We start from the raw sequence: 60,948 nt of genomic DNA, 5'->3' as shown, positions 1-60,948 counted from the left end.
AAAAAAAAAAAAAAAAAAAAAGAATGCTAAGGAAACTTCCTGCAGGGGAGAGGGAGAGAAATGTGTAGTGGATAGAGAGGGACCCCCCTCACCCAGTTAGAAGAATCAAGAAAGAATGTAAAAGACCCACAGAGCAGGACGTGGTGGCCTGAAACGCTATGGCAGGAGGACTGGAGTTGAGGATAGCCTGAGCTACATAAGCAAATTCCGGGTCAGTAGGGCTACAACAGCTAGATCCTACTTCAAAAATAATGAAATCGCCGAGAAGAATGGCACATGCCTATAATCCCAGCAGAGGCCAGCCTGCCAGCCTGGTTTACATAGGGAGTCCCAAGTCAGACAGGACAGCATAGTAAGACTCTGTCTCAAAATAATAACAAGTTTAAATAAAAAAAATAAAGCACAATAGAATTTTCACAAGGGGCAGGGCGGCCAGCACACACTCCTGCGGGGCACCGAGGTGCGGCAGAGTAGGGGTGTGGCACCAGGTGGGGCAGGGAAGGAACGGAGTAAATACCGAATGAAGGGTTTCAACTTAAGTCTCTGGATATAGAAAGTTTTTGAGCAAAGGAGAACTACTCAGATTGAGCACATTCTGGAGGCCACCGTGCTCAAATAAGTGAGTTCAGTCCGGAAAGGTTTACAAGGAGGTGTCATAGAGAACGCAAACCAGGCAAACGGGCGGGCGGACTTGCCGCAGGAATCTTTAGATTAGATGGCCCTTGGGGGTCTTCCAACGTAAGCTCTTACGCAGAGCCCAGGATGAACCAGCCTCGGCTCTGCTGATGAACCTCGGGAAAAGCGAGGCCGACACTTAACTCTCTGAAAAAGAAGTCGGGTATGGAGGTCTGGAAAGACCCCGAGACGGTGGAGAGAAGGAAGATGGAGGGAAAGAGGATCTCAGGAACCGGACTGGGAAAGCAGTTTGCAGGGAGAACTCCGCAAGGAGGGTGGAGCCGCAATCCCAGAACCTGGTCTGGGGAGGGGATTAAGGCATGGGCGGGGCAGGTGGGCCGGGGGGCGGGGTCGGCATTCCTCGGCACATGCGCAGCGCAGCTGGCCGAGCGCCGTAAGGAGTGGCACTTTTTAAAAGTGGAGCCTCAGGCCAGCCCCCAGCCGCAACTCGTCTCAGTCGGTTGTCGAGTCCCTTCTGTCCCAGTCGTGCGTGCCTCTTGTCCCACGCAAGTCCAGCTTGTACCATGCCGGTCAAAGGAGGTAGCAAGTGCATCAAATACCTGCTCTTCGGATTTAACTTCATCTTCTGGGTGAGTGAGAGGCGACTGTCGCGCGCTCCTCTCCGAGGCCACCTGTTCTCGGGCCCGGGACGGCGTCCGGGCAGTGAGTGTCCCGGCGGCCGAGAGCGCGGGGAGCTGCTGGTACTGTGCACGCCAGGCGGACTCCGGCTGAGAAAAGAAAGGCGCAGCGGCTGCCAGCTGGCCGGGCGGGACTGGCAGGTGGGCGGGAGGGGGGAGTGGGTGGGAGAGCCGAGGGTCCTGATGGCTCCGGCTGTGCACTTTGCTCCTGTGGGTCCTTCTACCGCCGAGTATTTGAGATGGGCTCTGTGCCCGCTCCCACCCCGAGCACCCGCCGAGTGTGAGAGAGCAGTGAGGGAGGAGCGGAGCACCCATTTTCGAGTAACTCGATGCCCTGGCCCGCGAGGCTCCTGGCCAGCAGGGCAGTTGAGTGTCGCCCACATCGGTGGTCCCACAAGTGGTGAGGGGCGCCACAAGAGAGAAGAAGTGGGTGTGAGGAGTCTTCCCTGCACCTGGAGGACAGACTTTCCTTGTTTAGGATCTGAACTCTCAACTGAAAACGTCCGTGCCTCCCTCTAAACTACCTGAAAGACGAGATTGTCTTGCTTCTTTTTCAAGAGCGATAACTATCTTGGCTGGAGAGAGAACTCCGGGAGAGTTAGAGAAAGGAAGGCGGGGAGGCGCCTCTAGATGGGATAAATCCGGTGTTTCTGCATTTCCCAGGTAATCAGGCACTGCAGGCTTGAAGCCTCGCCCTAAAAGTGTCCAGGTGGGGCCAGGGGAAATGGCCGCTCACCTGCCGAGGACCCAGAGGCAGGTGCTGGTAGACTCCCTACCGCTCTGCAGATGGACCCCTGGGAAAGGAAACAGAGTGTCCACTCTCGGAAAACTTAGAGGGCAGAAGCAAGGAAATACACGGAAGACTCTTTTGTCTTCGTGCTGAGAGGGCACACCCCCTACACACGAATGGACAGCATTTAATCCCGGGCAAGCAAGAAAGAGTTTAACTAGGCAACTCCGGTGCCCCCACAAAAGTACACTTGTTCCCTTGGGGCTGGCCACCGGGATGCTTCCCATCTTCCAGTGACTGTAAGGTTTAATACTCTCCGGGGTTGCTTGGAAGTGTTGCACAAACTGCCTTGGGTTTCTAGGAGCCACCACACCCATACAACTGGAGAGGATGTCAGAGGGCATTCCCTCCTTGTCTGCTCTGCAGACAGGCAGCCAGTTCCCTGGCGTTGCTTGGCCCACTCATCAGTTTGAGCACTGGCAAAACAAAGTCTGAAGGCAGCCGGCCCCACCCAACCCCGCCCTGTCCTTTGGGGAGTCTCCTCCTTGCTAGCCTGTTGGTCAGTCCCAGATGCTTGCATAGATAGTGTGAAGGTTTGTGTGGTGCTAAGGGGAAACTACATAGTACCACAGCCTGCCTGCATCACCCCCCCTGCTCCCATGGCATATGCAAGGGGCTGAGGAGAGGTGCCCATGGCCGCCCTGTCTTCCCAGTCTGTTGCCTGCTGGCCTACAGTCTGCTCATCTTGGCTCCTGCTGCCACTCTACTCCTGTCCAGAGCCCCTGCCCTGCCGAACAGGGCAGAAAAGGGCTGTTTTGGGGGTTGGCAACTGCATTAGAAATTATGTACCAACTGTAGGTGCTAGCGCTCATGCCCACCATGAGGAAACAGTGCCCAAGATCGAAAGCCAAGTAGTGCTCTAACCTCTGGGCCTCCTGTTTTCTTTTCTTTTCTTTTCTTTTTTTTTTAAAGATTTATTTATTATATGCAAGCGCACTGTAGCTGTCTTCAGACACACCAGAAGAGGGCGTCAGATCTCATTACAGATGGTTGTGAGCCACCATGTGGTTGCTGGGATTTGAACTCAGGACCTCTGGAAGAGCAGTCGGTGCTCTTAACCGCTGAGCCATCTGTCCAACAACACCCCCCCCCTCGTTTTCTTTCTTTACTCTCCTGTCTCTCTTACCACTAGGGAGGTGGGAGTTTACTAATTGTTGTTACCTGTCCTACCCTGGGCTCTAGTAGGGACGGGCATGTTACAGTCTCTGTGTTAAGTATTTTACAGTCTCCAAAGGCCTCTCCAAGCTCCATGATACAGCCAAAGAAAGAAACATTATCCCCATCTTGCCTATTGATGACCGGAAACCTTGCCCATGAAAGGTTAAGTGCTTTAGGCAGGGTCAAGTGTCAGGGTATTATCAAGTGAGGTGAGCAAGCTGGGTTTGGCGAGTAAAGGAAGGCTGAGAGGAAAGTCCTCAGAATATCTTTTAGGGCCGGCAGTGATCTCAGGGGACCCCTAGGGATTATTATGATGTCACCTCTTCAATCTCTTGAGACCAGTGATTTATGAGCTCGATATTTGGTACCTCGTATGGGCTTTGAGAAGCAGGGGCCACCTTCGTGGCCCTCTGTAGAGGTTGCCAAGGGGCTAGGTGGCCGGAATCCAAAGAGAAGCCAGCCCTTCTTAGTTGCAGTGGGACAGTGGAAGAGAGGAAGGACAGGAAAAAGGGACTCTGCCTCTCTCCTAGGCCCGAGCGTGTCCCCTATGGGCTGCTCTGTGACAGCTGAGTCTGCCCAGCCTGCCTTTCTGAAGTTGGGTGTCGCATGCCCACAACCAAGCCAGCCATCAGTGTGTTTTTCCAACATCCTCCGAGCCAGACCTCACAAGCCTATTTTGGTTGTTCCCAAATTTCCCTCAGATCTCCATGTCTATCTCTCCACTCCCTCTGAAGAAAAGAAAGAAAAGAATTGAGAAAGAAAACATCTTTCTAATGTCTGAATGGCAGGTGATAGAAGTATTTCAGGCTATGGTGTGGTAGCCAGCCTTGAGCCAGGCCAGGACTATGCCTTTCCCATTCATTTTTGTTTGTTTGCTTGCTTGCTTGTGGCCTTGTTATGCAGCCAGACTGTCCTGGATCCTGTTGCCTCTGTCTGGCCTTTCCCCATCCTACCCATTCCCCCAGATCGCATAGTGAGGTCTTTTAGGGTCCTCAGCCTAGGCAAAGGACAGGACCGATTAAGAGAGCCAGATTCTGCTTTCACGCACCCCTTCCCCATCCGGCAGAAGGATGGAAGTAGCAGAGGGGCCGCTTGGCATCGCCTTCAGGGAAGCTGCTTGGAAATGCAGGCAGAGAGTGGGCCCGGGGTTCTGAGCCGGGCCCTGGCGGAGGGCAGATTACTTGGGAATTGTGGGCCGCTCACTTTTCCAATCCACACTGAAGTTTCCTCATCACAAAATCCACAACTTGGCACAAATGGTCTCAAAGGTCCATTTGAGATCAGCCTATAGAACAAGCCCAGCCACCCCCCACCCCACCCCCCACCGCCCCTCTGGTTAATAAGACTCCCCAGCAAGCCACGTAGGAGTTGAGAAATCACCGTGGCTACTGAGAATTGTTTTACAAGCGAGTACAAACCTGTTTCGGGGATTTTCCCTCACTCTTGGCAGGCAGGGTTCTCCTTATCTTCAGGTTCTGTTGTAGTAGGTGCTCCATTGCCTAGGCCTTTATGGTCATAGATGGTATTGGTCAATGCCCAGCCCTGGATTAGGCATCCTCAGCCCCTGGGAAGGCCAGCTTCTCCCTGTAGCTATTGTGCTTTTCTAGTAGAAAGTGATTTGAGGCCCTGGAGAGAGAGGGTGGGAGCAACTCCCAGGTAAGTGTGGATATTTAAACCACAGATCAGGCCGCACTCCCACTCGGTGTGGCCTTACCGTGTGACTTTGCGGCTTCTCCACATCTCCCTGCCGCAGGAGCCGACGTACGAGCTGGCCTCACACTTGAAAGAAAACAACTGACTCCATTTTGTACACATCTGACTCAGGGAGGAAGGTACACCCACTCCTGAAAATGAAGCTGAGGAGCCTCTAGAGAGTTCTGAAGGCATCATCAGGGTTCGGGTCAGGGCAGGCTGTGGAGGGGTGGGTGGCTGTAACGGGAGGGAGCCCCTCCCCACCCAGATGGCTGCTCCTCAGGAGTTGTTTGACTTGGATGTTGGGTTGAACTGTGGCATAAAATGGCTTCCCACAGGGCGCCTGGGCTAGAGCGACACTGCCCTGCTTGTATTGGAGCTGGCAGGTTGGGGAGAGGGTGAACTGAGGCTAACTGTCTGCACAGCTATGGAAATACCTGGCCCCTGCCCAGAGCTTGGGTTGCTCCCCCCGCCCCAGCCATAGTTACCAATAACCAAGATCAGGAATCCCGATCTCTTGGTGGTGGTGAGAACTGGGTTCATGCGTGCACCCTCACACACACACGCTTCACAGACACTGTCCCTGTTTTTCAAACTGCTGGTGGCAACACTCCAGACCTTGCTAAGGCTCCGGAGCAGGGGCTGCTGGCTACTAGTTACTTCCCAAATTTGGACAGGCTTTGATAATCAGCCTTGCAGGAGTGGATCTGGGGTGGCCACTCGGGTGCTCACTCTCCTCAGTTAGCCTTTCTTGGTTCCTGCGCTTGCATAAACCTTTAATCTTAACACATAGGCCTGTGTGTCCTGGGGTAGTTCCTCCTGGTTTGGGGTTCAATTCCAGTTTTATAAGGAGCTGTAGCCTCTGAAATGGGTCACACAGTTTGGGACCTAAAAATACCTTGGGTTTACGAGAAGCATGTTTTCTTTGGTAGCACGCACAGAGGTGGATGGTTTTGCCTGGGTGTTTTCTTATTTCTGGCTTGGGACCGGGGCAGGGACAGGAATCGGGGCTCAAATCTCAGGGCTCTGGTGGCCTTGTAGCACTGTTGCTGCCTTGTGTGTTCTGGGCAAACCCATGTGGCATTGTGAAAAGAAATCACAGTGATTTCTGAGTTCCTCCCTCTCCTGTTTGGGTGACAGGGACTTTAATAGGACCCGTCTACTTTTTTATTCTTTTGGTTTTCAGTGCTGGGGATTGAAGCCAAATCCTTGTGCATGGAAGGGAAGCTGTCTGCCCTTGAGCTGCACAGCCCCCACCCCCCACCCTTCAAGCCATCGAAGTGTTGGGGTTTGCTTTCTAGTCAAAGTCTTGCAGAAACGGGTTTTACTTCTTACACACAGAAGAGCCAAACCCTCTTCGTTTCAAAGGCTGTAAACCTCCCTGACCCTGAACTACCAGAAGTGGATTTCAAGGGAAGAAGTTCTGGATTGAGAGAAAGGGTAGTCTTGGTAATTTTTTGTATGTTGTGCTTTCAAAGTCTGCCTGCCGGACACCTGGCTGCTCTGTTCTGTGGAAAAAGTCAGGCTGGTCCAGGGACATTTCTATTTTCCATCAAGTGGCATGCAGCTGTGGAAAGCAACATCCTGTCCCAGATGAGACAATTTTATAAAAATTATTTTCGTCCGGGTAATTTTCTGCCCCATCCACCCAAGAAAATACTTAGTCATGGGTTCATGTGGGGAGGGGTGTTTGTTTGGGGGGGTTGGTTGTTGTTTTGGGTTTTGTGGTGTTTTTTATTATTACTATTTGTTTGGTTTGTGTTTTAAGACAGGGTTTCTTCATGTAGACCAGTCTGGTCTCGATCTCAGAGTTAGATCTTTCTCCTTCTACCTCTGTCTCTGCCTCCCAAATGCTGGGATTAAAGACATGGGCCACGACCATGCCCAGCTAAGTTTTAAGTATTTTGAGTATATTGTTACCTTTTTAGGGAATCCCATGAAATTTGTAGGACTTTCTTTCAGGAAGAAAAACGTTATACGTGATTTTGGTTTTGTTTGTTTGTTTGTTTGGTTGGTTGGTTGGTTGGTGGTTGTTGTTCTGGGGGGGCATGAACTTCAGATCAGGGATAGCCATATTAATTTGTTTCCCTTGGTTTCCAGGTAACCTCTGGTTTTCCCTGAGTCCCATGTTTCTGACATGAGTGATTTCCTAGAATTGAATGGGGGGGATGAATAATAGGTTTTAAAAGTGCTGTTAGAAACCCCAAGTTTAGCTGGGTATAGTGACGCATGACTTTAATTACTCCTAGCATTCGGGAGGCAGAGGCAGGGGGATCTCAGAGGCTAGCATGGTCTATAGAGTGAGTTTTAAGGACAGCCAAGACTACTTCATGAGACCATCTCAAAAACAGATAGGCAGGTAGGCAGATAGATGATTTAAGAAAGAAAAATACTGAAATGACCAAGGTAACTGAACGCCATCTTGTTCTGACCACCCCTTCACACCACACACATACACACACACACACACACACACACACACACACACACACACACATCTAGTCACATCTACCTTCGAAACACATTTGAGATTTCCATGACCTTGACAATGGTCCATTTGTGTTAACCAAAATACCTGTCCAGTTCTGTCTAAAATAACTATTGTGCTCTGCCATGAATGACCTTTTCAAGGTTACTCTGACCCTCCTCTATTATCTGCGTGGGTTTCACCTTTAAAAACCTTGTGCCCCTGAGCATGGGCACTAAGGGATTCTTCAGAGGCTCAAGTCCACTGTCAGTCTGGCCATCCATAGAAAAGACTAAAAACTTTTAATTAGCTTAATCGGCATTGACATTAGTCAGTGTCTCTTAGATCATTACAAAAAAGAAAACAACGCAAAAGAAACCGCACGTTCAAGGCTGTGGAGAGCTCTGGGGCTAAGAGCACTTGCTCTTACGGGGGACTCAAGTTCGGTTCCCAGCAACCACATGGCGTCTCGCAACCACCTTTACTCAAGCTCCCACACCTCCTCCTGGTCGGCAGAGCATCATACAGCACTTACATGCAGGCAAGACTGTCCTAAAGACGACGGGGCTGTAGATGCAGGAGGCCCTGGCTCCAGTCCCCAGTACCAGAAAGAAGAGAGGAGGAGCGGAACTCTGAGCTCCCATGATGACCCGGGGCAGCCCACGCAGGAGAGCCGCCTCCCCTCACTGACTGCAGTTAATCATTGCTGGGAGACTTGTTGACTGGACTCTTGCTTAACGTAGCTGGTGCTCTGTATTTCTAGAGCACACAAGGACTCCGGCTTCTGAAGCTTCCAGAAAGGTCTTGCTCATTGGTGATTCCTCTCATGGCGGTAGAAGGCCCAGCTCAGCCTTATCTTGTCTCTCCTTTGGGGACTTCGCGGAGGGGGAGGGGAGAAATTGAGTCTGGAGGGGTAAAGAGCTACCCGGTTAAGTGACAGAAACAGCCAGAAGAGTCTAGTTTGGAAATAGCCCATGTTAATTGCATTCCAAAGAAGGCTGCGTGGGTTTGGGAACTGTTTTCTAGAAGTTTCACCAGCCCAGCCGTTAAGTCCTTGCTCAGTGAGTACAAGGGGCACTGTGTATAGGGACAGAGCAGCACAGCTGACCCGACGCCCGTCGTGGGTCCTTGTGAACACAGCTCACTCCAGGGCAGGTCAGTGGCTGGCTTCCACTGACTTCCCACCTCCTCTTAGCATCAGAAGGCAGCCCCTGTTCACTCACACCTGCCTCGGTTTGAGCTGCCAGTGTGTCCAGATCAGAGACAACACAGCCCTGTGTGGCTCACTGGCGCTATCCTCGACTTGGGCTAAAAATACCAGAAAGTCAATTGAACCGTTCTCTTAAAGTCAAATGGATTCCTGCAGTATTTTAATCTTTATTCCTTTTCCACCTACCATTAGTAATGTAATATGTATAATATATTATATGTTAATATGTAATATATTACATATATGTTAACATAATATATTATATATTAACATATAATGTATGTAATATATGTTGACATATTGATATATAATACATATACCTTTGCAGTGCAGTGGATTTACTAAAACTGAATGAAAAGATGGACAAAGCCATGAATAATTATGAGCTCGCCATGCCAGTGGGTATGGGGGGGAGCATGTCACAAGAATGAGCGTTTGGCAGAATGCCAGTTTGCGCATACATCACATGTTCACACCCCAGCTCGGATGGGTGTTTTCAGGCTGGGGAACCTCCCCTGCCTAATCCTAAAGAGGAATGTGCACCCCAGAAATGGCCCCTCCTTACTAAGGCGGCTTCCTATTGCCGCCCCTTTGCAGTATGAATACCATCACCTTTCTGATACCGCAGGAGTCGGTCATAGACCGCTAATGCCCTTATATGTGTGGTGTTGGGTTGGGTTTGAGACAAGGTCGAACTGTATGGCCCAGGCTAACTCTGTCTGAATGCTTTGTGTACACCTTACTGGCCTCAAGCTCTTAATAATCTCCCTGCCTCCCAAAAGTTGGGATTATGGATGCCTCCTGACCTGTCAACGCTCAAATGTTAGACCTCCTTTTACCAGGCTGGGACAGTCTTCCACACGATGCTTTCCGGTAATCAAATCGTTACCCTGGGTCTAAGGCACATAACCTTTAAGTGACCCAGAAAACTCGGTTGCCAAGTAGAAATTAGATTATGGTTCAGTGCTGGGCTTGGAGGACCCTCAGCCCTTTGAAACAGGAAGCTCACATAACACTCATGCCAGTTACCTCAGGACCCCGTGGAGGGCTGCTGCAGGGCAGGAGCAGAGGCTCCAGGTTCTATCTCGGAACCCAATTTTCCAAGAGATAAGAACACTGTCAGCCATGGCCAGTGGAGGGTGGCTGTGGCCGAGGGCAAGCTAAGCCAGAGGAGGCATGAAGTCCCTCAGGGCTCTGGGAAGCAGAGTGCAGTGGAACTAGGGTGTGGGCAAAGCTCAGAGGAACAGCAGCAGGAGAAAGGAAACTTAGACCCCTGCCCAGGCTGTCCGACAGCCGCTCGTGTGAGAAACGCAGGGTTCAAGAGCACCTCAAGCCAAACTTAGTGGTTCTGGGACAGAGATGTGACACGCGCGCGAGTGTGTGTGTGTGTGTGTGTGTGTGTGTGTCCCTGTATCCATTTCCCAATGGGGGGGAGAGTGGGGTGGGGGAGACACAGCTCGACAAAATGATTTTGAATTTGAGCTTTGCCACCAGAATTAAGTCCAGTATGTTATATGTGGTGTTACCGCAGAGGAGCAATTTACCTCTATGCCCAGTTTTCTCGTATAAAAAGATGGGAGGTAAAATCTGAAGTGTAGGGATACAGCTCATTTGATAAAACGCTTGCTAGCCTGAGAACCCAGGGTTCAGACCCCAAACCCACATAAACAAACCCTGGTGGCACTCGCACCTGTGATCTCTGTACTTCGGTGGTGGAGGCAGGAGGATCGGTGGTTCAAGGTCTTCCTCGAGGGAGGTCAGCTTGGACTGTGTGAGACCCGGCTTCTCACACACACATAAAAAGGAAGTTGGTGTTATCTACTAGAAGGCCCATTGTGAAAATAGCCTAAGTGAATTAATTGCTTAAGGTAGGGTGTAGGTCAGGGGACAGATGTGTGAACGCTTGTCATCTAAAACAGACCTAAAATATGAAGGAAGAGATTGTGCAAAGGATTGAGGTACAAAAGGATTGAGGTACGCGATTAGGTAAGACACAGCAATGTGCAAAATATGTGTGCTGTAGAGCACTCAAAACAGATGTGTGTGAGCCAGGTGGCGCTGTGCGTGCCCGTGGCCGGCACTGCCAGGGCACACCCTCGTGCCCCTGTTTCAAAGCTGTACAAGAAGTGCCACCTCCCACCATCATCGCTTCTGCGTGTGGGATGAGAGCCGCCGGGCCACACAGAATACGGGGGCCAGCAGGAGCGTGCACGGCTAATCGGACACTGTAGCAGGGGGCGCGCGCTGTGGGGAAAAAAACCAATGTGTGGAGCGGAGCGGGCTCTAAAGCAGAACAGTCCCCACATCCATCATCATCATCACGTGATCAGAACGCCTGCTTTCAGCAGAAAGGGGATTATTGATGAGCTGGCCAGCAAGGGGGGGGGGGAATGGGCGGGGTCTGGCAAGCAGGCAGGGGAAACTGCGTGTCTCAGGCCTCAAGCACGCCAGGCTGGTTCTGCAACTGAGCAACACCCCCAGCCCAAAGGCCCTGCTGTTTAAATGATGCAGACTCTGTCTACGGGAGAGAGGACTTTTTTTTTTTTTTTTTTTTTTTTTGGGGATTTGGCTTTTTCGAGACAGGGTTTCTCAGTATAGCCCCGGCTATCCTAGAGCTCACTCTGTAGACCAGGCTGGACTCGAACTCAGAAATCCACCTGTCTCTGCCTCCCAGAGTGCTGGGATTACAGGCATGCGCCACCACCGCCCGGCGAGAGGGGACTTCTTAACTCCTGAACTTGTCCAGACCTACCCTGTTACTAGGATGATACCCTGAGAAAAGTTGATGTGTCACAGATCAGTAGTTCTGAACTTTCCTGATGCTGTGACCCTTTAACACAGTTCCTCATGTTAGGGTGACCCTCAACCATAAAATTTATTTTCATGGCTACTTCATAACCATAACGTTGCTACTATTATGAATCATAATATTAGTATCTCAGATTAGATATCTGATATGTAACCCCTGTGGAAGGGTCAGTCCACCCCAAAAGACTGCTGCCCTGAATCTTCTTCCATACCCTGGAGAGGTAAATCCAATGTAAACCGTTTATACCAAGAATGAGGCTAGGCTTGAGAAACAGACTTCTCTCTTGTGGTCTGTGTCATGCAGGTGACAAAGAGAGCCCACAGCTGAGTCACCCTGAGTATGCTGTGACGTGGGCAGGTTACCTCACCTCGCTGAGCCTGTTTCCTCTTTTCTGACTGATCATGGCTAGAGAAGCCATCTAAGACAAAGCTCCCTCCGGTCAGGTCACCATGCAGAGCAGCCATGTTCTCAGACTGCCAGCCACACAGAAAAGCCTGGAACGTGAACGGACTCCTTCTTTAACTTTGGTATTTTACAACTGGATTTAAAAAAAAAATGTTGAATTATACGAGTATCAAAATGTTCTCAAAATTTAAGACATAAAATAGAAGAAGTTGCTTTCTTAAGGGCCTGGCTTCTGATGGGTGGTTGGAATTTTTAATTTTTGTGCTTGCACATGCAGCCCATGGTGCTACAAAAGAGTCTTAAGGACCTGGGCCAAGTGTCACATGTCTATAGGAAGATCAAGATGACGGTTCGTGTCACCTCCATAGTTAGTTTAAGCCCAGGGACAGAAAAAAAAAAAGCAAAAGATCATTTGTGAATCAGAGTAATTTGAGGGAGTTGGTCTGTTAAAAACACTGGCTCTTGAGAGATGATGGTAAGTTAGGGGCATAAGCCTCAGTTTCCCTATCTGTGTAATGGAGGAAGTAATGCAGCATTTAATGCAAAGCTATTGTCCTTTCCCTGGCTCACTGTGAGAGCCTAAAGGTTAGGTTAGCTAGCTTGAGTGTCTACAGCCATCACTGGAGTAGCTTTCTATAAGGTTTGGAGCATAGAGCTGGTCCCAACATTTCTATTCACCCAGATCTCTCTCCTCTAGCTCTGTGGAGTGGCAACACAGGATGGCTCAGAGCTGAAACTGGCCTCCATCCAGCACGTGTGTCACAGGGCTCCTCTCCATCCACACAATGCTTGGCTGTCTCCCCAGTTTGGGAAGGGTGGTGAAATGAGCCCTTGCTCAAGGCTCACCTCGTGAAGCTGAACTTCGGTGTTAGTTCCCAGTAGTTCAGGAGCTACAGAGGCAGAAGGACCCAGGTCATCCTAAATGGTGTAGCAAGTTTAGAGACCACCCTGGATTCTGGGAGGCCTTGCCTCCAAAAGACTACAAAGAATCAAAGGGAATTGGGGGAGGGGCAGGGACAGGGAGAAAGTAAAAGAAACAATCTTTACCCTAAACCAAGAGTAAGACCTTAGCCCCTCCCCCTTTCCTGTCCAATTCACCCCATATGCTTCCCAAAAGAGGACCGAATTTTTTCATCTAGAACCTTCTGGACAACAAGGACACCACACACACACACACACACACACACACACACGCACGCACGCACACGCGCGCCCAGGAAGCCAGGTCCTAGAGGGTGTCAAGCCAAAGTCAGCATTGCTTCTGTATGGACATCGGGATAGAAAAACGAAGGGCCCTTGGGTGGAGCTCCCTGAAGCACATTTTCCAGGGACCACATCCTGTCCTGCCTCAGCAGAGAGAAAGAAGGATGAACCCAAGGGAAGCGCTGGCTTCTGCCCTTCCCTCCCCAGGATGCTGACGCTTCATCCTCAAGCCTGGACCAGAGAGGAAATCCTTGCCGTTCAATTAAAGTTCAGGCTAGGGTATTTTTCCAAGTCCAGCCTGTCCGGGACCTGGGGATTCCCGGTCACTCATGGGCAGTTTTCTGAAGTAGAGTTTTCGTCTCTGTGACTGTGGTTCAATTTGAGCCCTTCCTGTTCCGGCTGTGTCATTCTGAGTGAGTTGCTTAACATCTCTGAGGATCCCTAGTCACAAGTAAAAGAAGGATCCTAACATGATAAACCACCTCCCACCTCCCAGCCCCTGTTGTAAACATGGTCTAGTTACCCTCTTCTGCCTGACAGGAAAACCTGCTAGGTGTTCAGTCTGTGCTAAAGCTGAATAAGCTACAGCTGGACTGCAGTCTCTGTGTGTTTTCTTGTTTAAAAATAAAAATGGAAAATCTCTTAATAAGAGTCTGGGGTCGTGTGAAGCCAGAGTCTGCGCTCATGTATATAGCAACTTGGCCTTGGAAAAGAGGCCTGTAGTTTTCAGGAAACCAGCCCTGGCTGGCTATGGGAGCCTCTTCGACTCCCCTGAGTCACTGGAGAACTGAGGTAAAGAGGTAAACGCACCTTTGGGAAACAGATGCAGGTTCCAACTTGAGAGCGTTGCTCCTGCTTCTGAGACTTGATTATTCAGTGTGGAGCTGCCCAGCCGGTGGGTCTGCCGCTCCGTCTTCCCTCCCCCACCCCAGCTGGCCTCACTGGCTCTGGCCAGCAGTGCAGGAGGACTTCCTGTGGCTTTGTGGTTGGGTTGGTTAGAGTGCCCGGGGCCCACTCCCTGTCTCTGTGACCAGTGGGGGAAACAGCCGTGCTCCTTTCAGCCTTGGCCACAAGCTCACCCCCCATGAACACAAAACTTCAGCCCAGGAAGTCCCACCCCTCCCTCCCTTGGTGTTTTACAAAAAAAAAAAAAAAAAAAAAAAAGTGTGGGGAAAGCATTCCTTAAGGCTCACAAGTCCAGAAAAAGCTGTTTCCTGCCATCCTCCTTATGCGGTGTTTAAACAAAAGCCCAGGGTAGTGATCGGAATCGTGAAAGTGTCGGAATAACCCAGGGCTTGTGATCAAACACACACTGCTGGGTAAGCCCCACCCCGGCCAAGTTTCCCACAGGTCTAAGAGGAAGGCAGGTTCTAGGGACCATCCTTAGTGAACTGCCCTGCTCCTCCCCCACTTGAGAGAAGCTGAGTAGAGAGACTTGCCCTGGGCCTGCCGGCCAGTCCTTCTGTTAATCTCACATCCATCCTCTTGCTCTTTAAACAAAAGCTAACAATTGTGATCTTCAAGGAAAGGCAGGCATAAACTCTTCTGCTGGAGTGGACCTGAGTATTGTTCATACCTGAGGGGTGGTACCTGGCTGTAGGAGGATCCCTTCCTCTAGCCCTGGCTATGGCCTTCGCTTCCCACAGCCAGCAGTTCCCGTCTCGGGTGGGGGAGGGGAGACGGGCGAGGAGGCTGCCCCTTGGGAGATCCTGTGTGTGCCCCGCTGGCATTGGGTGGCCCAGCCACCTAACCGCCAGCAACTCAGCTCATCTCAGGCTTGGCAATCGCCGGTGAGAGGGGGTTACCATGGGGATGGGTCCGGGCGGCCTGTCTTGCTTTTGAATGTCAAAGCCTGTGGACACAGAGGGCCTTATCTTCGCCTCTGTGGCTTTCTTCAAGCTTCATGTTTTAGGGCCTGGCAAACGGCTGATGGCAAAATTGCATCCTGGCTGTTTGGTCTTCCTGGGCAGGGTGGACCAGTGCCTCAGGTGCCCAAGGGCGCTGTGTTCAAACAGAGGCTGGGCGAGGGGCATCTGCTGAGGGGGGCAGTGATGGAGCTGGTGTCCTGTCCTGTGCCAGCCTGGGACAGTGTCTCCCTCTCTCAGAGCCCCCTGTGCACTCGGAAACACCAGGGAGACGCCGTAGCCTGGGGCTGAGTTCACCTCCCCAGCCTCGCCTCCCCCGCCGCCCTCAGCTTTGGCAAGCATTTTGTGGGTGTAGAAAAGGTAGATTTACCCATCAGCCTCCCACCCAAGACACACAGCCTCATAACAGAAACCCAGTGTCCCAGGTTTTGCAGCTTCTGCCAGCCAACTCCTCAGATCACAGGGGTACATAAAACCTCCTGGGAGCGCCAGCCAGCCAGCCCGCCCACTCACTCGACCCGAGTCTTTCTCAAGGTTTGTTATTATTACTATTATTACTACTATTTTTCACACTACAGACCAGAGTGTTTTATGTGTGTGTACTTCACAACCTGTGTGTGTGTCCGCGCCGTGTGTGTGTGTGTGTGTGTGTGCGCGCGCGAGGGATACATGCATGGTGCATGCAATGAGACAAATGACAATGAAACCGGTTGTGTGGTGCATGCCTGTAATCCCAGCAGCATTCTGGAGGCTGAGGCAGAAGGATCACCACAAGCCTAAATAAATAAATTGCGCCTGTCTCACAGAGAGAAACCAAGCTGAGGAGATAAACGAAGACTCTTAATGGTGAAGGAAAGTCCTTGGTGTTGAGCTCCTGACTGTGCCAGAATTGCATGGAGTCCTTCTCCACCGAGCTGTGCCTTCACATGGCCTGGCGTCCTTGGTGGAGCCAGGGTCAAGCACATGCCTAGAATTCCCCAGGCGATTCTGGCACCACCTTATGTGCGGCCAGGAACCGGTGGCTGGGTGTGGCAGGTGGCAGTTCTAGGGCTCCCTGCTCCTTGCTCGCCACATTTCTGTTATGCCACCATCCTTCCCTGAAATGGGCGTTGTTTTCCCAAAAGAACAACAGAAAGACCCCCCCGCTTCCCCAGACCTCCGCTCCCCAGCACCCACCTCAGTCCCTCTCAGCCTGGCAAACGAGGCTGCTTCAAGTCCATCCACTTCGAGTTCAGCTGGAAGTGTAGCTGGGTTAGTTGGTAGAAGAACTCTTTCCTAACATGCACAAAGCCATGAGTTCAATCCCTGGCACCCCAAAACCAAAACCGGGCTTGTTTGAGTTTGTTACTGTTTGTGATGGAAACAGGAAGATCTGACGTTCATCTTTAGCTACATATAAAATGTATACCTAGGGTTCATGAAATCCTGTCTCAATTCCCACCTCCTCCCCATCCTCTCCCTCCCCCAACCTCCTCCCCATCCTCCCCCTCCCCCATCCCGCCTCCTCATCCCCACCCCTGACGAATACAAAGAAAGCCCAACAGGCTGAGGTCACCTGCTCTCTAGCTTCCGGAACCCCAACTAGGGAAAGCAGGGTAAGCATTTTATCTTCAAAAAGAGAAAAAAGTACTGCCAATCAAAGCACATGACAGCCCCACCCAGGATACCCTGGGCACCCCAGTGTGTTTTGATTGCCATCTGTCTCGGGGGTCACACACCACCTCCCACGTGAGGGACTGGGCAGTTGTGGCTCAGTTGCTAGTCTCTTCCTAGTCCATCTACCCACAGAGTTGAAGAGTTTCAGTTGGTTCCCCTTCCCCCCCCCCCGCCCCCCGTGGGTGTATACCTCCCCAGGTTCTGGCTGGATCCAGTTTGGCCAGGAACAGCTGAGCCACCAGGTACCCCTAAGCTTTGTTATTACTATTTAGCTTTTTTTTTTTCTTTCTTTTTTTAAGTTGACCTTTTGGAATTGGAGGTATTTCCATTGCCTGTAGGTCGTGTTTCAGGGCGAGACTGTCCCGCTAGTGAGGTTTTCCATGTCACTCACTAAAACCCTGCTCTGCACTTTCTGTGGAGTAGGGAAAACAGGCGTGAGCTGGAATGTGGTGCCTCCGCGGTGGTGGTTCCTGGGCTAGCCTCACAAGTCCAAGGCCTGGGTTCCCGGATAAACACCAGACAGCAAAGGCAGGGAGGAGAAGGTTTTGTGCCTCTGAAATTGACTTAAGCCAATGGCCAGGTTACCCACGTGTTCACCCCAGAATCGAGGGTAGGGCTGGATTTCTCGAAGGGCGGAGTTACAGAGTGGACAGCAAAGCAAGCTCTTTGCAGAAACTTGGCTTCTCAGAAGGCTTTACAAGGGGCGTGGCGGTACACGCCTGTAATCCCAGCCCTTGAAAAGCACCAGGGACAATGGAGAATCTGAGACCAGTCCCGCTGTGCTTAGAGAGGTCCTGTTGGGAGGAAGTGGAGACTTCCTAAGCATTCGCTCACTTCTCCTCCAGGGCCTTACTCCTGGGAGGCAAGTGTCCGACCACTAAGCTACTCTGTTTTAGTTTTAAGTCAGGGTTTACTACTTAGCCCAGGCTGGCCTTGAACCCAGTGTGTAACCCATGCTGGACTCAAAAAGATGTTCCTCCCTCAATTTCCTGAGTGCTAGGATTACAGATGTGACCCACTGCACTTTTTTTTTTCTTGGTGGTTGGGGGAGGGGAGACGGCGTTGGAAGGTGGAGAAGAAAACAGGATCTCACTGTGAATCCCTGACTTGCCCAGAATTCACTATATTGACCAGACTGGCCTCAGACTTAGAGATCTGCCTGCCTCTGCCTCCTGAGTGCTGGGATACAGCTGCAGTGAGCAGCTTCGCCTGTCGTGAAATAGTAGGCAAGGGCTCTAGGGGTCTCTTTGGAGCTGTCCTTAGGATGCTGTTTGAAGGTGGGTTAGGATGGGTGGGTGTGAGGTGAATAAGAAAAGGAATAAAGAAGTTGATCTGACCTTACTGAGCCTGTGCTCTTTGAGGTGCTGGAGCAAGAGCAGTGTAGGTGGCCAGGGTGACATTTCAGGACGGGGACTTGGTGCACACAGTCAGGAATGCCAGGGTTGAAAACTGAGATTCCGGTCTAAGGAGGAGGAGCCTGGGGTTCCTTGGTGTCAGCTGCAGGTTGGAACTATTCACCTATGTGAGAGGATTCAGGACCTTAGGGAGCACTGTAGGGAGCAAGGTTGAAGAAAGGGAGTCTGGGTTTCTATTTTGCTTTTTTTTTTAAGGGTTGAGGAGGCCTGCCAGTGTGGTGCTGGCAGAGACAGGATCACAGAGGCAGCAAAGCTAATTAACTGAGCCGTCTTGGAAGGAGACAGGTGGGCGGCATTAGCTACTGTGCTTTAGACCTACAGAGGCAGTAGCCAAGCTAGACAGAGTAGCCTTCGCTGGCTTCTGCTGTCACGCCATACGTTAACATGCTTGTTTAGGATTTATTTGAGTTTGGGGGAGATTTTGTGAAATAAGGGTTCATAATAGAACCCAGGAGATCCCGGAACTTCTGGCCCCAGCCTGGAGTACAGGATTGCCCGCCACACCTCGCTCCGCCACATTGTTGTTAACCTCTCCACACTTATCACTTCCATCCGTTCATTGTGTTCCTGGGTCTCACCCTAGGTCCCACATAACAGCAGGTGTTGTCCTTAGGGTTCAAGGATAGGCTGGGCTTCTTAATGAAACTTCTCAAAACCCAGTACAGAATGTGTGGGATTGGGGGGGTGGCTCAGTGAGCTAAGTGCTTTCTCAATGAGCCCGAGGACCTGAGTTCTCGTCCCCAGAACCTATGGAAAGCACTAGATGGAGAAGGGAAGCCAGAGGCTGTCAGACGCTATGCTTACCTAACAGCAAATAAGACACCCTGTCTGGAGGTGGATGCAGGCTGTCCTCTGATGTCCACACATTTGCCATAGCGCACGCACATGCACACACACTTACACAGACATACACACATATAACACACACACTGTTTTTGTTTTTGTTTTGTTTTGTTTAGAAAAAAAAGGAACCGAAAAGTTGAGAAAGAAGTTCCGGGCTGAGTTCTTTGTAGACTCTATGCAGTTTAGGTTTGTCTCAGTTTTTCTTATGGTCCATCTTACACTAATTAAAAAAAAAAAATCCATATGAGCCACAAAACAAAGCAAGCCCCAGTGAGACAATGAGAGAAACTCCTTGTTTCCTTTACTGTCACATGGATGGAACCATTTGGGGCCAGATGGCAAAGGAGCTTTTCGAAGCAAAACCAGACTGTTTCCATTTGGCTTTTGTTGGAAACAAAAAAGGTAGCGAGGCCAACTGTAGGCAGGGCCTCGGGCTGGGAGAGCCGCCTCTGGACTTCCCTCTCCATCCACCGCTGCTCCTCGTGATCCTGTGGATCCGGAGATACTGTGGATCAGGCCAGCTGCCGGTTTCTAAGGGCCAGGCTGAGCATCTATCTGCATTAAACTTGTCAGAGAAGGACATGACAGAAATGGGCTGGGCAGTTCGTTTTGTGGCTGATGTGACTGCTACAGTCAGGTAGTTGGCCTGGAAGGGAACTTATTGTCCTTTGGGTTACGATATCAACGACATAAGCAATCAAGAGGGGAAAGTCTGTTCTGGCTCCAATTAGAGTATTCAAAGCATCAGGAAGGGAAGTCCTGGGGCCCCAGCTTGGGGGTGGGGTTGGGGGGGGGGATGGGGGGGGGATGGGGTCCACCTCGCTGCCTCTCAGATGCACATGCAGTCCTCCCTTGCTGTCTCCAAGGTGACATTCCAGGGACTCCTGATCCTACCTTACCCAAGAGCCCTTGTCCCCACCCTGCCCTCTACAGATGCCAAAATTCGCCGACGCCTTAAGTACAATATTACATTTACATGTAACCCGTACATATCCTAATTCAAACCCACAGGCCTTCAGCACAGCAGACATAAAAGTCCCTTGAGAAATGATTGACGTGATGCTTTTTAAAGGTTGAAGCTGCCTGGGCCTTGCTCCTGGTCTCTTAGTGTCTCCTGTGACAGAAGTAGCTGGAGTGAGAGCCAGGAGTGGCGACTGAAGTACCCCCCACCCCCAGACCCCTGCCACCAAAGCACGGTCCCCTGGGAAGTATCAGAGCGCCTTAAACACTGTTGCCTAAGGAAGCAGTGCCCCACCGCCTCCAGCTGACCCAGCCAACTGGAGCATCTTCTCTTTCTGCAGAGCAAGGCGGCTAATGACTTAGACAGCATCCCCTCCAGCCACTCAGCTCCAGAGGGTTTTTTTTAAAAAATACAAAACAAAACAACACGGCAGTAAGTAACCGCCTGCAACCACCCCCCCCACACACACACATACACACACACACACACACACACACACACACACACGCACACGCACACATGCACACACACGGCACGCGCATGCACTTGGAAGGCAGGAGGAGGTTCCAAGACCAACTCGATCCACACAGCAAGTTCTTCACAAGCCAAACTGCAAAGTGTGGGACCTGTCTTGTGTCTTGCAACAGAACAAGAGCTGAGCTTGGTAGTGCACACTCTTAGTTCCAGGCACGGAGGCAGGGACCAGCCTGGGCTACAAAGTGAGTTCTAAAGTAGCCAGAGCTACATAGTGAGACCGTGTCTCAAAAAAACAAACAAACAAATAAAAACAAAACAAGAAAACTAATCAAAGACAACAGCAGGCCCACACCTGACCAAGTGTTCATGCACTGTCCCGTCTTCTCTTGTCCTTCCTGTTATCTGCTTTCTTGAGCTTTGGTCCTTCCTGGTGACTTTTTTGACAACACAAACAAAACACCCGGTTAGGTGACCTTCTCCAAGCCTCTGAGGCCACCTGCATTTGCTTCCTCAGTGTCAGGCACCTTTGTGGTGTGGAGAGCCTGGAACTGTGACACCAGGCTTGCAGTGAGGTAGGACCGTCTTCTCCCCTCAGTGTGGCCCAGGTGACACCTGAGATTTCCCTTTCCTGCCAAGTTTCTGTTGTCTAACCCAGATTTTTTTCCCCTCCCACCTGTGCTCACAGACTCAAAGGGGCTTCCAAAGTCCTAAACCAGGGCTTCATAGGTTTTTTTTTTTCTCTTTTCACCACAGAAAGAAATTGCATGTCCCAAGGTAGACAGGTATATCAAATATATATGCAAATCACTTCCCGGTCGTAAGCCAGAGTCTGGCCCAGGGCCCAGCCAAGCATGGCGTCCCCCAGCCTTGACTCTGGTGTTTCCTGTGGTCAGGTGCATTCTATTGAGGAGACCAGCCTGGCCTAGCCCGAGAGGACTCACCCTTCCACTCCGTGAAGCCATGCTCTGCACTGTTTGGACTAGGCCTAAAGAGGCTCTCCCTTGTGTCTCAATAAGGAAGAAAAACCTGACCCCTGTCTCTGGGCACACAGTTCTCAGGTTCATGTTAACACTGTAATTCCTGTACCTTCAAGCCTGGCATTTAAGAACTCTTCCAGTGTCCAGCCAGGGACACTTGGTCTGGGGCCTTCTTAGTGGCACTTGGCAATGTCTTATCTAAGAGGGGGACTGAGCATTGTGGGAAGAAGACCATCCACAGAATGAGGGCACTGGGTCATGTGACCTGGTGCTTTCCTAAAGCCCATTAGGTGCCACCTCCTCCTAATGGAGTTCTGATGTCAGGCCCCTCAGTCCCTGGCCAAACTGGCAGGGCACAGGCAGGCCACATCCACCATTCCCGTTTGCAGGTGGAAAGGCTGAGTGAGTTTCTAAGCCAGGAAACGGCCTGTGCTGTGCCAGGAACTCAGTTTGTATGCAATGGGATCGAAGCAGCCTACACCTCTGTGGGTACAGACAAGGTGGTTTCCATAGGCTGACATCCTGGGTGGCCCTTCCTGGTGTCTCCATGCACACTTGACGCGAAGTGCATCCAATCTTATTGTCACAGGATGGGGAGAAAGAATGGAAAGGGGTGTCTACACCACAGACTCTCACACGGCTCCTAGAGCAGAGAATCAAGATTCCCCCAAAAGCAAGATGGTGACCTAGGTGCTTCTGATAGGGTGGGTAGACCAGCACACCCAGGTCTGTCTCCCACATCCAGCCAGCTACTATGCTGGAGAACTGCGAGTCACTCCCCCAGCAAGCCCTGGTACCAGTGATGGGAGGTCAGCTGGCACTGGGCGAGTGGGGGATGGAAAGGCTTGGCAGAGGCTTCCCCGACAGCATCTGCGTGTCCAGGGCCAGGGCCGGGGTTGACTGGTAAATAAGAGGCTGGCGTGGGCAAGTGAGGAGCACGTCTGATCCGTCATATTGCATGCTGTCCCCTAAACCATGCGTGCGTGCGTGCGTGCGTGCGTGCGTGCATGCATGCATGCATGCATGCGTGGGTCTGTCATTACTCAGGGTAAAAATTTCAACCAAATTGGTAATATATACCTGTTCTTTTTGGAGGCTGAGGCAGGGGAATGGCTAAAGCCTAGAAGTTCAAGACCTGCCTGAACAACAGAGGAATAAAGTGTCATTTAGCATTCTGTTTAACACCCGAGGGGCTCACCTGCCCTGCTCATCCTAAACACACATACATACACACAAACACACACACATTCACACTCTCTCACACACACACACAATCACTCACACACACATTCACACTCTCTCACACACACACAGTAACTCACATATACATACACACATAATCACTCACACATTCACACTCTCACACACACAATCACTCACACACGCACACACTCTCACACACTCACACCTGGAGCTCATCACTCATTTGATGATCATTGGTTATCTTTGTTCTGTTTTGTTCTCCGCTATTACTTCTACGACATATATTTTATATTCGTGCAGCTTACCAGCATACTGGCATGTAATTATACGGAGTCCCGGGGTGTTGTGAGCTCAGTGACTTGGGCCTACATACTCGTAGTGTCTGGTAGTCCTCGTGATTGTCTTCACTGCTATGTAGTATTCAGGTCCCGCCATCTGCAATACTTCCGGCAGGGAATTGTTACTCCCAGCGAGCGTTCTGGTGATTTCACCGCACGGGTTAATCACATCTTTCAGATCGCTTTCTGCCCACAGATGTCCTTGGAGGGTGGAAAGAGAGATGATGCCAGAGTCCTTTGCGAGTCTCCTCTGCTCTGGCTGCGTGTGTCCCCGGCAGTTGGGACTAACAGCAGCCAATGCCCTGGGTGTCTTACAGCTCGCCGGCATCGCAGTACTCGCCGTGGGACTATGGCTCCGATTCGACTCCCAGACCAAGAGCATCTTCGAGCAAGAATCTAACCATTCCAGCTTCTACACAGGTGAGAGAGAGGGAGGGGTCAGCACGTCAACCCTAGAAACTCTGGCTGGGGCCTAAGGACTGGGGAGCAGAAGCTGGTAAGCCAGCCCTGTCCCTTTCAAGTTAGGTGGCTTACGAGTGCATCGCTGTGTCTGTGCGTTTGTATCTGACTGACTCCTGTGGTTTCTTGTCTCGCCAGCTGAGTTTGGCGTCTTGACCATTCTCTGATGTGAAGTTGTCCGGCTAGGATGCTACCACTCCTGAGGGTTTAAGAGCCTCACTTCCCATGCCATTGTCTCCAAACTAAATTGTAATCTTCTTAAGTCAGAAACCATTGTCCTGTGTGCATCTGCAGAGCCCGGAAGAGAAGGGGCTCCCCTCCTAGTCTCTCCTCAGACCAGTTTCCTGAATAGACAATCAAAATTAAGATTAATGGGAATGGAGGTGGGGGAGCTTACAGGAGGCCCTGAGATCCGGGAAGTCAGAAGAGAAGCTAAGGGAGAGAGCCGAGAGGCAGAAGGAGAACAGGGAAGAGAGAAGAAAGAGAAAGTGGGGGATGGAGAGCTGGCTCTCAGCACTTACGAGCACTGACTGTTCTTCCAGAGGACTGGGGTTCGATTCCCAGCACCCACATGGCAGCTCACAACCGTCTGTAACGCCGAGATCTGACACTCTCACAGACATGTGCAGGCAAAACACCAATACACATAAAATAAAAATAAGTAAACAGAAAGAGAAGAAAATAAATAAGTCAGTGGACCTGAGAGAGAGACCACCCGGCCTTTGGGGGAAACAGCTTTTGCCCTTGAAGGGTTTCCACCATCAGTAAGATGGGATTCACCCAAGCTTCAGCCAGCCAGGAGCTGTCTCCACGCAGTAGCTGTCTCTACGCAGGAGCTGTCTCTACACAGGCTCCTCTGTCCTCCCTGGCTCCTTTCTGTCCCCTTTCTCTCTTCCTCTGGGAGAGGAGATGCCACAAGGACCATCTCATGGCCGCTGGCCTGAGTAAGCTCAGCCTTTGGTTCCAGTCTACCCGATTTAGAAGTAGGAAGCCCCCTATTTTTAGGGTGATCCTGTCATGCCATGAGACCCAGCGTGAGTGTCACTTCCTTTCCACCCACCAAAGTTATTTTTACAAAAGACAAGAAAGCATTCTGACAGGGTTATCATCTCGCAGAGCCTGCAGGGACCAGGGGGCCACACAGGCTCCAGACAGTCAGCCTCCCCCTCCTCCCCCTCCTCCCCCTCCTCCCCTTCCTCCCCCTCCTCCCCCTGGCTAGACTGGGCCAGGTAGACAGGAGGAGTCTCTAGGGGGCAAGCACCTGAGCTCTCCATCCTCCTCCTGTTTTCCTGTCCTTTGTTGTTGTTCATTGGCAGGGGAGTGTGGAAGGCCTGGGTGTGTTGCCCTATTGTTAAAAAGAAAGTGGGCAAAAGAACGGTGGGTGGTTTATGGTTGGGCCTTTTGGGTTTTTTTGTTTTGTTTTGTTTTTTTAACTACAGAGTTTTTAGGGAGCATGTTTCCATAGTGCCCTGACTTGTTTTAGCAACAAAGCTTTGATTCTGATCAGAGGGTGAGGTGTGCTTCCCTGCTGCTGAGGGGAGCCTGTCACACTCCATGGCCCAGCACACAGGGAGCTGTGAGCCCACTCCCTAAGGACGGCCAGGAACAGGGAACCTCGGGCTGATCTCCTGGCCAAGGGCCTGATCGGTCCTTGTCCTCCAGAAGAGTTCTGACTCCCTAGGCCTCCTTCCTGTTGACTGCTCCTGATTGCCTGTTACTTCTTCCCAGCATTCAGGACTCAGGCTAATTCTGTATATTTTTTAGATGTGGGAAGAAAGATTCTCACTGGTGACTAGGTGACCTGGAAAGAAACCACGCCCACATCTGAGCCCTCCCTGGTGTTCATTGGTTCCATCCCTGAAACTCCACAAGGAATAGGAAATAACTCCCACATCACAACCTAGAGAGCCCAGTCGCCTGCCCAAAACTATTAATTAAACAAACTAAGAGAGAAGCCCCTGCCCCCTGACTCTGAGCTGGTGTTAGGTAAGAAAACTGTGTGAGGAAGCAGAGAGAGCTTACTCACCATGTGAGTAGAGGAAGAGCAGCCCAGTTCTGGGAACCTCCTGGGGTTCTAATCCTCCCAACTGTTACAGAGTCAAAGCGGTCTTCAGTGGTCCTCCCTAAAGAGATGGAAGGATGATTCAAAGCAGAGTCCCAGCCAGCAGCGCCTCACTGGAGGCTGGCATCCTCAACTAAGTATTAAGTCAGTACTAAGCCCCTTTGCACTGGACCCTGTCAGCATTTTAGAGTAGTGGTTGTTGATGATGACGAGGAGGACGACGACGACGACAATGATTTGGGGGAGGGAGGCCCTGGAGACTGAACACCCGGCCTGCAGCAGGCTAGATACCACTCTGACATTGAGCTGTATCCCTAGTCCTCTTTTCCCTTAAGACTTTGAGACAGGGTCTCACAAAGTGCTTGCCCTTGAGTTTACTTAGGTTGGCCTTGAACTTGTAGTCTCCTGCCTCAGCCTCTTGAGTGGCCTGTGCCATCAAGCGTTCTAAGAGTTCAGCTTTGAAGATGGCACTCTGCTTCCAGGGACAAGGGGCCACTGCCAAAGACACTAAACCATCGGGGACTGAGTGGTGCCTAGGTCTGGGCCCTGCCTGGACAGCCATTATCTTTTGGGAAACTGGAATTGTCCCAGGGCAAAGGGCCAAGGAGGCTTTGCCCTCTGGGTCCTCTTTTCCATCGGACTGTGACACCAGCCCTTTGTGGGAACCTCAGTCCTTCCGACACATGTGCTAGGAGGACCAGTTACACCCAGGCTGATTTCTCTGGCTCGATAGGATGACCAACCCTCTCACATGGCCACCCTCAGGCCAGCCAAAGAATACAACTGACTCCCCCCAACCCCCACACAGGGTTTCTCTGTGTGGCCCTGACTGTCCTGGAACTACTCTGTAGACCAGGCTGGCCTCGAACTCAGAAATCCCCCTGCCTCTGCCTACCCAGTGCTGGGATTACAGGCGTGCGCCACCACCGCCCCACAGCTGACTTTTCAAGCAACCTTTTTTTGTTCAGGCGTGTGGTGAGGCGGAAATGCATGACTTACCAGAACAGCCGATACCTTACCCCTAGAAGGGTCTTCTTTCCAGGTCAGCCTGGGTAGATTCATCCTGTCAGCAGGACACAGTCCCAGGATTATAAACATGTCACAGAACTACATTTTCCTGGTCCCCAGCCCATGGCTCTTAACGCAGTGTCCTTCTAGATAGAACCTTGGCCGGAGTGAAGGAATTTAGGAGATATGGCCATAGGCTGTCAGTGTATATCCCTTCATCCCTCCTTGGGACCTTCTGGATATAAATGCCCTCAGTAAGGTGGCCTCCCTGCGCTGGGTACGTATGCCATGGCGGATTGTCCATTTTCCCACCTGAAACTAGTGTGGGTATGGCATACGCACCCATGGTTCTCTGAGGGTCCCCGTGCTCAGCGTGTGAAACGCCAATGTCTCTCTTCTGAATGAGAGTAACCTGCCGTGGGGGCTGGGGGGAGAGAAGGCAAGAATGAGCTGGGGGGGGGGGGGCGGGGAGGAGCCGATTGTTTGCAGGTAATGAACCTGAGAAGGGGACATGAGCCTAGATCAGGTTCTTTTCCAACACAAATGGTGGAAGGGAAATGCTTATGAGTTACACTGAGCTGGGCCTTCCCGGGAGGCTTCAGTGTCCTCATGTCCTCACTAGCCTGAGCTCAGAGCCCAATGTACAGGTGGGACAGAACACCCTGCTTCCCGTGCAAAGGGCACCCTGACATATGCTATTGCCACACCAATCCTTCCTCCCCCCCCCACCCCATTTAAATAGGCCTATAATGTCAGCCTAAGGGGGAAAAAAGTACAATAAACAGCTCTTAAGCAATTTAGCATGGAGATCCTGAAGAAGGCCTCTGACGAATAAATTTTTCCATGAGTCAGACAGAAAGCTAACATTCACTCCTTTTATAAAAGGGAACGCTCTGTCATTTACCACTGCCAGCCCTTGCTAACAAGCTCCGGGTGTGGGGCTGTGAGCTGCCTCCTTCCCAAAAGGAAGCAAGGGGACACTTCCTTTCTAAAGCTAGCCAAGAGGTGGGGCAGAGCTTGGGAGTGGAGCTCAGAAGGAAGGACCGCCTCCAGGAAGCCCTGGGTTTGAGCTCTAGCCCCTCAAGGCTAAAGTGGGGAACAGATTCAATCCAGGGCTTGCATTGGCTCCATGACTCACAGGCGTTGGGAGACCAGCTTCCAGATGAGCCACCCTATAGCTTAACCGCCAGGGTTGCTGGCGTGCTCCTGACTAGAGAAGGCTAAACAGAGACACTCCAGAGCTGCAGCTGTCTGAACAAGATTTAAAGCCAACAGGCCTTTTAGTTTAAAAATCTTTCTGGAGTGGATCTGTCATATGAACCAAGAGGCCCGTTAGGGGAACATTCTCTCTGTGAGAACTGCTCCCCCTCTAATGCTCACTGCTCGCCCGGCTGCCCTGGCCTTACCAGGGTGCCCAAGCTCCCTTAGCGGGGTGTGGACTCAGAGAAAGTGCATATTTGTTTGCATTTGATTCTATTTCATGTTCCTATAAATCCTTTTGATCTCTTAATGCTCTTCCCCATTTATTCAGCCCCCGCTCTGCAGCTCAAAGGAGTGACCTCATCCTTCCTTGTCTTGCCCTGATCCGACAGTCAGCACCAGGGTTGTATTACTGCCACACTCAGTGGTGTCCCCTTGGCAGCTGGTGCTCCTCCCCAGGGGCTGTGCACGGGACTGCACCGCCTCCCATGTTCAGGCCCCAACTACATTTGGCTGTCCAGGAAGATGACTTGAGGACAAGATGCACTTGTCCCCTTGCCCGGTCTGGGCCAGGCATGCACAGAAACAATACCCACATTCATGCACTGTGGGGTTTGCCAGTAACCCCACGTGACTTCGAGTCACCACGGCGATAGGAGGAGGCGAGAGAGGCACAAATACCCACTGTGTGTGCTCCACTCTGAGCTGCCATGAGCATCAGCTGTGGCCAGTCCCACGGCCTCCTGCCTGCAGAGTCCAGCCCTACGCTGGGTGCTGCAGAGAGGGATGATGGTGAGGTCACTGTGGCACCTGCCAAAAGCCCTTGTCACGTAGTGTGCTGTGTTCCGTGAGAAGGCACATCTCCCCCTCTCGGTTTTTTTCAGCCTATTTGAAGAAGTCTCACTGATCCCAGTGAGAGAAGAGAGAATCAAGGACATAAAAATCACATTGTTCTGCAGTGGTTACCTAGGCCTTATATTGAGATTAATAGCAGTTGGCACTGTGTGTCTGTGTGTGTGTGTGTGTGTGTGTGTGTGTGTGTGTGTGTCTGTCTGTCTGTCTGTCTGTGTGTGTACTCGATGCACACATCACAACAGTTCCAGGAGGCTGCACTGTTACCACCCCTCTTTCGGTTATACTACAGCTTGAACACAGGGCTTCTATGTGCACCCCAGACCCCAGTCATTTCTCTTACATTTTATGTGTGCACATGTGGGAGCCAAAAGGAATGCTGGGTGTCTCCTGTGCTCTCCAGATGACTGAGACGCGGCCTCTCACTGAACCGAAGTTCTCTTTTCTTCAGCTGAGCTGAGCAGCCAGCCGGCTATCTCCCGGGATCTGGCTGGCTCCGCTCCCCAGCGCTGGCACACACATGTAACCTGGCTTTTTTATGCGGGTGTGAGTTGTGGGATCTCAAACTCGGGTCATCATGGGCACATAACAAACATGCTTAGCCATTTCTCAACCCCAATCACCCCGAATTTTATTTAAACAAACAACTTGCCTTTTCTTTTTCTTTTCCTTTTCTAAGACAGGGTTTCTATGTACCCTGGCTGTCTTGGAACTCACTATATAAAACAAACTGGAATTCAGAGATCCTCTGCCTCTGCCTCTGCGTACTGGGATTAAAATTGTGTTAGCTGAGCATAGTGACTCAAACATTTAATCTCAGCATTTGGAGGACAGAGGCAGGTGAGTCTCTGTGAGTTCAAGGCCAGCCTGGTTTATAGAGAGAGTTCTAAGACAGTCAAAGCCACGTAGTAAGAGCCTATCTTGGAGGAAAAATAGGAGGGGGGTAGGGAGGGAGAGAGGAAGGGAGGGAGGAAGGAAGGAAGGAAAAGAAAAAGAGTAAGAGGCATGCCACCTCACCTGGCTGAGATGTACGTCTGTGAGCCCAGCACTTGGGAGGCAGGAGCAGATGGAGATGTATGAGCTTGTGGCCAGGCCATTCTCCATTCTGCACAGTGTTTCCGGACAGCCAGAACTTACTTGAAGAGACCCTGTCTCAATACATATCCACCCTAAAGCAACTTTTTTCTAAATAAATGTTTCTGGGATGACAGAACTGACTTTCAAAGCCAAGCTTTCTGGGCTTTAAAGCTGGGGCTCCCGACATGTCACTGTGTCCCTCCCTCCCGAGGTTGGCTAGAGCACGGTGGCAGGGTGGGAGGTATGAAGACGTGGCCTGGGGTGAGAGCGTGTGGTGCTCGTGCGGGGGACCCACGTTCAGTTGCCAGCACCTGTGTTGGACGGCTCACCACTGCCTGTAAGTGGTGATCTGGAATAAATGTAGCCAGGGCTATCCACTCTGGTTCCAGATTGAGGGACTTACATTGCTTGGGTGTGGACAAAACTTAGAGTCTTTGCCCTCCCCTCCCCTCCCTCCTCCCCAGTAGCCACTCACATTGAAGACTTAGGCATGATGCCACCCATTTTCCCTCAGCGTGAGGAATCCTTTCACCCTTAATCTAGAGTAACTTCATTCCAACCATAAGATTTCCCAGGTGGGCTGAAGAGATTTCATGGCATTTAAGGTGTGTGTATGTCTGTGTCTGTGTGTGTGTGTGTGTCTATGTGTGCTGTGTGTGTGTGTGGGGGGGGTGTCTGTGTCTATGTGTCTGTCTCTGTATATATGTCTGTGTCTATATGTGTATGTTTGTGTGTGCATGTCTGTGTGTGTGTCTGTGGCTATGTGTGTGTCTGTCTGTGTGTCTGTGTGTGTGTCTGTGTATGTCTCTGTGTGTGTGTGTCAGTAATGTGAGGTGCCTGCAAAGGCCAAGAGAGGGCATCGGATCGTGGGAGCTGAAGGTACAGGCCTTTGTGAGATGCCAGTATGGGTACCAGGATCCAATCTCTGGTCCCCATATTAAGCAACAAGTACTCTTAGTCACTGAGCCATCTCTCCAGCCCCACAAACACAGTCTAACTAAAAGACACACAGCAGTTAGTAGCAATGTTGAAGCTAAGACAAGGCTCTTCTGATTTGATACCTACTTATGTGTCCATTGTACTAGAACAAGAAATTCTTGCCAGCATGGGTACTAGGGTGTTGTGTGCCAGGCAGCATGCAGAAAGTATTTCTGAGGGGATCGTATTCTCCAGTCTCAAGCTGTAGTTTGAGAGGTCTCAGTAATTAGCTCAAGTGCATTGTCCTGCTGGGAAGAAACATAACAGATTGAGCCAGGGTTTGTCTCCTAAGCATCAGAGGGTACCTCTCCTTGGGCGCCTTCTAGGAAAGGGCCCACGGATAAGGTAGAGTGTTGATGTGGTGGAGCAGCCTTCCAGGGAGAGGAACCAGGAGCCAAGGTGGAGGAAGCTGTTTTGTTAAGAAAAGGTCTCAGTCCCTGAGCCCAAGGGGAAGAGGCCTGAGCCTCCACACTAATGTGGTGTGCAACCGAGTGTCTTTTCCTCTCCCCACCCCTCAGGAGTGTACATTCTGATTGGAGCCGGGGCCCTCATGATGTTGGTTGGTTTCCTGGGCTGCTGTGGAGCTGTACAAGAGTCCCAGTGCATGCTGGGATTGGTGAGTTTTCCTTCTGTATAGTAGTTAGCCAGTCTTACCTCAGTCCCGTTCCTTTCCCAAAATGTCACCAAGCCTCGTGCACAGGACCGGCAGAACCTGAGGAAGGCGCCTGCGCTCCGCTTAGCCTCTCAGCATCCTTACTCCAGGCCCAGCCCCATCTGCCTGGCTCCACCGCCAGCTTGCCCGTGGCCCTGGATTCCTCATCATTCCCTTTATGCCGCCAAAATGCCAGGACTTTATTTCCGCCTTTCTCAAAGGCCATGTTTGCTTCCCTACCACCACCACCACCGGATCCACAGGTCCTTTTGCCATCTCTCCTCTTGTTTCAAAAATTGTTTCCGTCTTGCCCAAATGCCACGGAGTGAATGTGCTGCCTTTGTTTCCACGTTCTCGGTGGCATTTGTGCGTGGGCAGTGGTGGTTTATTGCTGCCCAGCTCCAAAGTAACAACCCCACGTACCAGTTTAGAGGCAGCGAATCACATTTCCCCCCAGAATTCATGGGCTCTCTGCTTTTTGGTCACCCTCTTCCTGCCTGGTCACCTGTGCCACCCGCATGCTAACTGTCCTCTATGCTTTTGCTGTTGCTGACTGGCTTGCTGGAGTCTCTCACCACGCCCCCTGTGTCTTCTAGTTCTTCGGATTCCTCTTGGTGATATTCGCCATTGAGATAGCCGCAGCCGTCTGGGGCTATACCCACAAGGATGAGGTAGGTGTTTCCCATAAGGATGCGTGGGTCCTACAGAGATTTGAGTTTCTGAGCTGGGGAGAGGGTTTAAGAAGATCGAAGGCTAGTCACTTGCTTGGTTTTCCACTGAATACACCTCTTTATCCAGTATGTTTCCAGGTAAGAGCAAGACATGCAGTCCATGGGACTGGGAACGTGGGGCTTAGCCTGCCCCGTGTGGCTAGCACCATAGTAACCTTTCTGAACATTTTGGAAACTGTTTGTGTGTGCGCCCATCTGTGTGCCTGTCGATCACAGCTAAACAGCCCTTCCCGGCTACTCCTTGAAAGGTCACTCAGAACAATATGGCTTTCCGTAATCAGCAGACTCCCTTTCTGTAATCTGTAAATGCATCCTGCAAGTACCGCACCAGATGCCATGCAAGGTCCCCAAGTATCCGGGTTCCAGGTCCCACACTTCACGCAAGTCTTTTATAACCAGAAATACCTTGAGATTTAAAAAGGTGAGGGTGGGCCAGGGCATCCCTTCCAGTTTGTAAAGTTAGGAGTGTGGATCTAGACCTTGAATGAGATGGGGCGTCTCAGGGGTGGGGGTGGGGGGAACGGGAGGAGTGGGCAACTTCTGGGCAGAGGAAGCAGCTGAGCATGTGAGTTTGAGTTTCTCTGGTGAACTCTAAGGAGTTGTAGGCCAGGCTGGAACACAACCAGGGCAGCGTTTGTTTAAAGGCAGAGCCCCTTATATTCTTCAGTGAGGGAAGAAGGAAAGGGATTGAGGCGGGAATCTCTGTTTTCAAAAAGCTGATAAAAGAATTTACAAAGGAATAGAGGCTGGGGATTCCCAGTGCCGCTCCACCTTCTCAAAAGAAACGTAGCCAGGCAAGATGGCAGACTCCTGTAACCTGGGCACTTTGGAGGCTGACGTGGGAATGGTGCTGAGAGAGACCATACTGGTGGCGATTAGCCAAGTGCTTAAGAGTACCCGTGAAGCAGTTTTTGAGAAGCCCACCTCTGCTCCTGATTTGTCTGTCCCTCGTAGGTGATTAAAGAAGTCCAGGAGTTTTACAAGGACACTTACCAAAAGTTAAGGAACAAGGATGAGCCCCAGCGGGAAACGCTCAAAGCCATCCACATGGCGGTAGGTCACCTCTGTAGCGGAAACCCCTGGCCCCTCCGGTGCATCCCTGCAGTGTACCCACACTCGTGGATTTCCATACCGGGCTGGCATGCCTCTTCTAACTGTTTTTGGTTTCTTTTTTGTTTGTTTTTCTCATCCGTCATCCCTGCCTTCTCTCTTCAGTTGAACTGCTGTGGCATAGCTGGTGGTGTGGAGGAGTTTATCTCAGACATCTGCCCCAAAAAGCCACTTCTGGAAACCTTCCAGGTTAAGGTAAACTTAGAAGCAACCCTCGGGCCCCCTGCCCTGCTGCTTAGACAAATCCCTGCAAGGGCTTGTGTGAATTTAGCAGCATTCTTCCCACCGGCCTCTTTCCTCACGTGGCAGCGAGACAGAGGCAAGATCAGAGACGGAGGAACACAGTCCCCTAGCTCCTAAAGCTACAGGCACCTGGGACCATGCACCCTGCCCAGGTCCCAGGCCTTAAAGAGCAAGCAGAACCCATGGACGGTATGGCTGCTCCGAAGGCTTTAGAAACAGTTCCCGGTTGGTCAGTTTTCCTTACTCCAGAAGCAGAATTATAAAAATGACTCCACAGCCACCTGGGACTGGACCCAGAGGGGCCTCTTTTAGTGGCAACCAGCCCCAGAACTGACTGCCAAAAAGAGAAGAAAGAAAGGGGGGCGGGGGTGTGTGCTAGAGTGAGTTGGCTCTATGGTAAGGGCACTCACTCTTCCAGAGGACTCAGCCCTGCATCTCGGAATCACCTGTAACTACAGTCCCAGGGGCTCCACAGATACCAGGCACAAATGTGGTAGACACACACACACACACACACATACACACATAAAAGTACATAGAAAGAAAAGATCTCAAACTCCCCCTTCCTCACTCTTTTTTTTTTTTAAAAAAAAAAAAAAAAAAAGTTGAACCACCATGTGGTTGCTGGGATTTGAATTCAGGACCTTTGGAAAAGCAGTCAGTGTTCTTAACCACTAAGCCATCTCTCCAGCCCCTCCCCCTTCTCTTAAGTGTTCTCAAGTTTAGGGTACCCCCATATCCCTCAGTTCCCCCGTCTGGTCACCAGCCAGGACAGCCCTTGTACCCAAATATACCCACTCCAGTTGGCCCTCTGGTCACAAGGCCTCCCAGAATGATACAAGAATCAGCAAGACAGCAGAGAAGTACACACCGGAAGTGAGAGCCGTTTCTGACCCTGACCCTGCGTCTTGTTTGCCTCCCTCAGTCCTGCCCGAAAGCCATTGATGAGGTCTTCAACAGCAAGTTCCACATCATTGGAGCAGTGGGCATCGGCATCGCCGTGGTGATGGTGAGTGGCAGGACGTCCAGGGAAGAAAGCTGGGCGCAGGCGCTGTTAGAAGTGCTGTAGGGTCCTGGCCAGGTGGACACCACCATCAGTATCTCCTCCTTACTACTAGGAAGTGGGAGCGCTCTGACTGTGGCCAGAGGCAGGGCACTTGGCTGGAATGGGCAAAGCCCTGGGTTTCCATCACCTCTTTCCTGCAAAGGAAAGAGGGCGGAGAGCATCCTAATCTGCATGCTGTGTTGGAAACGCTGCAGATAGGATTTAAAGCTGTATTTTAAGGGTCTCACCCTGAATGTTCTCTAAGGAACTATCTCAGCAGCTGACTGTCAGAATCCGAGTCCTGCCATTCTTCCTGTTATCTGGCCTTGTCTCTCCCACGTCAGTATCCTTCCTGGACCCTGTTGCTTCGGTCTTTTGTCTTGAACTGGATGATGCGCCTTCCCTTCCAGCCAGGCAGACCACGCCCCCTTCCTGTCTTTGCAGATCTTCGGCATGATTTTCAGCATGATCCTGTGCTGCGCCATCCGCAGGAGCCGAGAAATGGTCTAGAGTCTGCCCCAACCCCGAGCAGGAACGACGGCCCCCAAGACTGTCCGGGTCGTCTGGTTTTTTTATTTTTTTTTTTTTTGCCACTAATATTAGTATTCATTATGCATTTCTAAATAACAGTCATTCTGTTTGTCTTTTTAATGCTTTATTCATTATTGACATTTGTAGTTGAGGGATCTGGGGGATTCAGTTTATCTTGATTTTTTTTTTTTGGTTGTTTATTTTTGCTTGTTACGTTAAGCAAAAATCCTGCAATGAAAGGTACTATATTTGCCAGACTCTAGACATAAGATATTGTACATAAAGAGAATTTTTTTTTTGCCTTTAAATACATTAAAGTATCTATCAGATAAAATCAGGTTGTAAGTTATATTGAAGACAATTTGATACATAATAAAAGATTATAACAGTGTCTAGGGCTGAGTGTTGGTGTTGTTTTCTTTAGTTTTCAGAAATGCTTGGGTTGAAGGCATTTTTCAGCTTTTTTTTTTTTTTAATCTGTTATCCAGGCTAGCCAGGCATTCTCTCTGTAGATCAGGCTGCCCTCAAGTTCCAAGCAGCCCTCAAGTCTCCCAAGTGCGACATCACCCTTGTGCACCAGCCCATCCCCCCTTTTCAGCTGTTGTGTATTCTTTAGGCAGTAAGTGTGTGGTGCCTTGGGGACTCCCAAGTCTTTGCTGTACTCATTGTTATGCCTCGAGCACCAAGACCTTGGTAACTGTGCAGAGCCAGTGCTCACTTTCTTCTCCGTGAAGGGTTCTTGGTTGAATGAATACATCCATTGGGATTTAATCAAAGAGACGAGACCACTCTAAGATACACGCACGCAGGGCTTCATCGCAGGACTCTGTCCCCACACAGACCCTGGAACTAGTTGAGTTTTTCCAGTGGGTAGGGGAGAGCAAGAACCAGCTGGCGGCGGCGGCAGCAGCAGGCAGACAACCCTGTGGCAGTTCTTGTCTCCAACACTGGCAGAGCCTTGCCTAGGCTGGACCCTCCGTGGTAGAGCTGAACTGAGGTGCGGGAAACAGCTTCATCCCTTATCCTGGATTCAGGTTAACATTGAGAAACCAGTGCGGTGGCTGGAGAGATGGCTCAGGGATAAAGAGCACTGGCCACTCTTCAGAGGGCCCAGGTTTAAGTCGTAGCCTCCACATAGCTCCTCGCAGCCATCTTTCCAGGGGATATGATGCTCCTCTTCTGGGCACAAGGCATGCATGTGGTGCACAAACACACTGGCAAACAAAAGAGCCGTAGACTTCTTTTTAAAAAGAATTAAAATGTGTGGTATAGGGGTACATACCTGTAGTCTCGGCCCTCAGGAGGCTGAGGCACAGTTATCAGGTCCAGGCCAGGATTGGCTGCAGAGTAAGGTCCTGAATCAAGACAAGAGAGACTTGGGGGGAGGGGACTTGACCAGGAAAGGGGACAACATTTGAAATGTAAATAAAGAATATATCTAATAAGAAAAAAAAAAAAAGACAAGAGAGACTCAAAATGTTCCTGGATGCTATGACGGGTTCACAACAACGGATAACCCAAGTAGAATATTATCTGGCAAAGAGTGGTGACGCACACCTTTGATCCCAGTGCTTGGGAGGCAGGGACTATTGAGTTGGAGGTGGATGAGCCTTGATGTCACTGTGGCAAGTGAAATAAGCCAGACCCAAGAGGGCCAGTAGCTGTAATTGCACCGAGTGCCTGGAATAGGTAACGTCGGAGACAGGAAGTAGATCTGAGAGGACTTAACTAGGGAGACGGAAACAGAAAATTACCAGAGTTGTTTGTTTGAACTACTTTTTTATTGCATATGTCTGTTTAGTTAAGGGAGGGCGGGGTTCACACCACAACTCACGTGTGGACATCAAAGGACAGCTCGTTAAAGTCAGTTCTCTTCTACTGTGTGGGTTCCAGGGCTCGAATTCGCATCCTTGGGTTCCAGAGCAAGCGCCTTTACCCGCTGAGCCATACGTCTTGGGGGCCCAGGATCTGCTACTGTTTAATGAGTCCAGAGATTCCGATTGGGGTAAATGACACTTTGGGGATACAGAGGATTCATGGGTGTCCCTGCAATGACTTCTCAAGGAACTTCTCTTCCCCTCAATCTATCCAGGCCTAGGTGACCCAGGGGTGCCCACCCCACCCACTCCGAGCTGGCTTGGTGAACAGATAATGTAATTGTCCCCACCCCGTCTTGGCCATCAGACCCCTGGAGAGCTAATTCGATTTCTGTCCTTTTAAATTGGATTTTCCCAAACCATCTGCTTCCCTTGTGGAAATGCAGGCAGGGTGAGACCTTCTGACATGAAACCTCCACCCTGCAAACCCCTAAGCCAGACGACCTGCCTCTGGCCAGGCAAGACCTTAAGGCCGGGTGTGCTGTTCTAACCACCCCTACCTGGACTGTCACCAGCACCCACAGGTGTCAGCCTGACTTGAGTTGCAGTTGGGGAGCTCTGTGGACTCTCCGACTCTCCGACATTGACACTCGGGGAGCCTGGAAGAGCCACGCCCTGGGAGTTGATCCTTGATCACTGTTATCTCTTGACCCCTCACCTGCCAGGGACATCAAGACAGTCGTTAGAATAAGTAAGCAGTTACAGGGCTGTGGTGTAACTCCGAGAAGCTTGGGGGAGGCTGTGGATTTGGTCTCTCGTATGGAAGAGAAGAATCAAAAGCATCTCTGTACACCATAACTGTGTGTATGAACTGCGCGTGACTGGCTGGCAAGGGGTGTAATATTCCAGGGCTCAGTTGATGACCAGGTTACACCACCCTTGAGATATCCTGGGGGTATAGGAGGCAGCACTAGTTTACTTGAATTTCTTTCTTTGTTTCTTTCTTTCTTTCTTTCTTTTGTTTGTTTTTGTTTTTTTGTTGTTGTTGTTTTTTCGAGACAGGGTTTCTCTGTATAGCCCTGGCTGTCCTGGAACTCACTCTGAAGACCAGGCTGGCCTCGAACTCAGAAATCTGCCTGCCTCTGCCTCCCAACTGCTGGGATTAAAGGTGTGCGCCACCACTGCCCGGCTACTTGAATTTCCATAAGGCTGAAATTTAGGATGGTTTTGTGTTTGTTTGTTTGTTTGTTTGTTTGTTTGTTTGTTTGTTTTTTGGCAGGGGTGTGGGGGGAGTGCTTTTTTAAGTTTTATTAAAAACCGGGTTTCTCTGTGTAGCATTGACTGTCTTGGAACTTGCTCTGTAGACCAGGCTGGTCTCAAACTCAGAGATCTGCCTCCCTCTGCTGTGGTGCGACCAAAGATGTGTGCCAACACTGCCCAGCTCATCTGTTTTGGTTTTGTTTGAGATAGCATGTCAATTTGTCGTCATCGGGCCTTGAACTCACCGTCCTGTGTCTGCTTCCTGTGCTGCTATCACAGGGATGCACTGCAGTGCCCTGTGAGGTGTGGCTTTGATTAAGGTTCCTGTCACATCTACAGAGGCAGAAATATCAAGGAATTTAGCCTCGAACTACATAGTTTGAAGCAAGCCTGGGTTTCAAAAATAAACACGCTGGGTACGGTGGTGCATGCCTTTAATCCCAGCATTTATTTGGGAGGTAAAGGTAGGTGGACAATCTCTGAGTTTGAGGGCTAGCCTAGTCTACATAGTGAGTTCCAGGACAACCAAGGCTACCCTGTTGGGGGGGTGGGGTTTAACTGAAGAGAATGAAGAGAAAGGAGATGAAATACACATGGTATTCAGAAAGCTGGCAATGCCCTGACTGGGAAACAGGCATAATCTCCCTGGCATCAAAAGAGACAAGAGGGGGTTTACAGATGACCCTTGTTCAGTTCCCACACTCCAACTCCCAACCTCCTGTAACTGTAACTCCACCTCCCTCCCTCAGCGCATACACACATACACATGGATTTAAAAAAATTTAATGTTTTAGCAGGAAAAATGCTAGCACTTCCTCCAAAAGTCCGGGCCCAGCTAGACTGGGAAAACCCAGCTCAAGGTCAATGACCACACCCTCCTGAAGGCTTCCCTCCTGTTTCCTTCTGGGCCAGCCTGGAATCCCCACCAAGGATGGCAGCACCCCACACCCCCTTGGCAAGGACCAAGTATCAAAAGGCGCAGTGATAGGTTAGACCTTGAGTGATCGAACCACCTGCTGGGTTTAAGGTGAAGGTGAAAAGCTGGGAACTACTCCCCACCCCCCCACCCACCCCCCACCCCCGCTAATGAGAACAAAGATGAATCGTTTTCTCTGTAAGCAGTTCAGCCATTGTACATAGTATAATTTATATCTCCTTTCAATTGTAGTTGATTGGAAATTGTTAAATGACCAGTGGAGAATCGTGATCTAGCTGGAGAGAACAAAATGTAAAATGGGTCATTCATCAGAGGAAATTTAATCTAGGAAATTGGCTCGGTCCTGGCAGACAGAGGGATCTCTCAGAGAACAAGGCAGTAATGTGTGTACGAGAACACAGCTGCCAGCGCTGCGGCTGGGGACCCCCCTAGAGCAGGGTCGCCTGGGGACCTCCCGCAGAGCAGGGAGGCCTCAGGGAAGGGCGTGTTCCACTGCTGTGGGTTCCTTTAGCGGGGCAAGGAGAGGCTAAGTCTCAGACTGTTGGATTCCACGTGCAATATTACCCATCACACCACGGGCTCCTCTGAACCCTGGCTGGTGATCTCTAGAACCTTCCCTGGCTCACATAACCAAACAAGCATATGGGGAAATGTTTGATAGCGTCAGCCAGGGGAAACTACAAATGGAACCTTCGATGAAGCACCATCTCATTCCCATTAGAATGAGGAGGCTGAGGGGACTCCTTATACACTGCTAGTTAGAATGTAAGCTCATCCAGGCCCTGTGGACATCAGCACCCTTCCTCAAAACAACTAATAGAACTACTGTATATCCAACCATACTGCCCCTGGATACGTAACTGAAGGGATATGGTCTGCTTACTTCAGAGACACTTGAGTATCTGTGGATATCAGGACACTCTTCAAAACCGGCAGCAAACGGAGTCAGCCTGGGTGTCTCCTGAGGAGGAGATAAAGAAACTGCAGTACACATACCCATCAGAGTATTGTTTGGCCATAAAGAAGAAAGAGGCCTGTCATCTGTCACACAACAGAACTGGAGGACACGATGTTAAATGAAATAAGCCAGATCCAGAAAAACAAGTCTCACGCGTTCCATATCATGTGCGGAGACTAAAGGTTATTATTCTGAAGCTGGAACTGTGATTACCAGGGACAGGGGAAGCTGAAGATGGCACACTGAGAGGAGGCTGATTTGATCAGTGCACTTCTGTCCACATACAGATACCTCACACTGAACCACATTAATATGTCCAGTTAGCAAATGTGTAAATCTATGTTAAGGGAAAAAAAAAAACCAGCCGGGCGTGGTGGCACACACTTTTAATTCCAGAGGCAGAGGCAGGTGGATTTCTGCATTCGAGGCCAGCCTGGGCTACAGAGTGAGTTCCAGGACAGCCAGGGCTACACAGAGAAACCCTGTCTCGAAAAAAACCAAAATAAATAAATAAATAAATAAATAAATAAATAAATAAATAAATAGCAATAGATCCGGTTAGGTGAGCAGACATTCGAGAGCCAGAAAAGGACTGCTGTTCCCAACTCCCTTCCCCCAAGGCAGCCCCTCCCCTGCGCAGCAACCTTGCTTTAACTGTAATTAGAGGCTTCTACGACAACGACTGTGTCAAGGGTAATTTGAACAAGGAAATTCTGGATTCAATATATTGCACAACCCAAAATTGCCACAGGACTTCGCCGGGAAGTGACTGGAGAAATCCAAGACCATCGCATGTGGATCTTGGCAACTGTGGGCCCAGCTGATTTGGCCTACTGTGTGCACTTGAGACACACCCAGCACAGACCCACAATAATGAAGCTTCGATGGAAGTCCTGGTTCTTCGGTTCATTGTGGGTTTGGAGGACATGTTTGGTTTCTAAGATTATTTTTTTAAGTGTGTGTGTGTGTATGTGTGTGTGTGCACGCACACACACACATACACACACGAACATGTGGGTATATATACCAGAGTCCTGATGCTCAAAGACGGTGGATGTAAGAACCCCGTGTGGATGCTGGGAAGCAAACTCAGATTCTCTGGAAGAGTCGGTGCTCTTAATTCCTGAACCATCTTTCCAACCCTTTGTATTCTGTTTTTCCAGCTCTTTCTGTGCAGCCCTAGCTGGTCTAGAATGCCATATGTTAACACCAAGCTGACAAAGATTCTCCTGCCTCTAGTGAACCCTCCTGCAATGCCTGATTGGCTGTAATATAAATTGGTTGCAGCATGTGAGACCCTGGCTTCTGTCCCCAGAACTGGAAAAAAAAATATTAGACCCTCACTTCTATGAAAGATTACCAAGTCCTCAGGTTCTCAGAAGCTAAAAGCAGGGTTGTCTGAAAGTTACAGGGAGCTCATTGTGAGTTACACTGACCAAGCACAGTTAGGGCCTGTAATTCCCCACCCCGGCTCATCTTCGCAGTAGCAGAGATCTGCAGATGCTCTGCCATTCTCCACAACTGAGCTAACATACCCAAACCCAGAGACTGAAAGCAATCTAAGGGTTCTTTCTTTGTTTTTTTAAAGATTTATTTATTATATGTAAGTATACTGTAGCTGTCTTTATACACACCAGAAGAGAGCGTCAGGATGGTTGTGAGCCACCACGTGGTTGCTGGGAATTGAACTCAGGACCTCTGGAAGAGCAGTCTGTGCTCTTAACCAGTGAGCCATCTCTCCAGCCCCTAAGGGTCCTTTCATTAACAAGGTATTTTTGGTATTTCTTGCCGTGAACCAACATCGTCTTGCTGAATTGGGCTTGCGAATCTTCCTTCCTCTAATCTCTACCCATGATGGGAGAATCCTTATCAACCCAGGGTGTGGGAGACAGAGAATTCCTCCCGAAGTCCCAGATGCTTAACCGATGAGCAAGAGCCTGGCTCTCAGCACTGCCCTCTACTCTGAGGAGCTCGAGGCTAAGGTAAGTCAACGCAGTCCCAGGTGCTCTAAGTTTCTCCTCCTTTTAACTGTGTTTATACACCTCTGACCCTTGAGTGGCAGATCCGATTCGATAGGTTCTTCTCTGGATCAACACCTAGCCTTAACACCCTCGGCGCCTGACACCCACTCCGAGCTCCCTTTCCTGTGCTGGAGAGATGTTCTGTCAGTAAACTTCCTGCTGCTGAAGCATGACGACATGACTTCAACGCTTTAGAACCCACATAAAAAGCCAGACACAGGGCTGGAGACATGGCTCAGAGGTTAGGAACACTGACTGTGATTCCGAAAGTCCTGAGTTCAAATCCCAGCAACCACATGGTGGCTCACAACCATCCATAATGAGATCTGATGCCCTCTTCTGGTGTGTCTAAAGACAGCTACAGTATTTACAGTATTTATTATACTTACATATAATAAATAAATCTGCTGGGAGTGTGAAGACGGGGATTCCCTAGAGCTCATTGAATGGCTAGCCTAGCCCATGAGTGAGCTCCAGGTTCAATAAGAGACCCTGTGTCAGAAGGCAAGGTGGGGAGAGATTAAGGACGGCAACAGAAGTCAGCCTCCAGCCTCCCACATGCATGTACACACACAACACACACGTCCTTCCCCTCAAGGCTATCATTGCTTTAAATAGGTCCTATAACCCACCACTAAGCTGATGACACAATCACCTTCCCCCAAGTGATGGTTCCAGGTCCCTACCCTCTCTTGGGCGGGCACTCATAATACAGGAGATAGCTTCTTGTGCGAGAGAGCACATTACTGTCTCTGGCCAGTGGAACGATGAGTGGTTGATTGGCAGCACAGAGGACTGAGGAAGCCTCATGCCTTCCCTACGGGCTCAGCAGAAACAGCTCATGGCTACAGAGGATTGGCCAGTGTCTCCTGGGCCTGGAATGAATGACATCACAAGTCACCATGCTGGCAATGCTGTATAGGCAATGCTGCAGCATGGAATATTTTACCTCAGATTGGTTGTGCGCTAAGCTTTCTGCATCTCTGTTCCACCAGCAAGCCTGTGCCTCTGGCTCTGTCCCTTCTGCTTTGTCCACCTACCCCTCCAGTGCCTACTAGCTGAGAAGCTCAAAGTCAGAGACATGCATGTTCCTGTGTGTGTGTATGTGCACGTGGGTTTATAGGTGAGTGTACATGTATCCTCACATATGTGGCAGTCATAAATCAACCTTGGGTATTTCTCTTGAGAAGCCATCTCTCTGAGTGGATTAGATTGTCAAGCAAGACCCAGGGACTTGTTGTCCCCACTTTGCCCACTCTGGGATAACAAGCACACAGCACCAGACCTTTGACTTATGCAAGGTCGAGTCAAAGATTTTTATGTCATGAGCGAATTGTATCAGAGACAGGAAGTTCAAAGTCAGGGTGTTCCGTGGCTGAGTGTTAATAGATTGGTTTTTGTCCTTGAATTTGTCCCATTGTGGTCACAGTAGCTGCAGCAACTTGGGGCTTCATCCGTCCCACAGTATCTGTATTTAAAGACTGGGAGAGTAAAATTTCCCTACACTGTTAGATAGAGCTCTCTCGAGCTCTCTCTCTCTCTCTCTCTCTCTCTCTCTCTCTCTCTCTCTCTCTCTCTCTCTCCCCCTGCTGTGTGTGTGTGTGGGAGGGTGTTGTTTGAGTTTTTTGATTTGTGGTTTGTTTTGGGGGGGTATTATTGAGACGTAGTCTCACTCTGTAACACAAGTTGACTTCAGCTTAACAATTCTATTATCTTGATCTCCCCGAGTGCAGATTACAGGTAGAGCTCACCATTTGTGGCTCTTTAAAAACATGTAAGTTACTCTTAGAATTCCTCAGAAGCCCTTCTGTCACATCTCCTTGGTCAGAGCTGACCACATGACTGTTTTTAGGACCAAACTGAGTAGAGTAGAATTAAAGTAACAGGATTGAGAGACTCACTGTGCCCAGGCCTGGAGAAGATCTGGCTTCAGGTGAAGCCCGTGGCCTGTGGACACCTGGAGCCAGATATCACACAGCACCTGGGCAGACCTCGCCTGTAGGCCGGATTCACAAGCCGGTCCATTTCCCTCTGACACCCTCAGCCTGGAAAAGGTTGAGCCAAGCACGGTGTCCTTATTGGAAGGCATCAAGAATTTGCTTGATTGGCCCGGGGTGATGCCTCAGAAGCTGACGGGCCTGCCACACCAACATGAGGACTGGAGTTTGGATTCCCAGAACTCATTTAAAAGCTGGGTAGGTGTGGCAACCCACATCTAAGGAAGTAGAGAAGGAATCTGTGAGGCAAGCTATGAGGGATGGGGAAGTCAACACTGTGAAGGGAAAAAGTGGGATGGAGGCCGAGGCGCCACAGGCTCCTGCAACTCCTTGAAAAGTCCTGATCTTCCATATGCAGCATTAGATCTAAGATGGCGCCCGCGACACCAGTGAGACAGCAAAAGGGAACCGAGGCCAGGGTGGTGGCTGTTTCTTTGGTCTTCACAGAAGTCCTACCAGGTGATAATGTCCGCCTCTGAGTTACCTCATCACGCAGGGCTTTCACAGGGGCACAGTGACTATGGTGAGGCGAGATACAATTGGCCGAGTATTTAGTGTTGTGTTAGAATCGTGGCTTGAGTCCGGACAGACTACACCAGGCCAACGCAGTTCCATGTCGCACAGGTTTATTGTGGGAGAAAAGGGCAAAGGTAGTGGTGAAGAAAGGGGGAAGAGAGAAAGAGGTCGGAGGGCTCTGCCTTTTATTTGGATAGTGACGTAGCCGCTCGCAGGTAAAGGTAGGAGGTGAGCTGAGTGGATTCTAGGAATGTGTATCGGTTGCCATGGCTGCAGATGTGCGGGTCTCTGTCGCCTGGGTGTGATGTCACTGGGTTCGGAGCCTATCCCCATACCAGCATACCTCCCTTTTTCTTATCATAAAGAGAAGAAGACAGGAGAAGAGGGAAGCCGATGGAGAAAAAGGAATGGGGGTGCTGTGTCTCTTGAACTGCTTCCTGCTGTCTAGGGGCGTCGTCAATTTTGGGTGTACCTGACTTTCACCATTGGGGTCCACTTGGTAAACATTCGCATCAGGTTCCTCTGTGGACAGCGGCTGGTAATCCTGTAACAGAAATCCATTAATAGCTTAGTTAAAAAAATTTTTGTATTTGTCGTTGAAGGAATGTAGAAACAAGATTAACGAGGCGGGGAGTGAATAATAAAGTCAGGAGGATGGCAGGGAGAGGCGTTACAAAAGGGAGGATCCACTTCCATAGAGGGTTTTCGAAAATCCCAGAACTGGAGGGCTCGAGTTCCCTGAAATTCTGTATGTCTGATTGTAGCTCCTGGATTTTATTTCTCACTATCCTAGATCTGTTGACATGGAAACAGCATTCTTCTTGGAAGAACAGGCAAAGACCACCTTCTTTTGCTGTCAGGACATCTAGGCCCCTGTAGGTTCTGAAGCACCACAGCTGCCAAAGAATTGATTGATCTGTTTCTGTATAGTAAGCACAGTTTCAGTCAGTTTTTGAAAACTGCTTTCAAACTTGGAAGTGAACTCATTATAGTTGATCATGGAAGTTGTTATCCCTGCAATTCCAGTACCAACACCTATAAGTATTCCCGCAGCGGCCAAGAGTGGCACGACCTGAACTGCCCTCTTACGTTGGGCAGCTATCATATCTACAATTGGGATTGGCAGGGACTCGTTTCTCTGGACAACTCCTAGTTCAGGAAAAAGGAGTACCAATGTGCAAACTCCTGATCAGCTGGCGGACAGGCGATCATACACCTGGGTACCACAAAGAATTGACATTTTCTGATCTGCAGGGCATTGTGGTAGAGATGAGGTATCAAGGGTCGTGGTTCTACTGCAGATTAGGGAGCTTAGTGTTCCTACAGAACATGTCCCAGAGGCCGTAAAACAGTTTGCCATGCCAAAGAGAGGGCTAGAGGAAAGGTAAGGAGTCACAGCAATATCAGAGTCAGGACAGCTGACAAAAGGTGGGGTAAGGTTACCTGGCAGTATCACTGGAGAGGCTGTAAATGGCAATTGTGATCTAGTTCTAGGGGGTATGCATAACCAGACATCTTTAAAACGACCAGGTCTGATGATATTAAGGAGCTGATACCCCGAGGACAAGATCTGAAGCAAAAGGCAAAATGACAAGTTAGTGCCATTTATGAGGGGTGATGTCAAAGAGGTAAGGACCTCAAAGGAGTGTTTGGTTACTTCCCCTACTTTTCTGATATCTAGAGGTTGGGCAACTGAGACATATTTTCTCTGGATACAGATAGTATTTCCTGGGGACCCAGGTTGATTTTTACAGTAGAGCAAACCAACAACTCCTGTCTCCCACCTGGAATCCTATGGGTCTTGTATGTAGAAAAAGAGCGTCTTGTGTAGAAATCATAGAAGAAATGATTGGTTCATGATCCTTGTGATGTATCTGACAAGTCCAATATGGGCAGCCCCCATATTCATCTGGCCATTGTCTGGTCAAAGAGAAAGCAAGTATAGAGATCATAGTATTTAGATGGGATAACAGATACAGGGATGAGAGCAATGTGGATCGATTCCTGGCATCCAGCTATGGAACAGTTTCCTGACCCTATTTGGAAAGACAGTTTTATCATTTGTCTAATCTTGGCGGTCTAGAGTCCCTGGTTGTAATGGCTGAGCCCAGCAGCCTGGTCTTTGCCTTTCCTCTGTAGACACCTCTGGGTTTAGGGTTGACAAGCAGTGAAGACAGTGGCCATTCCCAAGTGTTTACTCTCCAGCTAGGGAGGAAACCCACACACTGTGGTGTGGCAGTGCAATGGGTTGGTCAGCAGACTGAGAGGACAATTGACTAGTGAGGGAAGCTGTGAGTGCAGAGACAGACTCAAGTTCAAATCCTGCCATTCACAAAGTGGCCTTGGGTAAGTCACTCAACCTCTGAACCCCTGGCTTTCCTCTATAGCATAGGGAAACGTTCTATATTGCAGGGTAGTGACTGAATAGAACCCAGAGAAGGGTTGAGCACAAAGTGGGCAACCTGGTTTTATTGTTGTTTTCCTTGACAAACAGTAGAGGGTGGCATAAAGGGAAATCTAAGGACTAGGGATCTAGCCCAGTCTGTAGAGTGCATGCCTAAAGTCCTGGCTTCAGTCTCCAGTACTTCATTTATAAACCAAGGCACGGCAGGTGTCTTAGTCACTGCTGTATAGCTGTGAAAAGACACCATGACCAAGACAACTCTAATACAAGACAGCATTTAACAAGAGGCTTGCTAACATGGCAGCAGTTACAGTGTTGGAGCAGTAACTGAGAGCTACATCCTGGTCCACAGGCAGGGGGGGTGTCTGGAGTTGGCATGGGCTTTTGAGACCTCACATCCCCCAGTGGCTCACTTCCTCCAACAAGGCCACACTTCTTAATCCTTCTAATCCTTTCAAACAGTGCTACTCCCTAATGATTAAACAGTCAATTGTTTGAGTGGGGGGGGGGGGAGGGAGGCTTTCTTATTCAAACCACTACAGCGGGAATAGTTTTATCACTGGATGGCCCAGTGGTTAAAAGCAAATACTGCTTTGGTAGAGGACCTGAGTTCTGACACTGCATGCATGTGAGGTAGCTGACAGTCATCTGAAGCTCTGGCTCCAGGGTATCCAAATGCTTCCTCTGGCTTCTGAGGACACCTGCTCTTGTGTGCACACACACCCTCACATGTACACATAATTTAAAATATTTAAAATCTATCTATTTATTTATTTAAAAAGATTTTTAGATGAAAATTTTGTCCTTTTTTTTTTTTAATCGAGACAGGGTTTCTCTGTTTAGGTCTGGCTGTCCTGGAACTCAGTCTGTAGACCAGGCTGGCCTCTAACTCAGAAATCTGCCTCCCAAGTGCTGGGATTAAAGGCATACACCACCACTGCCCGCCCCCCACCTTTTTTTTTTTTAAGATTTATTGTTTTTGGTTTTTTGGGTTTGTTTGTGGGGTTTTTTTTTGTTGTTTGTTTGTTTGTTTGTTTGGGTTTTTTTTTTCAAGACAGGGTTTCTCTGTATAGTCCTGCCTGTCCTGGAACTCACTCTGTAGACCTGGGCTGGCCTCAAACTCAGAAATCTGCCTGCCTCTGCCTCCCAGAGTGCTGGGATTACAGGCATGTGCGACCACCGCCGGGTTTAAAGATTTCGTTATTTTATTTATATATGTGAATACACTGTAGCTGTCTTCAGACACACCAAAAGAGGCATCAGATCCTACTATAGATGGTTGTGAGCCACCATGTGGTTGCTGGGAATTGAACTCAGGAACTTTGGAAGAGCAGTCAGCGCTCTTAACCACTGAGCCATCTCTCCAGCTCTAAAATCTCTTTTTAAATGGCATGGTGGCACTATACCTAAAATCCTAGAATTTGGAAGGTGAAAGCAATAGGCTCTAAAGTTCAAGGTCATCCTTGTCTACATTGCAAGCTCTAGGCCGGCCTTAGCTCCATGAGCTCTTGTCTCAAAAGAGAGAGAGAAGGAGGAGGAGGAGGAGGAGAGGGGGCGGGAGGAGGGGAACCTCAGCCTGAGGCTGGGCTCAACACATTGGAGGTGGATTCTAGTAGCAGAGCCTTGACTACAAGAGCAGATTGCAACAGGTTGATGATCTGAGAGCCTGCAGCAGACTCAGGTGCAAGGTCAGCCTCAGAACAAGCACCAAAGGCCAGCTTGAGGCATTATCTCCCAGCTCCCATGACATTTACTAGGGATTACTTTTGTCTTCTTTTGTTTCTTTCTGTGTGCATTATGGTTGTGCTTATGTGCATGGTCTTAAAGATGTGTGCTCATGAGTGCAGACTCCAAAGGCCAATAGTGGATGTCTTCCTAATTTTTTTTTTTCCTTATTTAGTTCTCTCACTAAATCTGGAGCTCAGCAGAAATGGCCTGACTGGCTGGCTGGTTGACTGACTGACTGACTGACTGACTGACTGGCTGTGAGCTGCATGGCCACTGATTTTAATTCCACCGGTTCTGGGATTAGACAGATGCGTTACCATGAAGCTGGGGACCTGAATTAATGTGCACAGCAAGCACTTTATTGACTGAGCCACCTCCCTATCCCTTGCCTTTCATGGTTTTTGAGACAGGGTAGATTGGCGGTAAGCCTCCTCCCACCTCTTCCTCCAGAGTCCTAAGACCACAAACACGGTCCATTATGCTCAACTCTTAGATTTTTGATCCAGAAAAAATATTTTTCTCTCCAACACTATACTTTATGTCATCTCAGTGAGTTTAGGGTTCACAATAAAATCCTTCCAGTGGGTTCTGGGGAATGTAGCCTACAGTGAAACATGGGCTTAGCACATACAAAGCCCTGGGAAGACCAAGAGACCTGACCCTTCACCAAAACAAAAACACCTTTCTAGTGATCTGAACTTTCCATCCGTGACCTCCCCACCTGCTCTCGTAGCCAGTGGCATTCAAACATCTTATGACCCAAGAATACATGTGACACAGAACACACAAACACACCACATATAAACACCCTATCTACACACACATAAATGAGCTGAAACAGCCATGATAATATTTACCCTTGCTTCCTGTGTTACACCGTTTTCCATTTACAGATGTTGACTGAATGAGTCACTAATGGTCTCTGTCTCTCAATTTGCAAAGCGGTGTCCTGACCTTTCATTATTTCACTCCGGAGTTAGAGATCAAAAAGTTGAAGTGAAACTGGCAATTGAGAAAGAAATAAAAGGACAGAACTCTGAGCACCAGTCTCTAATCTAGCAGGAGCTGAAGTTCTAGCTAAGAGGTAGAGTGTGTCTGTCTAGTGTGCACAGGACCTCGGGCTACATCCCATGCACTGAAAAAGCCAGAAAAGAGGGAAGAAATGAAGGAGAGGAGAGGAGGGGAGGAGGAAGAGGAGGGAAGAGGGGAGGGGAAAGGAGAGGGAGAAGGGGAAGGGAAAGGGGAGGGAAGGGGTGAAGGGGAGGGGAAGAGGAAGGGGAGGGGGAAGGGGAAGAAGAGGGAGAGGGAAGGGGGAGGGGAGGGGGAAGGGGAGGGGAGAAAGAGGGAAGAGGGGAGGGAGGAAGGGGAGTGGGGAAGGGGAGGGGGAAGGGGAAGGGGAGGGGAGGGAGAGGGAAGAGAGGAGGGGGAAGGGAGAGGGAAGGGGGAAGGGGAGGGAGAGGGAAGGGGGAAGGGGGGAAGGAGAGGGGGGAAGGGAGGGGGAGGGGAGGGGAGAGAGGAAAGCCGGGTAAAGCTCTTGTCATGACCATTCAGGAAGCATTCTGGAACCCCCAGAGACCACCAGGGAGCCGATTCCGATGCCATCACACCAGGGTCACACCAGGGTCACACCAGGGTCACACCAGGGTCCTTATGAAGCTCAAGCTTGAGCTCACTGCCGTCCCTGCCACAGCAGGACTACCTTGCTACCACAGGAAATCCAATGTGCGATGCACACCTGTAACACCATCACTAGAGAGGATCCTGAGTTGGAGGGCAGCCTGGGCTACATAGCAAGATTCCGTCTCGAAAACCAAGCAAAAATAAACTAAGGCATTGGCCGTGTAAGCGTGGTGACCTGAGCTCAAGCTCCCAGTCCATAGAAAGGTAGACCAAGAGAACTGACCCCACAGTGTTGTTCTCTGACCGCCATACACACGCCACTGAACGTGCACCCCTGTTGCAGGATATCTGATCACACTGTGACACCCAAGATTGGGTTGTTTTACTAGAAAAACCTGCTTCTAGTTGTAGTGTGGCTCAGCCTTTAGCACACATCTTTTTGTTTGTTTGGTTGGTTTTTTTTTTTCAGTTTTTTTTCGACACAGGGTTTCTCTGTGTAGCCCTGGCTGTCCTGGAACTCACTCTGTAGACCAGGCTGGCCTTGAACTCAGAAATCTGCCAGCCTCTGCCTCCCAGGTGCTAAGACCTGGCAGCACACATCTTTAATCCCTCTCTCTCCCTGGAATACAGACTCACCCTTAGTACACGCCTTTAATCCCAAACAATGAAGGTAAATTTAGTTTGTAGAAGCACCACAGGCTGGAGAGATGGCTCAGCAGTTAAGGAGCACTGACTGTTCTTCCAAAGGTCCTGAGTTCAAGTCCCAGCAACCACATGGTGGCTCACAAACATCTATAATGAGATCTGATGCCCTCTTCTGGTGTGTCTGAAGACAGCTACAGTATACCTATATATAATAAATTGTATATATATATATATATATATATATATATATATATATATATATATATATATATATATATATAGAGAGAGAGAGAGAGAGAGAGAGAGAGATGCGTACTTTAGTGGCAAAGTGATGAATCAGAGAAAGGTTCTAACACTCACAAGTAGAGGAAAGGGAAGCTAGTTGAGGGGCCGAGCAGAGAGAAAGAAGAAGCAGTTTCATGGAGACAGTTGAAGAGAGAACAAGCTAGACACAGGTGAAGACGGAAGGGGCCAGAAGACAGGAACAGATTCCAGAGGTAGAGAGAGGCCAAGCAGAGCAAACAGAGGCTAAGGGAGAAGCCAGGTGGAATCAGTAGACAGGAGTTTGAGGCAGAACATCTGGGCTGAGCCAGCCAGCCTAGTCCAGAACTAGGAAGGGTGAGCTTATCAGGTAGCAAGTCTCAAAGGCCAAAAGCGTTCTAGGCCTAGATTAGACTGGATGGAGCCTAGAAGCTTCCAGGACTTGGTCTACATTAGCACACAGAGACAGTAAGCCTCTAAGATGACAATTACTTCAAGTAATAAAAGTTACTTCAACACACCCCCACCTGCAGCAACACACACACACATACACACCATATACACATAATAATAATTAAAAATAAAGGAATGAGCCAGAGGCAGTGGCTTACACCTTTAATCCCAGTACAAGGCAGAGGCAGGTGAATCTCTGTGAGTTTTAGGAACACCAGCCTGGTCTACACAGAAAATTCCTGTCAAGAAAGAAAGAAAAAAAAGAAAGAAAGAAAGAAAGAAAGAAAGAAAGAAAGAAAGAAAGAAAGAAAGAAAGAAAGAAAGAAAGGAAGGAAGAAAGAAAGAGAGAGAAAGAGAGAAAGAAAGAAAAAAGAAGGAAGAAGGAAGGAAGGAAAGAAAGAAGGAAGGAAAGAAAGAAAGAAGGAAAGAAGGAAGAAATAAACAAAAAAACAAAAATTTTAAAAAAATAAAATAGGCAACCCCATAGGAAGACCAACAGTGTCAACTAATTTGGACCCCAAGGAGCTCCCAGAGACTGAGCCACCAACCAAAAAGAACATACACAGGCTGGTCCAAGACCCTGGCACATATGTAGTAGAGGACTGCCTGCCTTGCCTGGGCCCATGGGAGAGGATGTGCCTGATCCTGTAGAGACTTGATACCCCAGAGAGAGGGGATGGAGGGGGAGCACACCCTCTTAGAGGCAGGGGGAGGGGAGATCAGATGAAGAACTCTGAGAGGGGGGGACCAGGAGAGGGGCAACACTTGGGATGTCAATAAAATAAAACAAAGGAACGCAGTGTCCCAAACAAATGACAATAAATATAAAGATCTTAGACTGGCTTTGTTTGAGATTTTAGAATCAGACAATACTCATCTTGTCAAATAAAATAATTTGTTTGGAGAGCCCCGAGTGATGAGGAAAAGGCCATTTCAAAGTGACTTTTCTCGCCTGGCAGCAACGTGAAGACAAAGTGACAAGAAATAACTGGTTACAGTCAGGTTACTTTGGTTTTGGTCTTTGTAAGAGGGAAGCAGAGGGACTTCATTACCATAGTCACCAAAAGCGGTTAGCTCTTACCAGCCTTGATTCTTGGAAGGTCAGATTCCAGCTGAGTCTCAATAGGTCACTGGGAGGCTTTGTTTTAAGAATTCCTATGGCCAGGCTTAGGGGTGCACGCCTTTAATCCCAGCACTTGGGAGGCAGAGGCAGGCAGATTTCTGAGTTCGAGGCCAGCCTGGTCTACAGAGTGAGTTCCAGGACAGCCAGGACTATACAGAGAAACCCTGTCTCAGAAAACACAAAAACAAAAACAAGAATTCCTGTTTTACCACTAGACCCAGCACCACACTCACACCTCTCAGGAATGCAGAGGCTGGAGAGCTTGGGCATCTGAACTCACGGATAGAGTCTGGCCTTCCATGCCTCTAACAAGAAGCAGATATCTCGGTAGTGCAGAAAACCAGTGTGCAAGAGTCCACCTATCCCAGCAGAAATAAAGAGACGGTGACTTCCTTTTTTTTTTTCTTTTTGATTTGGTTTTTTCGAGACAGGGTTTCTCTGTATAGCCCTGGCTGTCCTGGAACTCACTCTGTAGACCAGACTGGCCTCAAACTCAGAAATCCGCCTGCCTCTGCCTCCCAGAGTGCTGGGATTACAGGCATGCGCCACCATCGCCCGTCTCGCCGGTGACTTCCTAATGGCCATCAAAGACATGAAGTGCAACCTCCAGAGGAGACTCACCTGCCCCGTGGCCAGGGTGTCCTCTCCCAGTAGGTGGACCATATCATTAAGTTGTTTGAAGTCAAGCCTGGTGTCTGCAGCCTAAGTAACCAGACATCTGTCCTCACAAAATTAGGTCACCTGTCACTAGGTAAACAAGTGAAGGTGACCTTCCCGCCTGGGCAGCCCTGGGAAGGCCAGTGTCGAGGTGGCCTTAAGTGTTACCCACTCCAGCTGTGGGAGGGCTCTGGCCTCAGCTTCCCGACGCTTCCAAGGAAGAGGACATCTGATGCCTGCGATAGATCTCCCAAAAGGAGGCTGGGAGCCAGGAGCCAGGACAGAGACTCAGGGCCAGAGAGGGTGGAACATCACTGCCAAAGAAAATGGGGAAATGTACTCGTCCTTTTGGTAGTGAGAGAAACAGGAGAGGAACAGAAGAGATGGATGTCGAGAACCAGGAGCCAGAGCTATGGAGACACCTCGCAGTGAGTATCTTATGTGGAGACACCTCGAAGTGAGTATCTTATGAGCCATGGGATTGAACACCCCTTGCAAGTTATGGTCATTGCAGCATCTTGCTAGAACACTGGAAAGTTACACACACACACATACACACACCATACTACACACCACTCACCACTCACATGCGCACACACACCATAGCACACACACCATAGCACACACACCATAGCACACACACCATAGCACACACACATGCACACACAATACTATATACACCACTCACCACACACACACCATACCACACACCACACCACACACACACATCATACCACACCATACACCCCCACATACACACCATACCACACATGTATACCATACCCCACACACACCCACACATACACTATGCATTCATCTGGGTAAGGTCATGAGAGGTGAGTTTTGAAATAAAGGAAGAAGGTGGCTGGGTTGACAAACAGGAGTGAGGAAAGTGTGAAGATGCCCAGACAGAAACAGAAATCAAGACCCAGACTGACGAGAGAATGCAGCCGACACCTGTTCACAGGCTCCCTGGAACCTAGGGGCAGTTTCCAGACTTTCCACAAAGCAGGGCTCGAGGATATGAGCCACTCTTACCCAGATACTGACCGGGGGTGGGAACCCCAGGCTGGTGACTGCTTGGAGGGTCATTTTGCTCTATTGTTAATTGACATGCTTGGGCTGGAGTGCTGGCTCAGTGGTTAAGAGCACTGACTGTTCTTCCAGAGGTCCTGAGTTCAAGTCCCACCAACCACATGGTGGCTCTCAACCATCCATAATGGGATCTGATGCCCTCTTCTGGTGTGTCTGAAGACGGCTACAGTGTACTTACATACATAAAATTAATAAATAAATTAAAAAAAATTTGCCATGCTGGTGATCGAACCCAGAACCTTGCACACACTATGCAAATGCTCTGCCACTGGAATACACTCCCAGGTTTTGGTTAGTTTGGAGTTTTGCCTGTTTGTTGTATTTGGTTGTTGTTGTTGTTGTTGTTGTTGTTGTTGTTGTTGTTGTCATTTCTAAGACATATTCTCTCTTTAGCCTTGACTAGCCTAGAACTCACCATGTAGACCAGACTGGTCTCAAACTCAGAGAGATCTGTCTATCCCTGTCTCCCAAAGGCCAGAATTAAAGATGTGCGCCGCCCCATTTTTTAAAGACAGAGTCTCACTGTGTAGCCCTGGCTAGCCTCTGCCTCCTGAGTGCTGGATTGCGGGGGTGAGGTGGCTCGTTTCACATGTCATCTGGGCTGGACAGCAGCCCTCAACTGGTCCACCATTTGATTAGATGCTTTTGTGGTGGCGTTTGGACTAGGCTGGCATAATCTGCAGAAAGCAGGTTGGATGGGTGGGCATCAACCAGTCTGTTAAAGAACTGGCTAGAACCCGGACACACTTGAAGTGCAGCATGGGACCCTCCCTAGGTCTCTGGCCTGACAGTCCCCTGTAGTTTGGACCCATTAAAACTCATGATTACACGATTCAGTTCCCTAAGAATCAATCTCCCTGGCTCAGCAGTTAAGAGGACACGCTGCTCTTCCTAGAGACCCAAGTTAGGTTCCCAGTACCCATACCAGACAACTTAAAACTACTTCTGTAACTCCAGCTCCAGGTACACCGACACGTCTGCCCCCCACAACCACAGCACTCACTCACACTGAGACATAATTAGACAGAACTTTTAAAAGCCCCCCCCATGCATCTCTCTCTCTTTCCCCCTCTCTGTCACCTATGCCCACTCCCACACTTCCTATTATCCATCCTCTGTAGAACCCTGACTAATGCAGCCCCTATAAGCAGCACACACTAGCTGTTGTATCTAGAACGCTTCAGGATGATGCCAGCCATATGCCTTACCAACCTTGCCAAGTCTTGTAACTTGTCCAGCATCAATGTGGAAGATCTCAAGGAGCTTTCTTTGGTGAGACCCCATGGCTTCACCCAGGCCAGGCAAGTTCCCTATCACTGAGTCACATCTCAGCCCTCAAGCAGCTTTGGAGGTGACGTAGTCAGGGCTTTTCCAGTAGGAATACAAGGGACACAGCTTCTCTAATTGCCCGTCCAATGGCCAAGCACTCTGACTCGTGGGCACGCCTATATTTATACTAAGGGAAATACATTCCTGTCATGTCCACATGCTTCGAATGGCAAATTATCAAATTATAAGGCAAGTCTAACAGACAGAAGTTATTAAAACACAGAGATGCCCTGAGAGATGGTTCACTTCGAAAACAACAAACAGAGGCTACTAGTGGCCAGGGTAGAAACCAGGCCTGCCACACTTGGAAGCCCAGACTCTCCTGCCCACCCACAGTACTGGAGGACGCAGACACGTGCCCACTGTGTTTCTCCATCCCTATGTATCCGTTTGCTCACATCTTCCTTTGGCTTCTTTCCAGCCAAACCACCACCTTCGCAGCCTTTCCCTCCCATCTCCTCAGACAGATCTCATCATTAAAATCTCACATCATGCGCCATTTTGTTGTTACTGTTGTTGTTTCAGGTCTTATACTATAACTCAGGCTGGTCTAGAACTCTCTGTGTAGCTATGCTGTCCTCAAACTCAAGGCAATTCTCCTGCCTCAACCTCCTGAGTTGTTAGAAGCTGGGAGTATGCTGGAAGCAGAGGGCAGACACACCCTTTAGGTTGTGAGTGCCCACAGCATGAGAACTCACAAAAACAGGTCTTCAGTGTGTCCTCAGCCTATCCTCTCAATGCCTCCAGAAAAGATTATTTTTCCTCATCATGAGGCAGAAACTAAAACAAGGGTTAGGCTTGAGGCTTGTTAGTGAGACCTGGCCTTTCGAGTGAGCCTTACAGAGTCGAGATGCCCCTCAGGACATATAGACTGAAGGCTTGGTCTCCAACACCAAGGAGCTAGAATGGAATCTTGAGGTAACACCCAACAGGCAGAAGTTAGGTCTTTTGGGATGGACCCTTGAGGATGCTATTGGGAGCCCAACCAATCAATATCCTCTTCCTCTCGCTTCGCTTTTTGACCATCACAAGGTGAACACCCCAACTATAATGTACCATTACAGACCCCAAACATCAGGACCAGGACCACAGAAGAAACCTACGGAAACATGAGCCAACATAAATGTTTCCATAAGTTGATTATTCCAGCTGTTGTTTCACAATGGTGAAGAACTGACTAACAAAGGCATCCTCAGTAGAGCTCTCCAGCAGCCCCTCCTGGAGATGCACAGGTGCGTTTAGGCATGAATACAAATGGACAGCCTCCCAAGGGGTCCAGGCCTCTGCTGCTGCCCCACCCCCTCCCGGAATGTGAATGAGGAACGTCATCTTGCTACACACAGCATCACAAGTCTGCTCTCACTGAGAGTAAAAGTTAATTAAGCCTTCACAACTACAAAGGGAAAAAAATTGCCTCAGAACAATGAGAATCTGTGTGTAAAATGGGAAGAACGGGACAGAATGCAAACGGGATTATGTTTGCTGAGATGGAACGATGCCCCCCAAATCTGTAAAGATGGTTGCCATTGAGGAAAGAACCTGCCAGAAGGGAAGAAGACATTCCAGCATGTTCCCTTCTGGGCCTTTTGTAAACAGCTGAAGTAAACATGGGTGCTTGGCATACAGCTCAATGGTGGGCATTTGCCTAGCTGGCCCTGCCTGGGTTCTGGCCTCAGCATCAGAGAAAGAAAAAAGAGAAAATATAAAATGTACGCTAGTGCTCGGTGCTACAAACAACAGAATACTTAAGACACCCCTTAGCTGAGGTCTACAGTGAGCAGACACTTCTGTGCGCATATTTGTGTTGCTGGTAATTGAACCCAGGGCCTCATGCATGCCAGACAAGTGTTCCAGCCCTGAGCTACATCAAGAGGAGACAACATAAAGGCCTGGTGGCTAGGGGCTGACTCTGGCAACTGCCAAACAGTAGGCTTCATATTCAGGATCCCAGAGCTCCTTGAGATGGCTACCTTTTTCCTCCTTTTTCTGTTTTCTTGTTCCTGCCCTTTACCAAGAGGCCCAGTTCACTGCTACTCTCCTGTCTGGTCACATCCATAGCCACAAAGCTGAATCACAGTTCTGTCAGTCTGTGATGAGATTGTCTTTGGGCCAGTACCCAATCCTGTAAAAGCAGCCAGTGTAGGTCAGAACAGGAATAAGGAGGCTTTAGAGATAGTTGTCTGCAAAGCTTCTCTCAAAAGGGATTGTAGGCACACAGTACAGAAACAGCCCCAGGACACCATAAATTCAGGACTCTGCATTCACCTTTCCCAGTTGGCCTGGCCTCACCTGACCTGGAGCACTGCATCTCCTGGATGTGTTCTTATGAACAGAGGTGAGGGTGTGATGGATCTTTGTTCTAAAGAAGAAAGCTCAAAGAGAGAAACACCTGACTGCGGGGGCACTTGTCCTCTCCTCATCCTGGCTCTGGTCCCTTTGCCAGAACTCCAGCAGTGATTGCCAGAACTCCAGCATTGGCAGTTCAGCAAAGTCCACACCCACAAAACCAGAGACAGATAAATCACAGTTGGCACGTGGGATTTCAAATCAGAAGTCTTAGGTTTCCTACCTACCTATGCCTCTTACTAGCAATATGACTTTAGGCAAGACATTGAACTTCCTAGAAAGTCACAGGTTTTTTGTTGTTGTTGTTGTTGTTGTTGTTGTTTTTGTAAAACCTCTTTACCATGACACCCAATTCCTAAAACTGTCCAGAGGATTAAAAACAACAGCAATAAAAATGGTGTGCCTGTCAACAGAACAGGGCAAGGCAGTACAAGGTTTCCTCCATCTTATATTCTTTTTGGGAGCCACTAAGTTTAGCTAGAATTTGATCTCTTTGACAAAAAAAGCTTCATGGAAAATTAACTCTTTTCTAGGAACCTGAGGTCCAGGTGCCCCAGCTAACTTATCTTAGTTTCTGTTAAATGCCCTGCTTATAGAATACCTCCCCTCCAACTAACTGCTTCTATTAGCTTCTGTTAAACTGCTTGCTTGTGCAAAAACTCCCTCCCCTGCAGCTACTGAGCAAGGTACCTGGATATAGTTTTTGCCTTTAAAAAAAGCCCTTACTCAGGGGCTGGAGAGATGGCTCAGTGGTTAAGAGCACTCTGACTGCTCTTCCAGAGGTCCTGAGTTCAATTCCCAGCAACCACGTGGTGGCTCACAACCATCTGCAATGGGATCTGATGCCCTCTTCTGGTGTGTCTGAAGAGAGTTACAGTGTACTCACATAAATAAAATAAATAAATAATAATTTAAAAAAACTTTAAACAGTTAACACTACACCTAGGTCTTGAATACCTGAGTGTGACCATCTAAGCTGGCTGGAACAAAGACTTCTGTAGACTGTCTGAGTGGTCATCTCTGGTAGACTCCCCATAACAACAAAGCTGGTCTATTAGTTGCACATAGCAGGAACTCTGATCTCTTTCTCCCATGCATGCTAAGTAAATTTTCTACCACAGAGCCCTATGCCCAGACCTCTCCATCTCTCTCCCTCTGTGTGGTCCCCTTTTCTCTTTTCTCTCTACATCACAATCATATGATAACTCTCAGAATCCCCATCTGCTACTCTGGATTTTTGGGTCCTTATGTGAATGGAAATATTTTGGCTTTATTTTTGTAAATGTATGCCATGTATACACGTGTATGTGCGTGTGTGTGTGTGTGTGTGTGTGTGTGTGTGTGTGTGTGTGGATTTGTGTACGTGCATAAGAGTGCAGATATGTGCACACATAGGCAAGCATGCCTGTAGAGGCCAGAAGACAACCTTGGGTATCATCCTCAAAAATGGCATCTGAGTCCTTTGAGAAAACATCTCTCCTCCCTGGCCTGGAGCTCACTGACTGGTCATGGGGCCCCAGGATTCCTCTTGTCTCTGCTGCCTACAGTGTGGTGCGGCTGGCCTTGGATAATTATCAGCTCTGATTTCCTCTCTGTCAGGTGTATTTTAAGATGCATTTTCCCCTTCCTTTAGTCACCAGATACCTCTTAAGTACCTACTGTCCGTCCGGTCACATGTGGGGCTTGGAGAAACATTAGTGAACAGAATGGACCAGCGTTTGTCTTTCCGTACCTTGCAGCCTAATAGTGGAAGATGATGAGCCTAATTAATGCTAATAATACAGGGCTCGGGTGTGGCTCGGTAGAGCACGTCTCTAGCATGTGTGAGGCTCCAGGCTTCATTCTCATCAGCACAAACAATAACAATGCATAAGTGTATCATAATGCGTGAGGGCTGATGAATGGCGTGGCCAACAAATAGAGCAGATTAAAAGTGGTCCAGCGTGCCTGGGTGGTCACAGCCTGCTCCAGGTGGGCCTCAGGGAGAGGCACTGATGCAAAAGGGGGAAGTTCACTGGAGAGAGCAGAAGAGGACGTCCCAGGCACAGAGAGCCAAGTTCCAGTGAGCTCAGAAAACTAGATGTTCACCTGGGTGGACAGGGAGAACGAGAGAAAGACAAGAAACAGAGTGGTGGGTGTTACAGGCTACCCTGGGTACTTGGGAGACAGAGACAGAGGCAGAGATAAAGGCAGAGGCAGAGGCAGAAGGCCTCTAAGTTTAAGGCCAGTCTGCGCAAATTTTTCTCAAAAATAAGTTTTAAGGGAAAAGGTCTGTAAGGATAGTTCTGTTGGTGAAATACTTGTCTGCTAAGCACCAAAACATGAATTTGATCCCCAGAACCTTTTTTTTTTTTAAAAAAGTTCATATGGTGGCAAAGACTTATAACACAGATTTCATAGTGTTCTCTAGCCACCAGCCTAGTGAGTCCTGGACTGTGCGAATTATGGGTCAGGAAACTACCTGCTAGAAGAAGGAAAATGAGAAGGAGGAGGAGGAAGAGGAGAAGGAAGAAGGCAGCCACATCTGAGAAACAATACCCAAGGTTGTCCTCTGTCCTCTGCACACAGTCACACACAAAATTTTTTAAAAGAGGGGCTGGGGATTTAGCATGGTAGTGTAAGAAACATTAAATATCAGTCTTTTTCTATCAAACATGGTTAAACTTGTGTTTATGGCAAGGAACTCAAAATATTGTGTCTCTCTCATTATGCAAATGTTTAATGCCCCTCCCCCTGACCCGGTCCCATCCTCAGACCTTAAGTGACTAACGTGACCAAACTCTCTCCTCTTTCCTTTATTTCCTTTGTGCGGGAGTCTTTTAAAACCATCCAGTCTTGAAAGACTGTGAGGTCCCACCCCAGCCAATGGGAAAAAGAATCACACCGTGAAAGTGCACTTCCCGCCATGGTGTGCGCCCTCTTCCGAGCACACCCTCTTGATCAAGAAGGTTTTGCTCTCTGGAGACCCTTCAGCTGGAGTTTATTTCTAATGTAGAGCTCTTGTTTATCATGTACCAAACTCTGGGCTCCATCTTCAGTGCTGCTAAGGAG

The 60,948-nt window shown here is 49.5% G+C and overlaps 1 protein-coding gene across 1 annotated transcript; it reads left to right on the top strand.

Moving 5' to 3' along the window:
* The first annotated feature begins 1,064 nt into the window (after positions 1 to 1,064).
* Cd9 (CD9 molecule) lies at positions 1,065 to 35,121 on the top strand. Its single transcript, XM_052174914.1, has 8 exons — positions 1,065 to 1,265; positions 23,100 to 23,202; positions 30,937 to 31,034; positions 31,667 to 31,741; positions 32,756 to 32,854; positions 33,017 to 33,106; positions 34,080 to 34,163; positions 34,644 to 35,121. The coding sequence occupies exons 1-8, from the start codon at positions 1,200 to 1,202 to the stop codon at positions 34,707 to 34,709; spliced, it is 681 nt and encodes a 226-aa protein (XP_052030874.1). The 5' UTR covers positions 1,065 to 1,199; the 3' UTR covers positions 34,710 to 35,121.
* The last annotated feature ends 25,827 nt before the right edge of the window (positions 35,122 to 60,948 follow it).

This window comes from Apodemus sylvaticus, chromosome 2, assembly GCF_947179515.1.
Source record: "Apodemus sylvaticus chromosome 2, mApoSyl1.1, whole genome shotgun sequence".
Taxonomy (NCBI): Eukaryota; Metazoa; Chordata; class Mammalia; order Rodentia; family Muridae; genus Apodemus; species Apodemus sylvaticus.
Note: the sequence above shows the minus strand (reverse complement) of the source record. Positions and strands in the feature narration are given on the sequence as shown.

Coding starts and splice junctions, on each gene's coding strand:
- Cd9 (XM_052174914.1), top strand. CDS start 1,200: ATGCCGGTCAAAGGAGGTAGCAAGTGCATCAAATACCTGCTCTTCGGA. Junction 31,035..31,666: donor CCCAGTGCATGCTGGGATTG/GTGAGTTTTCCT, acceptor TGTGTCTTCTAG/TTCTTCGGATTCCTCTTGGT. Junction 32,855..33,016: donor TCAAAGCCATCCACATGGCG/GTAGGTCACCTC, acceptor TTCTCTCTTCAG/TTGAACTGCTGTGGCATAGC.